General features: G+C 36.6%; 2 protein-coding genes and 2 long non-coding RNA genes across 5 annotated transcripts; 2 read left to right on the top strand and 2 right to left on the bottom strand.

Annotated features, from left to right (window-relative positions):
• Window positions 1-10976: 10976 nt before the first annotated feature.
• LOC150030298 (uncharacterized) lies at window positions 10977-16268 on the top strand. Of its 2 annotated transcripts, none has more exons than XR_016527100.1 (5): window positions 10977-11090; window positions 13786-14054; window positions 14120-14674; window positions 14809-15503; window positions 15585-16268. It is a non-coding gene; the product is annotated as an uncharacterized LOC150030298 (long non-coding RNA). The 2 variants fall into 2 exon arrangements; XR_016527099.1 differs by having other exon boundaries at window positions 15578-16268.
• A 6097-nt stretch (window positions 16269-22365) lies between these two features.
• On the bottom strand, window positions 22366-23252 carry LOC120082209 (uncharacterized). The gene is made up of 3 exons (XR_005483088.2): window positions 22825-23252; window positions 22652-22726; window positions 22366-22562 (listed from the first exon to the last, which is right to left on the bottom strand). It is a non-coding gene; the product is annotated as an uncharacterized LOC120082209 (long non-coding RNA).
• Window positions 23253-23639: 387 nt separating this feature from the next.
• On the top strand, window positions 23640-27050 carry LOC120082206 (uncharacterized). The gene is made up of 2 exons (XM_039037482.2): window positions 23640-25886; window positions 26837-27050. Exons 1-2 carry the CDS (start codon window positions 24148-24150, stop codon window positions 26841-26843), a joined length of 1746 nt encoding a protein of 581 aa, XP_038893410.1. The 5' UTR covers window positions 23640-24147; the 3' UTR covers window positions 26844-27050.
• A 1230-nt stretch (window positions 27051-28280) lies between these two features.
• On the bottom strand, window positions 28281-46175 carry LOC120081415 (ubiquitin-like-specific protease 1D). The gene is made up of 14 exons (XM_039036257.2): window positions 45639-46175; window positions 37513-37564; window positions 36372-36436; window positions 35968-36230; window positions 33153-33201; window positions 32836-32906; window positions 32703-32735; window positions 32477-32572; window positions 31376-31478; window positions 30869-30966; window positions 29832-29954; window positions 29570-29684; window positions 29050-29157; window positions 28281-28969 (listed from the first exon to the last, which is right to left on the bottom strand). Exons 1-14 carry the CDS (start codon window positions 45957-45959, stop codon window positions 28820-28822), a joined length of 1647 nt encoding a protein of 548 aa, XP_038892185.1. The 5' UTR covers window positions 45960-46175; the 3' UTR covers window positions 28281-28819.
• Between the last annotated feature and the right edge of the window lie 6052 nt (window positions 46176-52227).

The following is a 52227-nucleotide window of genomic DNA, read 5'->3' as shown; positions in this document are numbered from 1 at the left end:
TTAAACCAAACGACTCTAATAGTTGTATTCGATATAAATTTGAATTTTACATCTAATGGAAACCCTAAATTTTCAATTTTATCTTTAATATATTAGACATAGGATTTTTTCTTAGAAAAAAATAAAAAAGTTTAAGAATCAATTTATAAATTTAAAAGTTCTTAAATCAAATAGACACAAAATCTCAAATTTTAGGGACTAAAAATTTGTAATATAACATTTTTCTCCCTAAAACATGTTTTTGTTTTAATAAAATCAACTTTTCTACTATTTGAAATACAGAAACGATTATTTTAATAAGATTGATACGTGATAATCTACCAACATAATCTAAATATCTTTCTTTTCTATTTTTCTCTATGTTTTTGCCAACAAGAGCATAGTTCAACTGGCATAATGTTCATGCTATCAACCTTGTGATTTGAGGTTCGATTCCCCCATCATAGGATGTCTTTAGAATACAATTTTTAGAGTTTAATATTTAAAAAATAAGTCATTTTGGAAAAAATTTGAGTGTTTGACAACCATTCAAAATAATTTTTCAAAATGAGTTTTTTGAAAAATGGTTATTTATATATTGTTTAAATATTACTTTCTATTTATATAGTTTAAAATATTATTTTCATGAATGTAGTTCAAAGTTTGTTCTATTTATTATTTATAATTTCAAATATTCAATTTTAATCCCTGTACTTTCAATATATCTTAAATATAGTCGATTAAAGTTATATTTTATCAAAATTGGTTAAATAATAATAATAATTTTGTTGAAATACCAGTTTAGTCACCATAAGAGTTGTTCAATAGTATTATGCTTTTAAATCTCCCATTTTAGTCCTTATATTTTCAATAAATCTTAATTTTAATCCATCAAAGTCGTTTTTATCAAAGTTGATTAAATAATAATAATAATAATTCGGTCAAAATACTATTTTGGTCATCGTACTTTGAGAGTTCAATTTTTGTCTACATACTTCTAAGTTTCTAATTTTAATCTTAGTATTTTCAATAAATCTTAAATTATCCTTACTGTTAATTTTTTGTTCACTTTTTTTTCAAAAAAAAAAAATTAGGGAGAATATCAATTTATGCCCCTAAACCTTAGACTTATAATTGTATCAATTTAAGTAATAAATTTTTATGAGTGTATCAATTTACACCCTCCCATTACATTTCATTTAGCAAAATCTCGTGCGAAACTTATAATTGTATCAATTAAACCCACAGACTTGTATAAATGAATCAATTTAGACTCTTAGTTAAAATTTTCTGTGAGAATTGTTCATGCATTTACTCATCCATTTTTGTAAAACCAACAATTGAAGAAGTCTACACATATTTGAGAACTAATGCATAAAATATTTTCAAAGGTAATCGTAATGGAGAGTTTAAAATAATTGATTTATGAAAATTAATGAGTTTGTTTGACTCAAATTATTAGTTTCAAACGATATTGATTGTACAAAATTTGGAGGAAGGTATAAATTCTTACGCTTACGAAAATTTAAGGTTTTAATTTCGATATAATTATTAGTTTAGGGTTTCATTTGATACAACCCCTAAAGTTTATAGGTATAAATTTATATTTACCCAGTTATTTATATCTATGAGCAATTTTTTTGTTTCTTTCTTTCGTTTTTTTTAAAGAAATACCCCATATTATTAAAGCCTCAAAAGTCAAGAAAAAAATTAAACTCCTTCGAAGCTATACGAAGGAACAACAAAAGGAATCACCAAAACTATGCACCAATGAGGCAATCTCTTCAATCCAACAACGAATTTCATTCTCAACATCCTTCTTTCTTAATATTAGATTTATTGCTTGGAGGCAATTGGATTCCACCATCAGATGATGACAAGCTAAAACCAACGCCAACAAAAGGCCCTCTTTAATCGCCAAAACTTCAGCGAAGAGGGTCGGACAATCAATTTGCAATTGAACAGTAGAGATTTAAACTTCAGATCCAAACTCATTTCGAATTGAAATACTATGCTAGTTAAAGAAGGGGAGGAGCTGATGGCCAAATACTTAATTTAACGCAAGTGCACTTATCAAGTTATAGTATAGTAAAACGATCAAGAGATCAAGTATCATTCTTTGGAGATTAAATGTCCTAATTATGCATAGCTATTCCGGAATTATTTTGATTTTATCTAAGATTTGGACTTATAATGATTTTATTTTTAATTTTGAAACTAAACAAAAACATAGTAAAGAAACTTTTTGAAAATCAAGAGACAAAAGTATTCCAGAGTATTAATTTCCTTAATTACTTCATTAAGTCATGTAAAGGTTCTTATGGATTATTAATGTTAATGATTTGTTTTAGTTTAAAAACTATTTTTTGGATTATTACTTTTCAATAACAATCTCGTCTCATGCAAACATAATTGATTACTAATCCCTTGAAGTCAATTAATAAGCATGACATTAGGAATAATCATTGTCAACTTTCATTAACAACCTAACTATTTTGATGATAATTTGATAACGTTCCAATATTAGAGATTCAATTAAACATGCAACATATCCAATTGAACATTTAATTTAACATGCATTGAGGATAAATCTATCACACCCCTTCCTAGAAACCCTTGTATCCTAGGAGTAGATTAAGATAGTTGATGTCAACCCTCTTATGACACCAACTGCCCATCCTTTTCCCTCTATCTGGTCAACAGAAACTTCAGCACCTGATAAGCGATTACAACATTTATTTCCTCAAAAGCATACTAATCAAAACAAATTTAATAGATGCCAAGCTCATAAGTGTAAATAGTAACATGTTCTACTACAGACTATGTTCCTATCTCAAAACTAGACTAGGTCCCTATATGTATATGAATGACTATTATTAACTAGACAACTTAGCAACCTAAGTTAGCTTCACTTCAATCCTTAAATACTAAGTGGCAGACTAGCAGAACAATTATCTTCTAGGATGTTGACCATTACCTGGAACAAAGTAACATTGGAAAGAGTAAGCTATGCAAAGTAACATTGGAAAGAGTAAGCTATGCACTCAGTGAGTGACTACTTAAAACATACTATTGAGTATTAGTAAATCATCAGGTTTTAAAACAATTATACTTATATATATGAAAACATGTAAAATATTCAAACCTTGGGACTCAAACATCAATATTTCATTGGAAATCCTCTTTAATAAACCTTAGTTGAGAGAGAACCCTTTTGCTTAATCCCTCAATGTCAATCCTTAGTTGATGTAGATTAATCTTGATACATTCAGCATCAATAGTATAGTACCTATATGCACGTGGTAATATCTTGAACATCGTCATACCTTAGGTATCAGGGAACCCAGATACCTTCAGTATTGGGTTTCCTCATGGTAACATCATCACACTTTTTTTTTGTAAAAGAAACTCAGCCTTTAAAACATTAAGCATTCCAGTAAAACAAGTCTCAAATGTATTCATCATGAAAGACTATCATAAGTTAAGGAATGCTAGTTAATGCATGCTTCATAAATTTCAATGTTCAAGAAAGGTTTGAATTATGCGTCCACTCATTGACCATCATACTAGGACATGCATTGAAGTAGTGTTTAAGAAAAATCATCGCAAGTCTAAAAGCTCATGCATGGTACATCGTTGGGAAAACATCTTGAAAACTAGCTCAATAGTAAATCATGCGTTGAAAATACATAAAAGAAAACATTCATAAACTTTGTCACTCACTAGCTTAGGCTACTTCCTCAAAGGATGATAGGTTTCTCCTATTTGCGTTTGCCTTATAACAACAGTAAATAACATTGGTTAAACTACTAGCTCCCTTGAGCTTGACTTACATTCTTGAGTTTAACATCACCCTTAGACAACCTTCATCACTTTTATCACATACAATACTTCATCGTATCACTTACTTCATTGCATAGCATACTTCATTGCAACATGAAATTAGACAACTTACCTTGCGCGAAACTCGTAAATGGCAATGCGCTCATAATGCTCGCTTAGGCTCTAGGACATGCCCATGGTGCTTATGCATTAAGCGCTTGCTAACGCTCTCCTTAATGCGTTCGACCGTTGTCTTCCTTCCTTCACAACCTTGCGCTCATCTTACGTGCACGTACCACAGCCCGCACTCGCACTTAATTGCATACAACCTCACTCATCAGCTGCGTGCTTAACCCTCAGATGCAGCTGTCTGCTTGTTCAAACATTAAATTTCTAGATTCAACTTCTAGCCTTAATAACTTAAATTTCAAACATTATTTCATAGAATTTCCCTCCAAAAACTTGCCCATAAACAACTTAACTTCCTTACCTTAAAATTTGAGCCCCTAATTCCTTCTATCAAGCTCAAACTTTACCAATCTTCTTCACCTACCCGAGAAATCTGAAAGCTTGGAACACTTAGGAAAATCTTCAAGCTTCAACTCGAACTCTTGAGAAAATCCTCCTAGCAACCCCAACTCATCTTCAGCACTAATCTCACCTCAAATTGGCAGTAACTTTTCTCCTTTAGAACTAATGAAAATGCCAAACTAACCTTCTCCTACATGACTTCCCTTTTATACTAAGGCAAGCATGGGCAGATGGCTTAATATGGTGACAACTAAGCCACTAAGCATACTTAAGGCATCTAAACACGACACATGGTCCATCAAAATCGATAATTAAGTTAAACTCTTCCATCTCACCCCAACGCATAGGTTGAAATACCATCGCATAGGCTGGTACTCATCTTATAGGCCTCTATTTCGGCCAACGCATCTTCAACCCTTGTCTTCTATCCTCACGGTTTAAACTCTTGCGTTAGCACTTATCGCATACCAACATCTCTCAAAGCTCTAATCTTTAAGCTTCAACTCAAATTCTTGAGAAATTCCTCTTAGCAGCCCCTACTCGTCTTCAGCACTAATCTCACCTCAGATTGGCAGTAACTTTCCTCTCTTAGCACGAATGAAAATGCCAAACTAACCTTCTTCTACTTGACTTCCCTTTTATACTAAGGTAAGCATAGGCAGATGGCTTAATACAGTGACAACTAAGACACTAAGCATACTTAAGCATCTAAACACGACACTTGGCCCATTAAGCTTAGTAATTAAGCTAAACTCTTCCATCTCACCCCAATGCATAGGTTGAAATACCATCACATAGGCTGGTTCTCATCACATAGATCCCTCTTTCGGCCAACGCGTCTTCAACCTTTGTCTCCTATCATCACGGCTTAAACCCTTACGTTGACACTCGTCACTTACCAATGTCCCTCAAAGCCTCTACGACACTCTTCAATGCCCCTCAAAGCCAACACATATCTTGCGCCTTGCAACCCACCTAGCCCTTGCCTCGGCGTCTCTCTTGCGTTTTCTTAGAAAAGTTTGATTGCACGCATCCTACATGCCTTAGCCTTCACTAAGTTGTTCATGGCCCTTAAGGCAAGATTCACACTTAGCCATTTTCCCTTTTGTAACCTTGGATGCATAGCATAGCAAGACCAACTTCACACTCTATACTTTCTTCCTATACTTAGAATAATTTCCTTTGAACTTCTAAGTCCCATTTTACAAACAACATACATACATACAATAGAATTAACCATACATCAACACAAACTTAAACATACTTACATAGTAAAATAGGGTCTAGGGTTTACACAATCAATATATTAAGCACAATAATATTGGAAAATATTCAATAACATAACATCCGTAGAAAATAATATGTATTAACTTAAATCCATAAATAAGTTCTTCAACACCCTAGAACTATAATATTTAGCCACTCATCGATGCTATAAAGATATTCTCATACATTGCAACAACCATGAAAAAATTAAAGAAAATAAGGAGAAGAGGAAAAACTACTCTCAAAACAATCTTTGCTGTTGAATTTTGTCAATCTCGCCTTTATGCGCACCTCAGGATCTCAGATGACATCTAAGCAAACCTCCCAATTTTTTCCTCTATTGTTAGGCTGAAACACTCTTTAAGGCTTTGAAATTTTGTGGTCTAATATCTTCATTCGGTAGCCAAAAACCCTAGAACATTTATAGAAGAAATTTTTCAAAACAGAATTTTTTCCCCTAAAATATCAATGATGTCGCAATGCTTGGTACTCTATCGCTACGCTGCGACGATGAGGCCCTTCTTCGTGCAACATGTCTATTATGTGAATGTCATCGTGGAGCACCATGATGCTTCCTTGTTTTTAGCTCCTTGATGTTTTTCCTCCTCTTTTCTTCCCTTCCTTTTGATGTTTGGTTCAGTTTTACTTCTTTGGGCATATATAGATCATTTTTAGCTCATTTTGACTTTGACTCTTGATCTTGAACACAACCCCTAGAAATCACTAACAAACAATATCATATTTAATAAAATCGTATAAAAATTATTCTAAATCCAGAGCAAATATGCACAATTCAGGTGTGTTTCAGGAAATCCAAGAAGCATCAGTATTTAATTTTAAAAACCTTGATGGAAGGGGCAATCAATTTTTTAGCTCTAAACGATTGACAACACTCTTCCCAGCTACCTTAGAAGGGGAACTATTAGAAATGCACCCATTTCATCATATTAAGAATGTATCCAGCTACAATGAATAGTATGAGGAACAATCTCCTTCCCCTTATTGCAATTATTTTGATCATTCCACAATGCCCAACAAGTAATTACAATTATCTTCAATTTCCTCATATCACAAGATTAATCTAGAGCAATCCACTTATCAATAAATTAAAGCCCCATAAAAATTCTCCATAAGTAGATTATTATCCAGGACTAACGGCCAAATTAATTTTTCTCTTTTATAGGAGAAAAGAACATGATCTACGTTCTCAGTAGCCAACCTACAAACAGAACATGAAGGAAAAACTTCAATTCCATTCTTCAATAGGGTGAGATTTGTAGGAATATTGTTTTTCAGGGCCCCCCAAATAAAATGTTTGATATTTGAGAGGATATTTAAGCTCCAAACTCTTCTTCAGATCTTCTCTATTGGGTTAGCACTCGATGAATTGGAGCACAACCTTGATCATTAGTGTTTGGATTGGTGTCCTAATTCTCCCTGAGTCTCATTGTTTTGTAAAGATGCACATTGTTCAATGAATAAAATAAGTGTTATTTAATTCTGGCATTTACTCATATCCAATAAACAAAGCTCCTTGGTTATCTTATGTGAACTTAATCATGTATATGTGATATACAAGTAGATCATGTCTTAAGTGATAACCTAAATCGGTCTGTAGTATAAAGATTAAGGTGGGATACCTGATCCTAGTGACACTACGGATACGACCCGCTTTGTAGAGGTTTGCAAGTGTTGTAAACTACTACAGATGGTAGATCCTGACCATTCACGTGGAGACATGAAGCGGGGATGTCCTATACAAAGAGTTTGTATAAGACCTGGACCACGAGATAACTAGACTCTGTATATAACACCGTTGATACTAGAGACTTGCATCTCAACTAAACGATCATAGGTGACACGACCTCAATCCTGAGTGTTTTGGGAACTTCTGCCTTTGAGGCAGGTCAGATTAGTATGGGCGAGAGTGGCCAGATTGCCAATTCAACATGCCTACCTTTTTGGGGACTTATCTGATCTAGGAGCTGGGAACTCAATCCACAATATGGAATTCACTCCTTTCCCAAAGTAGGGATAAGTAAAGAGAATGTTCCCTTAAGAACTGATTTTGGGGCTTGAACATAGTGGCCACAGCTTCTCTTTGGAAGAGAAGACTCGGTCATAGTAGGACTATGATTTATGTTCATTAGAGGGATCAATGGTACTTAAGGAGACAGATGTAACTACAGGGGCATAATGGTTATTAGCCCAACTGTACTTACAAACGATCTGTGAAGGGTTGTCGTACTGCTAATTGGTTAAAATGGACACATAATATATCTGTAGTGAGAAGAGTTCAGCTGTTGGTCTTTAGTGGAGTGCCTGACAGTTAACAGACGGTGGATCCCATGACTAAAGAGTTTAGTCAGTTATTCACGTACCGTTGGAGCTTCGGATCTACAGGTCCATGAGATCTCCTTGGTAGCTTGGATTCTGTTGAAGATCAGTTCTTGGTGTTGATTTGAAATATTCAAATTGACAAGATGTATTTTGATTATATATGATATAATCGGTATGATGTATAAGATATATCTAGTGGAGGATTGATGTAAATGAGATTTACATTAAGTACCATGGAATAGAAAAAGAACTATGGTTTATATGTTTCATGAGATGAAACTATAGGTTATAAATATAGTATGATAAGTTGGTTATCATTTATATTTATAATAATATTAATTATTGGATAATTAATACTTTTTCTTTAATATAACCAAAATAGTGGGTGGTTATTAGATCATGGTAACCGTGAGTTTAAAAGGAAAGTGGTTTCCTATTTTGAAAAAAGAAGTTTTACAAAAGTTTGAAAAGAATTTTGAGTTTTCTTTCGGCGTATAGAAACTCACGGTGGTCGTCAAGTAAATACAGATTTACTAAACAATGGTTGGGCGAGCTAAACGATCGTGCAGGTGCGAGCTAAACGATCGTATAGTGTTTACTAAATGATTGCATAGCTTTGCTAGACGATCACTGGCCCAAGGTAAACGATCGTGTAGAGTCTGTAGACGACAGACCGAGCTAAACGATAGAGCTAGAAGATCGCATAGCTTTTGCTAAACGATCGCATAGTTTTATCTAAACGATTGGGCATTGACCTATATGATAGGTCTCAGCCATCTCCCACTTGCCCAGTCGTGTACGCGATCGTTCTTTCCTCTATTCATCTGCCTCATACAAAGTCCGAACAGAGCCCACCCTCTGGATTCTCACACCGAGAATACCAAAGTCGCCTTGTTGGTGGTGTTAGACTCAACTCAACATCATTGAGGTTTTCCAGAGGCCGTTCGTGTCGATGAGGACGAGCGTAGTGTTCGTTCGTGTTGCGGAGGAGATTGTGATCGAGGATATCTTTGAGGATGAGTGCGAAGTGTTCGTGCTGTGTTCGTGTGGTGTTGCGATCGTGTATCGGAGCGTGGCAACGCTTCTGCCTACATGCGTAAAGTTTTACTCTCTGTTCCTTTGTATTTTACATGCTGTATTTTCTATATGACTCGCATAACCGTTTGTGTTGAAGTCGACTGTAAATGTTTTGTTGATTCATGATTGTAATTTGGAATTGTCTTGTTCCGCTACTCATAGGGTTGATACCTTAAATCTCGTAAGGTTCTATAGTTTGTAATTGTATTGTACAAATATTTTATTTATGTAATAAAATATATGATGTTTTATTTCAAAATTAGTTTCATTAACCAAAAACCAATAAACTAAAATCCAAAGTTATTTTGTAGCTTAAACATGTATGTAGAGACATATGGGTGAATCATGTTTAAGTGATAACCTAAATGGTCTATAGTAGATGGATAAGGTTGGATACCTTATCCTGGTGACGCTACGAGCATGACCTGCTTTATAGATGTTACAATTGTTGTATAGTGCTACAAATGATTTGATCCTGATCATTCATGTATAGACATGTGAGTGGGGATATTCTATACAAAGAAATTTGTATAAAACCATACCACGAAATGTTTAGTCTCATTATATAACGTCGTTCATAATAGAGACTTACATTTCACCAGGATGACCATAGGTAACTTGACCTGAATCTTGAGTGAGTTGTGAACTCCTGCCTATGAATGCGGTCCTTTGATTTATATGGGTGAGAATGGTCAAATCGCTGACCTGAAAAGGGCCATTTAAAACCGAAGAACCAAAAGAGATGCTGGTATAATATGGGGTCTCCCCCTCCAGCAGAATCAGAAAAGGTTGTATTGGAACTCGAATCTTTCCCCAAGGGGAAGAATATGGGCTTGTTGAAGCTATGAAGTATCTTAGTTGATCCTAATCCTATGTGACTATGTCAAAGAAAGATGAAGAGGCAAGGAAGAAGCTATGAAAGAAGCCTACCATTCTAGGAATTCGTCTGATTGGGGAGCTGGGAACACAGCTACACAAGAAGTAATTCACTCATTCCCCAATGTTAGGCAAGTAGATAAATTGCTCCCTTAAAGAATGATTTCAGGGCTTGAACAATGTGGCACCACACCCTCTCCTGGCCCGAGAGGCATTTGGTCATAGTTAGATTATAATTTATTATTCATTAGAGGGATTAGTGGTACTTAAGGAGTTAGATATAACTATAGGGGCAAAATGGTAAGTTCGGTCTAGTTGTACTTGCGAGCAATTTGTGAAGGGTCGTTGTACTGTTGATTGATTATATCCAATGGACATAGAAATATATCTGTAGTGCGAAGAGTGCAACTGTCAGTCTTTAGTGTTGTGTCTGACAGTTAAATGGATGGTGAATAATTAATTAAAGAGTTTAATTAATTATTCACATATCATTGGAGCTTCAAGCTACAGGTCTATGAAGTCCCCTCGGTAGCTCAACGGGATTTAATGAGAATCATTTTTTGGATTAATTTGAATTGTTCAAACAAGTTGAAGGAATTAATTATATATGATATAATTACTATAATGTATTGGAGACATTATAATATTAATGAGAGGAAATAAATGTTTGAATATGATTCAAATATTAATTATATGAATTGGACTCATATGGTTAAATTTAATATAAATGTGATTTACATTAAAAAAAACCATTTGTGAGAGAAATGAAACTATAGGTTATATTGTATATGATACAATATTAAAACTATAGGTTATATTTGATATAACATATAGTTTAATATATATTATATGATAAGGTAGTTATCATATGAATATATGTCAAAATAACTATTAAATTAATTTATTTATTTTATTAAATTAATTTATTTTTTTTAAAAATTCTTTTTTGAGAGGGAGTTGTAATTCTCTCTCCCCTCTTTTCTCTCCACATCATGTAAGTGAGGAATCAGTTTTTGGCTTTTTCTTCTTGCATAAAACCAAAAAGAAAAATACAGAGAATACCGTCATGAAATCTCTATCCCTCTCATAAATCCAAAATAGCCAGAACCCCACACCCTCCTGAACTCTCACCCAGAGAATACCGTTGTGGTGGTGTTCTTCAGATCGAGGGATTCATTTGAAGATTGGTTTCTTCAAAGGTAAGGGATCAAACCCTATTTTAATTATCTTTTAATTGTTTTGTGCATGCTATAATTTTCTGGGATGAATGCATATTTTTGTTTATGTCTTCTGTAAAATTATATTATGTGAAATTTTAAGAATTGGGACAATCCATCTCTTCCGCTCAAAGACCCTTAATTGGATCCTTCAGGATTTTCCAGAGAGAAGAAGTATTTTGTCCATATTAGCATCCAAGATACAACAATTATCAAAATACAAACTCTTTAACACTCTGGCCACCAAAGAACCAAGACAATAGAGTAATCTCCAAACTTGTTTTGCCACAAAATTCGGATTAAATCTCATAAAATCTTTAAAATTTAGACCCCCATTGCTTTAGGAAGGGAAAGATTAGCTCATTTCACCCGATGGATTTTTCTTTTTTCAAGTTTTCAAACCCTACCAAAATCTAAAAAAGTTTCTGGTAATTACCTCACAAAGCTGTTTAGGGAGTTTGAAAATATGCATCCCATAGGTTGGGATAGCTTGACCAAAACTCTTGATTAGTACCTCTTTGCTTCCAGTTGAGAATAACGCTCTTTTCCATCCTTAGAGGGCCTTCCATATTCTTTCCACAATGAATCTAATAAAGGGATTGAATACCACAGCGGAAGCAGTTTATCGCTTTTGTTTTTTAGTTTAGAAGATGAAATAACACATAATTAAAAATAACATACAGAACATGTTGTATAAAACTATAGTATAAGCATAAATTTAAGTAGAGTTATCTTTGAAGACTATCTTCAAATCTTCTCCTGATGAATTGATCCTATTGCAAAATCTTCTTCCACGCAGTGACGCCTCCGAAAGATCTTCCTGCTATATCTCTGGCAAGGAACCTCAATTGTGCGAGTGCTATTGAAAGGGAGATAAAGAGAGCATTGAGGGAATTTTCCAGAGAACGCTTCTCTGAATTATTCTTGAGAGGAAAAGCAAATAAGTGAATTTTTTCCTGTGAGTGTGAAAAAAACTAACTTCCTGCAAATGCAAGAGGAATAGTTTTGACATGAGAGGGAGGTGTAACTCCCTCTCCACCAGTCGTCACTTCTTTTTATTCATGGGAGTGGTTATTACTAAATTAGATTAAATAATAAACAATTAAATATATAATATTTAATTAAATATTTGATTCATATTCAAATGTACATTTCTCTCGTAACCTATAGTTTTAATATGAACCTCATTCATATTAACTTTTAACCTATAGTTTTAATATAAATCATATTTATATTAATTTTATATTTCAATCTCATTCAAATACATTCATTCTCCCAAAATATATAGTTTTAATTGTAAATTATATTTATAGTGAGCTATATATTATAATGTATTGATATATATTATACTTTATAATAATTATGTCATATACAATTAATATATATTTCCTTAAGCTAATTTGAAAATTTCAAATTATTCTTTCAAACTATGGTTCTTGTTAACATGTTGTGAGCTAGCAGGGAATCTAATTGACCTACAGATTATAAGTTTCAATGATCTAAGATTAATTAATTAAACTCTTTAATTAAATTAATCAATATTCATTAACCATGGGACTAAAACGCATTCCAAAAGTTTGTTCTTTATCGATTGAGAAGGGGGGTCCGACTTGGGATCACTTAGGATTTTCCACAGAGGTTGAAAAACTGTCGTTCAAAGTGATTTTCAAAGCCTAAGCAAAGAATTGAGTGAAGTTGGATCAAGAAGGAGAGGTTGATGCTTTTACAACAACAAATTGACCAACAACTAATTCCTTCCTCTTTACTTTCTTTGTTTTATTCTCTGTTCAACATGTTTAAGGTTTATATTCTGAACATGAGTGGTTAAGCTATTTCGTTGTTCTAGGATTAGATCGATTTTTAAATTATTTATGGATGATTCTTAGTTATTTCGATTAATAAATTGCATTGACATTTATGTTTGCGCTTAACCAATTGAATGCTTGATCACCATTGATTGATTTAGGGTTTATTAATTTTCTTGGGAAAGAGATTTTTAGATCAAATCTAGCATGATAAACGGACTTTTGAATATGCATGAGAATGATGGAAGATGTTAGAGATCAATAATGAAGAGATGTAATGCTAGTTTTTCAATTGTGTGGAAATAAAATTGACTTTTAGACATAAGAAATGATGGAGCTTGGAAGAGAAAACTCGGATTATTGATCTTATAAGCCTAAATTAATGCATTGGTTTAATTGAAAGAAAATATTTAGATTCCATAACAATGTTGAATGAGATTAAATAGCCTAGGACATCTTAGCCAAGTAATTCCCTAGTTAAACCTTTATTTGTTTTTTTTTTTTTTTTAATTTTATGTTTTCAACCCTATCTCATTTTGGTTCCCTAAATAAAGTAAAAAATATTGCCTGGTAGCTAGTTAATTTAAATATCTAATTCCCTGGGGATGATACCTAGTTCATTGGATTTTATTACTTCGACGCGCACACTTGCATGTGTCAAGTTTTTGGTGTCGTTTTTGGGGAGTTAGTCTTATTTTATTTGACTAATATTAAGGCGATAAGATTGATTTTAATTTAGGATGTATTTTATTTTTATTTTTATTTTTTTATTGCTAATTTTTCTTTTTCTTTTTTTTTTTTTTTTATTTTTTTTTTATTTTTATAGTGCATGCAACATAATCGTCGGTTTGAACTTTTTCTTGTTGATCCAGAGATAGAACGAACTTTCAAACGAAACTTAAGGAGAAATTTAAGACCCGTGTTTGATTCCATGGTTGTGCAACCGGTACCCAGAACGATTCAAGACTACTTTCAACCAGTTGTTTCTGCAATCTAGCTTGGGAGTAAACATGCACCTCTTGATGTCAATAATTTTAAGTTGAAGCCAGGACTTATTCAGATGCGAGATTGTGCACTCCGAGGGACTCCATTTGAGGACCCCCATAGGCATATACGCTTCTTTTTGAAGATTTGCAACACGGTAAAAATAAATGGGGTTACTCCTAATGTTATTTACTTGCATTTATTTTTCGTTTTCTTTTGCAGGATAAGGTCAAGGACTGGCTTGAATCTCTTACGTCGAAAAACATCACCACTTGGGATGAATTGGCGCAAGCTTTTCTTAACAAATTCTTTTCACCATCAAAGACGAGCAGATTAAGGAGGGAAATTGGAACATTCAAATAGAGAGAGGATGAGCAGTTGTTTGAGTTATGGAGCGTTATAAAGAGTTATTGTGAAAGTGTCCCCAGCATGGATATCCTAACTAGCTTCAAATCCAGTGTTTTAAAATGGATTGTCTAGTATAACAAAATCCATCTTACATGCTGCAGCAAATGGATCCATTTTTGCTAAGACTACTGAAGCTGTTCAATCACTGTTGGAGGATATGGTCACAACTAGTTATAATTGGCCATCTGAGCATGATTCTATTAAAGTGGCTGGATTAAATGAGTTTGATAAGGTAACTATACTAAGGGCTCAAATGACTACGTTGACTAACACTTTAAATAAACTTGTTGTTTCAGGTAACCAACGATTGATTGCATCGATAGTGGCAGCCAGTGCATACCTAATGATGGATACTCTTACGTGCAATAGGTGAATTATATGCACCGTATCAAGGGCAACAAGAACATCAAGCTCAACATTCCCAAAAAATTTTCACTCATTATAACCCAAGTTTGCGTTGTCATGAAAATTTTTCTTATGCTAACGTAGGGAATATTTTGCAGGTTCCTCTAGGATTTGGCCAACATGGTGAAGGAAAGCCTAATATAGAGGATATGTTGGGTGAATTTATTAAGGAGTCGAGGAACATAATGATTAAGCTAGAAAGCACAACAAATCGTCATGGGAAGGCTATCCAGTACATTAAGACTCAAATTGGGCAGATGGCCACAACTCTTAATGTTATGTAGAAAGGGGAGTCATCTGGCAACTTCAAAGGTAAGCAACAGGACTAGTGCAAGATGGTGACTCTTCGGAGTGGCAAGTCTTTGGTGAACCCAATTATTGAAGATGAGATTGAGAAAATTGATGTCGAGAAAGAGATAGCTAAAAAAGAGAAAGAAGAAGAAAAGTTTGAGGAGAAAGAGAAGGATGTATCCACAATGACTAGTTCAGGGAAGTATTATGATCGTACCCTTGTTATTCATTCTAATATTCCTTACCCTCAAAGATTAAAAAAGAAAAACTTGGAAACTGAATTTTCAAAATTTTTAGAAATTTTTAAGAAATTGCACATCAATATTCCTTTTACTGAGACTCTTGAACAAATGGCTAACTATGTTAAATTTATGAAGGGTGTGCTATCAAGAAGAAGAAGTTCGAGAAGTACGAAACTTTGAGCCTGACAGAGGAGTGCAGTACAATATTGCAAAAGAAACTACCCAAAAACTTCAAAATTTGGGGATTTTTACTATTCCTGGTAAAATTGGTAGTTTAGAGATTAAACGTGCATTATGTGCTTTTGGTGCTTCAATTAAACTCATGCCTTTGTAGTGTACAGGACACTTGGTCTTGGAGAGGTGCAGCCGATCACTATATCACTACAGTTGGCTGACCGATCCCTGGTGTTGTGGAGGACGTGTTGGTCAAGGTTGAAAAGTTCATTTTTCCTGTAGACTTCGTGGTGCTCGATATGGAGGAGGATGCCGAAATACCAATCATCTTGGGGAGACCATTCCTAGCTATGGCTAGAGCCCATATTGACGTGTAGGACAAAAAGTTGACCTTGAAGGTTAACAATGAGAAGGTATCATTCAATATTTACAGGTCCCTAAAACCCCATGACGAGGTAAGTTAGTGTTTTAGGGTAGAAAATATTGAAGATCATGATGCACATAATATTATTTATATCTCTCCTGATTCTCCTTGGAAAGCTTCTTTTAATAATTCTGTTCATAAGAAAATTAAGCTGTGAAAACTAATTTTATATATGTTAAAAATAGTCATGAGGATGTTTTGTTGAAAAATAAACATGATGGGATTACTGGTAATTTAAATACTGTTAATTATTTGTGTGAGTGCCAGTGTGGGTAGAATTTTTTGTTTCCAGATGGTTCAATGCATGGAGTAGTGAAACACCTTGAGATCCTGCTTAATTAGTGAGCTTCGTCTAGCTAATAGACAAATTAGTGCTTCTTGGGAGGCAACTCAAGCTTTTTAATTGTTTTTTTATTTATTAGGTAGATAGACACTATGCCAAGTCCTTTCTTTTGTGTCTCGAGTGTTTCAATTTGTACGTGATCCCTTTTTACACAGAATTCTTGTTTGCATGCCTGGTATGCATGGTCCACCACATTTTCCAGGCGAGTACCGTTCACTCCTTCTGTACTTTAGTTCTTTTATTTTGCATTCTAAGTTTGGGGTGGGGAAAGTCTTGCGTTCTTCTGTGTCTTTATGTGGTTTAATCCTGCTATGCACGCTAATTTGAAATATATGAATCATGCATGTTAATGAAGTTAAGAGGTTGAGTAGTTGGAATTTGAGTAATTTTTTTTTATTTAGTATAAATATGATTTTATGCGCTTTTAGTGTGAGAAATTTTATAAGTATGTTGATAACTATGATTGCTTGTGAGTTATTTTAAATTGCATGTTAGATGATTTGCTTTAGAAAAAGGGTAGCATAGTCTTGCCTTAAGCTATATTTAAGTCCCTCTTTGATTCTGTGCATATTTGAGCATGTAGCCATGTTTGTTTAAATTTCTAATGGTGAAGCTACTATGTTGCATAAGCACACAACCCAAACCCTTCTTAGAAGCATCACTGTAGATCACGAAATTCTCGGAGCCATCTGGTATCGTGAGAACCGGTACTGAAACTAACCTCTGCTTGAGGTCCTAAAAATTGTCCTCACAAGCTTTGCTCCAAACGAACGAAGTTCCTTTCTTGGTTAGCTGAGTCAACGGTGCAGGCATGCTAGAGAAATTCTCTACAAACCTACGATAGTACCCAGCCAACCCCAGGAAATTGCGCACCTCGCTGACTATTGTAGGGCGGGGCTAATTTGTAACAACCTCAATCTTAGCTGGATCACTGAAACCCCGTCCTTCGACACCACGTGCCCAAGAAAGGACACCTTTTGTAGCCAGAACTCGCACTTAGAAAACTTTGCATACAGTTTGTTTTCCCTCAGCATTCTTAGGACTTTCCAAAGATGTTCCTCGTGTTTCGTCTCTGTCTTGGAATAAACCAAGATGTCATCAATGAAAACAATACCAATGTGTCCAGGAAATCCGTGAACACCCTGTTCATCAAATCCATGAATATCGTTGGAGCATTGGTCAGACCAAAGGACATTACAATGAACTTGTAATGTTCGTATCTGGATCGGAACGTAGTCTCTGGGATATCACTGTCCCTTATCCTCAGTTGGTAGTAACCTGACCGTAGGTCAATCTTGGAAAATACAGTAGCTCCCTATAGCTGGTCAAACAGGTCATTGATCCTAGGAAGCAGGTACTTGTTCTTAATGGTCACCTTATTCAACTCCCTGTAGTTTATGCATAAGCGTAATGATCCATCCTTTTTCTTTACAAATAACACTAGTGCACCCCACGGAGAAACACTAGGTTGTATGAACCCTTTATCAAGTAGTTCAACTGGACCTTTAGTTATTTCAATTCGATCAGAGCCATTATGTACGGAGCTTTGGATATGCGAATAGTGTCTGGCTTCAACTCGATCACAAAATCAATCTCCCTTGGTGGAAGTAACCCTAGAAGTTCTTCTGGAAATACATCGGGATAATCTCTCACAACTGGTTCAGAGGTTAGAGCAATCTCGGTTTCTCTAGTGTCAACTACGCTAGCCAAGATGCCCCAGACACCTTGGTTAGTCAACCTCTTAGCCTTTACAGCTGAAATCATATTGGGCAAAACTACCGTCCTGCCCCCCTTCAACTTAAAACGGGCTTCCTTATGCTAGCATGATTGGCAACCAACCAATCCATGCCCAGAATCACATCAAAGTCACGCATGTCTAACACTATTAAAGTCACATCAAGGGTGCAGTTCGCTATTTCTAACTGACACGCTTTTATCTTTTCACATGCTAACATAATTTCTCCTGACGGTGTAGATACTGATAAAACATAACCCAAGGGTTCTAAAACTAGCATAGCATGCTTTACAAACAACGATGAAATGAAAGAGTGAGACAAGCCAAAGTCAAATAATGCCAAGGCATAATGCCCTAAGATTGGGAGCGTACCTATCAATACTATTCCCAAATGCTCAGCTTCTCGACGATTGGTGGCATAGACCCGACCCTGCTGCTGCTGTTGACTTGAGCTACCCTTATGCGAACTTAGGGGCTGAACCCCTACACTTGCGAAACTACTACTAGGGCATTGGTCCGCCGTATGTCTTGCCTGCTTACATCTGAAGCAAGTCCCCATGCCAATCAGACAGTATCCCCAATGACGCTTTCCACATGACTTGTACACTGATCTTTCCCTCAAAACTTCTCCTAAAGCAGTAGTTGCCATTGGGTGTGCCCTAGCGACCTGTCTGTACTTTGAACCTTCTGCGGAGTTCCCGGAGCATTCTGCTCAGCTTTCCTCTTCTTTCCTGGGGCAGGTTCCTCCGTCAAGGACTTCAGGAACTCTATCCCTGAAGGACAACCCATACATGCTGTCGCTTGGAGTACTGCGGCATAGGTTGGGAGACTTCAAAGCTTGCACAATACCTTACACCCCGTCTGAAGTCCTTGCACAAATCCTTCAGCCCTTTTTGCTTCAGTAGACACCAAATTAGGGGCAAAGCAAGATAGCCTGTGAAAATCCTCCCTCATACTTCTCTACTATCATGGTCCCCTACTTCAGATTCATAAACTTTGCCTGCTTGTTGTACCTCATGTGAACAGAGAAGTACTTCTCATAAAACCGCTCCTTGAACTGGTCCCACGTGTCTTCTATCATTCTTTCAGTTGAGCGCCACCAGTGCTTGGCATTATTGATGAGAACAAAGGCGGCATACTGCAACTTCTGCTCCTCTAAACACCTCATGTACTAAAAAATCCCCTCCACAGTGGACAACCACAACTCTGCGTTCGTGGGGTCTTTCAGGGACCCGTAAAACGTTAGGGGATTATACTTCTTGAAGTCCCGTAGATATCCGACCTCCAAGTAAAGGCTTTCCACCGTCCGATTTGGGGCCCTATCTTAGTTCTAAACTTGTGGTAACGGGACCGACGAGGATGACACTTATTGCGACTGTGCATGCTGAGCTATCTGCTTGGCCATAATATCCCTTAGTTGCCCTACTATGGCCTGTGTGATGACATTCCCAATAGTTGCAGCCATGGCCATATACTTTACTGGAATTTCTGAGGATGACGGTCCTGGCGAGGGCACAAGCGAAGTTCGAGACCTGCTTCTTAGTCTAACCCTTTGCCAGGTTGACTCAGAAAGGTCATGAGGTGGTGAGTCCCACATTTCTTGGCTCTGCACCTCAGAGTCTTGTACGTCAGGGTCCTACTCCCCAACTACCTTCTTACCTCGACGGACCCTTCCTCTAGTTCGTGGTACCATACCTGATAACTATTGGGTTTTATGTCCTAAAACTCGTGGTTTGTAAACAATATAACTTATTCTGAAAATTCAATAAGTTATTATTGAATATATTGTTTTTTTAGAAATCCAATAAACTAAAGTCCCTTTGACTATTACATGAGTACTTGAACTTTATGTGGAGACATACAAGTGGATCAGGTTCGAGTAAATAGTCAAAATGATATGTAGTATATGAATAAGGTTGGGTGCCTTATTCTGGTAACACTATTGGATGCGGCCTACTCTGTAGTTGTTACAAAGAGTTGTAAAGTGCTACAAACAAAGTGATCCTAATTCGTTCATGTTGAGACATGAGAAGTGGAGATGTCCTGTGTAAATAAGTTTTGTGCAAGATCGGACCACGAAATCAGTCACTCTTACTTTATAACGCTGTTTACTGTTTAAGACTGACTATTTCAAAGAGATGACCTAGGTAACTTGACCTTAATCCTAAGCTAACTATAAACTCCTGTTTGTTCGGGATTATCCTTTGATCTGCAAACGGTTAGAGTAGACCAACTGTCTCTGCTCAATAAGCTTCCTCTTTTGGGGATAAGACCGGATGAATAGCTGGGGACATAGGGTGCAAGACGTAATTCACTCCTACCCGATTAGGGTTAGTAGAGAGGTTTTTCCCTTCAAGTGCTAATTCTAGGTCTTGAACAAGAGGCCTCACCCTCTCATTGGCCCGAGAGGAATTCGATTTGTTGATTGGATCACAAATCAATTGTTTATTAGGGGATCATTGGGACTTAAGGAACAAGAGGTAATTTCGGGGGTAAAATAGAGATTCAACCCAGCTGTTATTACGAATAACCTGTGAAGGGTTAACATATTAATCATGGTTATATCGAGTGGGTATAATATATCTATAGTGAGGGGAGTTCAGTTATGGGTTTTAGTGGGATCACCCATTAGTTAACGAATGGGGGTTAGTTCGGTCTAATGAGTTTAGCCGATTAAGCTTGGATCGTTGGAGCCCATGATCTATAGGTCCACGAGGTTCTTCTACTAGTTCGTAAATGGATTAGCTCTATAATAGCGTGATAAGTTAATTTGAAGTGTTCAAAATAGAATTAAATGAAATTGGAGAAATATGATTTAAATATGATTTAAATATTTGAAGATGGAATTGTGTAAAAATTAATTTAATATTTGATATTAAATTAACTAGAATTATTATAATTATTATAATTATTTATTAATTTTATTAAGAAAATTAATTTAAATTAATTTTGTAAAATTAATAATGTTTTCAATTTTATTAAATAAATTGATTTATGAAATCAATATTGATAAATTGAAAAAGAAAGGAAAAACACAAAATGGAAAATAAGTATTTTCCATTGTCTTCATCAAGTAACTCACTAACAACCCATTCTTCAAGCTTCGTTAACTCCAAGCATGAGCTACATCTGATGCAGCAAATCTTTTTGCATGAATGTCTGCAATATATTAAAGAGACTGTAGTGATTTTGAGGCGTTGCAACCGATAGAATTTTTCTGAAACATTCGTAAGAAGAAGGGTGTTCTTCACATTAGATTGCTGTTGTGAGCTTGTCTCTGAATTTCCTTAATTCAGGCTTATTTTGAGTCTCACTACTCAATCTAGAGCACCAAGAGGATAGTAGGGAAGACCTTGGGGTGGTCAACAAGATTAAGAGGAGATTTGCAGTTGGTTTCAAGCTTTAAGATAGTTCTACAAAGGTATGTCATGAAACCCATTTATTTTCGTTGAAGCATGCTTTCATTTCTACCAAAAATAATGAATTAGAGTGCTTATGGATCTTTGTCACTTCTGCTACATGATGATATGTTCCAACAATAACCACACGTAACGCTTTAATAAACACTAGCGGGGAAATCCATCAAACGACTGCACAACAGGTAAGATTTCATATATAATTCCCTAAAGAACTTTAAACGACATACCTGGCGATGATGAGAGATCCATTGTGGCCGTAAGGAACAATTTGGACTCACGATGATACCAACTGTAACGACCATAATTTCTAATATATTTCCAGGACGATACTCTATAAGTTATTAGAATTAAATGAAATTGGCAATACATTTTTTCGAACGAAATTTAGGTAAAATAGATAAAGGAAAAAAAAAAAGAATGAATAAATAGGGTTATTATGTTAAATAAAACTCACGGAATATAGAAGAGAGCCTCAAAAAGAAAAAAAATCGAGAATTTACAAAACAAAACGATTCATTGTTCGGGGTACCCCTGACCTAACTTAAAAATAAATAGCATTTAAATAAATCAATAAATGAATTTATGGAGAAACTATAAGTTTTTAAAACGCCTAACTTTTAGATCAGACTCTAGCAAAGTGAAACCTAAGAGCGGAAACAAGGACTCGTTCAAATGGCCAGGTCACAGATCTCTCTTATCATGCGCCGGTCTATCTCTATCTTTACCTAAAAAACATGAGAGGAAAAAAAAAAGGTGGGTATATAGGTATACTCAGTAAGCAACCCACTATTGGGCCCACTAAGTGATCTGTTAGCCTTCCCATCGGGACACAAGTGCACAATGGCATCGTAAGCGTAGGCATAGGCATAAGCATAAGCGACGAACCCGAAGGCATGCTTTCATAAGTAGTGACCTCGATGGGTACTATCATAGACATGCGATGTGCTTAGCCCAATGGAAACGTTAACAGTCACTGCAATCTCATACAGACATAAACATTCATCCAACGTCATAAATCATGCTAAGATGACATAATCGTTCACCATTCATTCATCCATAAACAAACATATCAAAATATTATATTCCAATTAGAACCAATGGTACACATGCTTAGGTTCGAGGGCGAACCGTTAGTAAATCGCTTACCTTGGGTTTAGGCCCACGCAAAAGAAAACGAATACCTGAAACTCCCTCCTAAATTAGCAAAGGCTTGAGTCAAAGCCCCTAACACCAACCACAAACATTTAGTTCAATTTGTGGGGCGAATCCCCAAAATCTAAACAAATTAATTCAGCAGTCCTCACACAACTTACCCCAAAACTTGCCAAAAAGAACCAATGAAGACTTTGGTGGCTGCTACAACGCCATAGAACCTGCACCTCAGTCTCCTAATTCAAAGTTGGACCAATCGAGCCAAAATTTCACTAAATAGCCAAGACCTTTCAAGAAACTTCAAAAAAACTGACCAAAACGATCAAGTTCTTACCCCACAGTGCGCGAACAGAGGCCATACGAGTAGGCTCGACACTGTTTGGACAACCACTGCCGCAGATGTCAACAGCCCTGACGACGATTGTAGAACGTAGCTGCAGATGACGTGGCTCGCGTCTTACGGCGACAGCGAACGCGACTGAGGTCGACGGAGACAGTCACGGCACATGCCTGGGGCGGCGATGGCAAGTGCGACAGAGAATGACAGTTGGCAGCACGACTCGAACGGCGATGCCTCTTGGTGCACAGTCGACGACGACTACAGCTAGGCGGCGGGCTCATCGCGCGGCTAGAAGAAGAAGACCGGCTGGGAGAAGAAGACTTGGAGAGAGAGGCGTGCGGCTAGGAGAAGAAGAAGAAGAAGATTTTCCCTTTTCTATTTTTTTCTTTACTACACACATCCCGAGGTCCCCTTTTTAAAATAACCAAACCCTTAACCCTAATTCCTCTTAAAAAAGGTAAAACAAAACAAAAAAAAAAAAAAAATAAATAAATAAATAAATATAACAACCCCACAAATTATTTAGTTGCCTAAACTTTGGCCTTATTAAAGAAACGAATAATTTCATGAATTAATTTAAATTTACCTAAATTTCGAGACGTTACAAAATCTACTATAAAATTCATGATATTTGGTATAATTTAAACTTGTTTTGTCACTCCAAAAATTATTTAGTAAATAAGTCATTTATATTAAACTCTTGGAAATTCTAAACCAACAAATTTAAAATTTTCGAGAGGATAATTAAGTTGAAAACAAATTTTTTTAATTATAAAATGAAAACAAAAATTATATAGAGAGATATCGTTATATTAGAAAAAGGATATACCATAATCTTTTTAATACTTAGATCCAAGGTGAAAAACACCCTTTCGGTGGAGGAGAGATTTTATTTTCTGCGATTAGTCTTCAAAATCCCCTCCGTTTTTTAAATTTGATTTACTATTAAATTGAAATTTCGCATATTGTTGGATTAATATCGATTCGATTTGATCTCATCTTACAACACTAAAACCCTAGCATGAGGTAATTGAATTTCTTCTACTGGATTCCTCGTCTCTTCTTCTGATTCATCTTTTCATTCATCGATTTGTCGGTTAAGGTTCAACCTTCGAATCTCTTTCTTAGCTACAGAAGAGAGGGAAAGAAGAAGGCTTGCTTTGGTTGGGAAGAAATTTGTGGAACTGAATTAGGGTTTAAAGAATTAGTATTACTCTACATTTTTGTTGATTCGGTCAGCTGTGGAAGGGGAAGTCAATTCAGCTTCGAATCGTTCAGAGTATAAATCAGGGTTATCGCTGTTCTCGAGGCATTGTTATGGATCTTCTCCAGTCATACACAGATCAAAACGACGATGACGGAAGCCCTAAACAGCTTACATCTTCACCAGAAGCCTCTCCGCCTCGGCTTCTCCCCTCCAAAACCTCGGCGCCTAAGGTCGATGATACAATGTTAGCCCTCACGGTGGCCAACGCCAACCAGACCCTTTCGAAGCCGATAGACCCAACTCAACATCTCGTTGCCTTCAACCCCACTTACGACCAACTCTGGGCGCCCATTTACGGCCCATCTCATCCCTATGCCAAGGATGGCATTGCACAAGGCATGCGAAACCACAAGCTAGGTTTCGTGGAGGATGCGTCCATTGAACCATTTGTCTTCGATGAGCAGTACAACACTTTCCATAAATATGGATACGCTGCTGACCCATCAGCTTCTGCTGGGAACAATTACATTGGGGATATGGAGGCTTTGCAGAAGAATGATGCCATATCCGTGTATAACATTCCACAGCACGAGCAAAAGAAGCGGAAGATTGAGAAAAAGAAAGAAATGAATGAGAATGAAGATGTAGAAGAGGACTTGAACACGGCTGAAGTTGATAATCCAGCCACTGATGTGTGGTTGATGAAGAATAGGAAGAGTCCATGGTCTGGAAAGAAGGAAGGTCTTCAAACTGAGCTAACTGAGGAGCAAAAGAAATATGCAGAAGAGTATGCAAAGAAGAAAGGTGAAGAGAAAGGTGGTGAGAAGGGAGAAGTTACAGCGGATAAGAGTACTTTTCATGGTAAAGAGGAGAGGGATTACCAGGGTAGATCTTGGATTGCACCCCCGAAAGATGCAAAGGCTACAAATGATCATTGTTATATACCAAAAAGATTGGTGCATACATGGAGCGGGCACACAAAGGGTGTATCTGCTATTAGGTTCTTCCCTAAACATGGCCATTTGATTCTTTCTGCTGGTATGGATACCAAGGTTAAGATATGGGATGTGTTCAATTCTGGTAAATGTATGAGAACCTACATGGGTCACTCTCAGGCAGTTCGGGACATTTCATTTTGTAATGATGGATCTAAGTTTTTGACTGCTGGATATGATAAAAAGATTAAGTATTGGGATACAGAAACAGGGCAAGTGATATCAACCTTCTCCACCGGGAAAATTCCTTATGTAGTTAAGCTTAATCCTGACGATGATAAGCAGAATATCTTGCTGGCAGGGATGAGTGATAAGAAGATCGTTCAGTGGGATATGAACACAGGACAGATTACACAAGAGTATGATCAACATTTAGGAGCAGTGAATACCATTACATTTGTAGACAATAATAGGAGGTTTGTTACATCAAGTGATGACAAGTCTCTCCGTGTTTGGGAATTTGGAATTCCTGTTGTTATTAAATATATTAGTGAGCCTCACATGCATTCCATGCCCTCCATTTCTGTACATCCCAATACTAATTGGCTCGCAGCACAGAGTTTAGACAATCAGATTCTTATTTATAGCACTAGGGAGAGATTTCAGCTAAACAAGAAAAAGAGGTTTGCTGGGCACATTGTGGCAGGATACGCTTGTCAGGTTAACTTCTCTCCAGATGGGCGTTTTGTTATGTCTGGTGATGGTGAGGGTAAGTGCTGGTTTTGGGACTGGAAAACCTGCAAGGTATTCAGAACTCTCAAGTGTCACGAAGGTGTATGCATTGGGTGTGAGTGGCATCCATTGGAACAAAGTAAAGTAGCAACGTGCGGCTGGGATGGGCTGATAAAGTATTGGTAAGTAAATCCCTTTAACTTGGTGTGATACTTTTGGATATTTTGTTATGAACTTTTAATAGGCCATGCCAATTCATATTTCTTTTACCCTTCAGCATGATATATTTCTTTTAAAGATAGTTCTGCAGTGAAGGAAAAATACTGGGTTTGTGCTGATCTGTGGTGTTCTTTGTGACTCTTTGTATTGTTATCTTTCGATTGACTTCTTGACTTATTAATATCTGAATGAAACTTTGGTTACCCTCATGCATGTTACATTTTTGTGACACCAAAACGACTGGCTTAAAGATTTCAGGTCATTTTCTGTTCACCTTTGGCTGTCATAGGGACTAAATATGAATTCAACTTTGGAAGGTGCTGACAGAATGCGTTTTTCCTGTTAGTGAATCCATTGTCCATAATCATTGTTGATGATCTCATATTGTGGCGAGTACCTTCATGTCTTTTTGGAATTGCAAAGGCAGGAACCTAATGATGTTTCTGCCTTTGTGATATTGACCAGATCTCAGATATAAAGACCTTATGGTTTTGCCAAAATCCTTTAGTTAGTCATTAGCCTATTGCCTTTCTTTCCAACACCTCCCTTCCCTTTTGATTCCTTTGTACTAAAATTTGTTCTATTATTTCACATTTGTTAATCTGTGTGGTCGAAGGTCAGTGGATTCATTCTGGTTGGTTTTCTTAATCAATTTAAATAGCCATGGTCATTACTATATATAATCTATTTGTAATGTATCAGCCTGTGTGCACTAGTTGTCATGCGATTTCGGTTCTCGTTGTTATGTTGGTGATGAACAATGCATCTTTACTATTTGATTGATTCGTGATTTGATGATTCGGGTAGAAGAACATCATCTTTTGGGGATGTGAATAGTTGTGGAATGATCTTTTTTCTGCTCATGCCATTTTAAAAACGGTAGGAGATTAATATCTATACTTGTGGAATGCAGGGACTAGATTTGAGGCTGAGATCATCTGTGGAAGCCATGTTTGACCTCAACTTTGTGGACAAGGAGAATTCTGGGTGAAAATCTGCCCTTAGAAAAAGAATGTATCTTAACTTGAATTTTGTGTTAGATCACCTTAGAAGTTATCCCAATGTCATTGTACTGTTAGTTTCATACATTTTTGTATACTTAATTAATACAAAATTACTTTGTTCAACTTTATGGTGTAGTTCATTTTACCTTACCTGTTTTCGTTTAGAAATGGAAATTGAATAATTCGCTTGTAACATTGTACTCACAAAAAAGGTCATTAAATTTAAGATTTGATTTGATTGGGCACCTGGGATTAAATATTTTTCTAGAATATTGTTAAGAACTATAGATATACAAAAAAGGTCATTAAATTTAAGATTTGATTAGATTGGGCACCTGGGATTAAATATTTTGCTAGAATATTGTTAAGAACTATAGATTTGAGGTTTGATTTTGTATGGAAACACTATTAACGTTTAGAGGAATAAACGAATTAATACCAATGAATTTCAAGCCATTGGTATGATGAATTGATTTTAAATAATCAATGTAATTTAATGCAATGATTAACTGTTAACTGTAATTATTATAAATCGAATACTTGTACTGAGTTAACTCATTAACTTTTAAGATTAATAATTAATAACAAATTTAGCTTAATAATTGATTAAATAATACTTAATATACTTTTATCCTAATTTTGCTATAATTAATTTGAATGTTGGTCACGTTTTACAAGTATAATGAATCAATAGTAATATAAAAAGCATGATCCAATTAATTGTTATTTAGTGTTTACCAATATTTTGTAATCTTAATGAAAGTTTGGCTCCACAACAAAAATTGTAATTCAATTGAGAAAGGATGATCAATCTAATTATCATTGATAATTACATTTACAAGTGCATACTAATATAGATCGATAAATTCTGACTAAATAATCTAGATGAATATATCATAAAATATTTAAAGAGATTATCTTAAACAGAAATCTCACAGATTTAAAAGATATATAAAGAAACAGTTCAAGGTATATGAAATGTCAAGAAGGTAGGCTGTCCTTCCCAAATATACAAACCCTACCTCAAACAAAGGAATAAAGAGACATTACCTAACCCATTCCACCCCCAAAACTTATGTAATCTGTAATCACATAACGCTGCAACCCATCTGTCTGAAGCCTACTGGTACAATCAGAAGCTGTCATTTTCTTCTAAGACCACAAAGTTGGCAGTACGAGGGTGCTCGAAAAATAATCAGATGCCATTAATAGGTGAAACACAAACAAAGGAGAACGAGATGGGAAAAGTATAATTCAAAATATGTTTGAGAGTGATATTGAAATAGTTAAAATCATTCCAAAATACAGTTTCATATGAAAATTGTGACTAGAAGTACAAAACCAAATGCCACATTGACTTTAAATGATTAAAGTATATTTAAGAGTGATTTTAAACCAACCAAAAAGTTGGATGAGATAGATAGTGTATGGATATTTAACCAACATCATTTTTTAATCAATAAAAACGTTCGATTGGCATCATGCAAGGAGGCTAGGAGCAGTAACTCACAATACAAACACAACTATCCTATGGACAGATTCACACCACGTCGACTTGCTATTGCTACGAGTCAAAAGCCTAAACCTTGGGTTTGTTCCCCATGTACTTAGAAAACAAGCCAAGTGATAAGCTATATCTAGCTCGTCTAATTTGATTTCTTAGTGTTGTGATGTGACCCTAACCCACCATGTAATTTCAACTTATTGCAGACACTTTTGTGGCTTTACATTTCTGAATTTGTTGAAAAAAAAATCATACCTAAAATCGGTTGGTTGCTAGGATGAGAACAGTGAGATTGCTTTAACTTCACTAGCCAAGCACGATAGAAGATAGCACAGCCCGCCCAATCCCAAGTGAACTATTACTTGAACCAAACAAAAGACCTGCCAATTCATTGTTTTGGAGCCTGATCTGAGGGAGAGCTCTCCACAGGTTCTGATAGACATCGTCTTTTCACATCTTGGAACTCTACTTTGAGCAAACATCTTATCCTCGTCCTCAAGCTGGAAGCCTCTTGGGGTTTGAACCACCGCTTGCCAAACTGAGAACTCACGAGCAAAACTCCACATCAAGCTTGGAATATGGTTAATATTAAAAAAATCAATTCATAATCATGAATACCATATCCAAGTCCTTCCTTTTTAGCCTATCAGGAGCCTCTTCGATGAAGCGTTCTATGAAGTATAGAACAAAGAGACCACAGTCATAGTCGTTCTTTTGTTGTGGAACCTGGTGATAGGCATTCATTAAATGAAAAGGCAAAATCTCAAATACACAATACAAAAAATATTTAAAATTATTGAGTTTACGAAGAAAAGATGAAGAGCTATTGATTTTAACATCTGGTAGAGTTTCTTACACTTCAAATTATTTTGTGCTGTAAATGACTTGCTAATCCATTGCTCAATAAAACAATTTTTTTAACGAGAAACAAACTTTTTAATTGATGTATGAAAAGGTGTTCGACAAAATATTTGCCTACTTAATGGGCCCAATACTATTTTCTGTTAATTCTCCTTCAATTTCTGGTTCCCATTGGCATATGCGATACACGTAGAAATTGATAAATCTGAAAAATTACTACCATCTACAGGTTTACAAAATACACAGAAAATATAACTGATAAGAGTAAGGAGACTACCTCGATTATTTTCTCTTCAATTCTTCGAGAGATATTTTTCCATATTCTATGCGGCATTGGGAGATCTGAATCAGCAACTTCTCGATCCAAGTAGCACCATTCCTCTTTTATAAAACTACAGAACAATTTATGAAATTAGATCTTAATTGTTTTCTGAAGAACGTCTCAACAACAGAAGTTCCATAAAACAAAATATAGTGGAATAAATTTCACCGACATAGTTGAAGGAGTTTTGATTATTGTCATAAAGGGACTGACATACCTCTTAATGTTATCAAAAATTGATCTGCTAGAGTGTAGTCTCAATGAATCCAAATGAAGTATAATGGGTCCCGATTCATCTTCTTTCTGTGGAAAACATATAATCACCAAACTCCAGTGGAGACTGAACACATTAGAAACCAAAAGATAGAATAAAAAATCTGGGTAGTAAATGATTTTTTTAGAAGAAAAGAAAACACGTACTAGAACAACACAAAATGCATAGAAGATTTAAGGTCTATTTGGTAGGTAATTTGAAAATAGAATTTTGAAAACAAGGGATTCATTGAAAACAAAGTTGTATTCATGTTTTCAAAAATTAGATTAAAATGTTTTTGATAGCAGATTAAAATGTTTTAAAAAATGGGTTTGGTGGCAGATTCAAAAATTAGATTTTAGTTTAAACATTTGTTTAAAATGTTTTTGATAATATAAACTATAAAACTAGTTGTAGTTGTCCACTAAATATTAGGTTAAATATGAAATATTAATTATTAATTTATGAGCATGTTTTATGTTGAAAAATTTAGTAGAATTATTATTTTGTGATATCCTATAATTTATATTGCATTCTACAATAAATATTTTAATTTAAGAAAAAGTTATTGAGTTTACAATATGAAATACTATACTTGTTAATATCTATATCGTTTTTAATATAATTCTGCATTTTGAAAATCTGAATACACCGAAAACATAAAAATGCTATTTTCAGAATTTGCTCTATTTGAATAACAGAACCTGAAAACAGTTTTTAAAATATAATCCAAATCGTCTACCAAAGACTATAAATCTAAAAACATAAAACAGAATCCAAATTACCTACCAAACGCCTTAAAATCCTAGATAATCAAGGCATCTGGATTTAAAATTTTCCCTTTGACCATGGGCCAGCCAATCGTGGACAGTAAAAGGAGCAATTGAAAATCTATAGACAATGTAAGAGCTACAGGAAATAAATAGCACAATCAATTATCAATATGATGATATTCTAAGAATAACGTGCAAACTATAAAAGGGTTGACTATAGGAACTTACTCCTCATGGATTGGAATCAGTACATATGCTTTCTGAAATATATTAACGCCTTTCCACCACCTTCTGAACTTGACAAAAAAATTATCCCTGTCCTTTCCCTTAACATGTCAAAATATGTAAAGTCAAAACATAACTTGCAGGAGGAAGTACTTTAACACAGCAAAACAATACGAAGTATATCAAACTATAGAAATGCACAAATGGAAATGCATGTTGAAAGAAACAATAACTTCTTTGTTGACGCATGGGATGAGGATACTTCTGAACTTGGATTGTGCCAAAAATCAAGGTTAAGCTAGTTGCTAGACTATCGTGGCTCTAATACCATCTTATGATATTCAGACGAAGGAAAGAGAGAGTGATCAATAAACTTTTAAATTGTTATTGATGATCAGGACGGACAGTGGTATATATAGCCAACCATGAATAGAAAAATATACATAACAGCTGAATAGCAACTTAATAGAAGCATTGAAACACCCTAAAAAACAGTGTATAGTCAGTCACCTTGTTTGACACAGCCTCCTTTAGCTTTTCATAAAAATAGGTATTGAAAAAGTGATAATTGCATGTCACCTTATTTGTTGAAAATGCTCGCTGTTGTAAATATCTGCATAAGAAGAAAAGTTGCACATGGAACACAAAAATGCATAAATAAAACAAGCAAATAAAATTTTCATCAAGATTTAAAAAGTAACAAACGGTCAACTTTCCACAGCAGTAATAATAATAATAATTATTATTATTATTATAAACCCTCCTAGCTACAATCAGCCATGAAACTACAAAATAAGACTCTTTGGTCTTTACGTGATAAAAGCATAAAGTATATCCCCTTCAACACTTAAACAATATAAACTTAGAGAAAAGCATCCAAATATATTTAATCTCGTTGATTGAATAATTGAATAGAACAACTTGATCATTCTTATATGAGCATAATTATTAGAACTCAAGGACACGGTTGTACAACCTATAGAATAGATCCTGTTCAAGTAAGATCGTTATATGAGCATAATCAACTAATCATACAGCTAAGTGCTAAGTGAAACATAGATCTTCCTTGCCGCCTCCACGATCCACTGTATATAAAACATCACAGTCCTATCAATAGACCTTTGAGATGAGTGAGGAAACAGGATAAGAAGTTTCTAGGCCTTTGCGCTAAACTAAACTAAACTGAAAATTGCATCAAGATCATTTGCCATCCCAGCAAAAAGATTTAACTCATCTGGATTCCTCTGAAAAGTTTTTCTTTTCTTTTCAAATTACCGGTGACAGCATTATATACTGAAAAGGTGCATCCCATACTAAAAATTCAAAATAAAACAAGAAAATTGAGAACGAGAATTAGAAAGGGAAGTTAAGTCATGCCTTGAGAGAAGGGGGACAAGCCCTTCTAAACATAGAAAAAAGTTTAAGTTCCAGTAAAAACAACAAAAACATTTTTAGGAAGAACAGGAAACTACCCAATGATTTTTGGTGATAACAATGTATCATGCCATATCAAAAGTTCATAGAGGACAAGAAAACATTTTGGAGTACAATGAGTCACACATCAAGTACATCTGATCTATTTACTTTCACAAGTCCAAATGGCCTACTAACCGAATATAAAAGTTCATGATCGTTGATGTCAAATAACCCTCTGGATCAAGACACTTAATGTCCTCAAAACAAATTTCAACGGATTCTGGATCATCCCTGTCAACAGTTATTAGAATATGTAATTAATAAAAATTCAAAATAAACAAAAAGCTAAGTTACTTTCATAGAAGCACAGATTCAAAGAGAAGATACTTGAGCATTCATAATATGGAAAAGCGATATATACCTCGATGGGTAGTAGATCTTAGCCTCTTTCATGCTGAAAAGTTCCACAAAACGTAAATCAAAGCTTGAATTCAAAAGTTGTCCAAGTGAATATGATTGTCAATGGACCCAAGAAATAAGCACATCAAATTTACCATTTATCATCATGCTCGGGTATTTCCATTGCCAAAGCTTCCTCCTCGTCAACGACTACAATGGTCTGCCCCTGTTAGATAAACAAAGTATCATAAAAAACAGAATATACATAACTATCCCACATAAGGGCAGCATGAACGCCACAAAACAAATGCTGCCACAAAAGAGAGATAAAAGTACCCACTAAGCTCTATACCACACTATTGTGTGAGATGGTAAGATTAATATAACAAAGGGGCATTACATCTTGCCTTATGTATCAAAGCCACAAGGATGAAAAACAGAAACCCAACAAAGGGTAACATTCAAAACATACCTTTTGAGGCATCGGAGTATCTGACTGCTGAACCTCAGAAGCGTCCTTCCTGCAGAGAAGAGACCAAAATAATGTAAGCACGTGAACTGTGGAAGGGCTAATGCAATCTGAAAAATTAACTGAGAATTTATACAAGGTTATTCAATTATTTACGTCAACTTTGATCAGTCATTTTTAAGAACGACAGTTAGATGAGCTAACATTTTATACCTTTTTAGCTCAACTGGATACTTAATTTTATTCATTTTCTATTTTGGCCCAGATCAAAATGTTGTGCCTCAGCTCAATGCTGTAAAGGTTGTTCGGTTGGAAATTTGGTTATAGAGAAGAAGATCAGGGTGTGAAAAGCCTAAATAATGAGATTTTTTTTTTTTTTTAATATAGGAAACAACATTCATGATATGAAATATAAAAAATAGAACGAAAATCTCATTCAATGGGCTTCTCCAGTCGGAAGTAAGAGAACAAGAGCTATAGTTACTATTTTCTTTCTTTCTTTTCTAAAGAAAACAAAACTTTTCATTGAAAAACGAAAATATAGTTAAGCTATGGCTAAAGGGGAGAATTGTTTTTCCACCAAGAAATGGCTAAAAAAGATAAGAGATCAGGAGGGCTTATGTTGTTTTCTCCTTGTCCTTTAAATTCTGTCATTTCTCTCTTTCTATAGGCACCAGATGAAGGCACAACAGAAATGTAGCCGTCGGATCTACTTGGCCATTTTGGACGAATGCTCCATCAGAATCATAACCAACCATGATAAAACATCATCGGGAGAACTACTGACCATCCAAAAGCTGAGAAAAGATAACTCCACAGTTTGCTTGTATAAGAGCAAGAGGAAAAAAAATATAAACTCGAGTTTCATTGTGTGATTGCACACATGGCACCAACTAGAAGAAATGGTTAGCCATGAGCATCTTCACTGAACGCGGTCTGAGGTGTTGAGGCACGTGTGACTAAGCTTCCACATCCACAAATCAGAACCGGTAGAGGACCGGAGGGAACTTAATGACGGGATTTGTTTACAGTAGTATCATAGCCCTTGGAGTTTTTGCTCGAAAGATTTGGTAGCTGCTCCATTCCTTCTGTTACTTCCAATGGAGAGTCTTTCTGTGACTCCGAGATAGGAGACTTTCATCTCAGATTATATCGTTTATTTTATCAATGAAATACTATTTCTTTAAGAAGATAGTAACAATAATAGAAAGAGGCCATGAGAGATTCCTAAAACTAAAACATACATCCAATACATGAGAGCATAACATGTATCCCAAACATACGCAGGAAACAAGAGATGGAATCATGAAGAGATGTCTAAAATGCTGTATGTGTATATGAGGGATGGAGGCATTGTTGCAAGATAAAAGGACCATGTGTCAAGAAACACAAGTAACTGCCTCTGATTTGATCTAGCTATTAGATCAAAAATATTATCCCCAATTCCTAGCATGGAACAGCTAACCAATACACAACATGCATCCAATGGAATAAAGTCTTAAAATCACGTAAAGAACAAAGAGGGAGAAAGAGATAAAAGGCTTTCAAGCATGCAAATGAGCATAGCTTGTGATATAATCCACATAATATCAATCATCAAAGATTGGCCTCGTGATCATTAAAGAATAAAGACCACATAAACAATCAGAATGATAATGTTCATGCCATGGTGGTCACTTAGGATTAAATAATCTACAAATTTCCTTGGCAACCATAGTAGGTTCAACTCAAGTAATTGTCTCAATAATAGTCGTGGCATAAACTAGCTTGGAGGCACATGGATATGAAAGAAAAATGCACATACTGTCATATAGATACTAGCAATCACTCTAAAAACTCTTCTTTTTGTGTGAATTTCCTAAACCATTTATAGAATAGAATGTCATTACTTTAATCAAAAGAGCCTACCCCAACCCCACAGAAAAGGCAAAGAGGGCTGATCCATTGCTTGGGCGATAGCTACCACCATTCTGAAGGAAGATTCTAACGAAATGCTCCATGTTATTTTATAGTTTTAGTTATTATTCTTTAACACTCTCTTCGATTCTTTAGTGAAATTTCTTTCCAAGATTTTTTTTTTCTTGAATAAGGGACAAATTTCATAAATTTCATTGATGTATGAAATTTACACAAAAGGCAATAAGTTAATGATAAGTGAGTTAAGATTTCTCCAATCGGCCAAAAGAGAGGGAAAAAAATGAGAGCTAAAGAAAGATGTACACTTGCACCAAGTCATAGCAAGAAAGATAACATGGTCAAAAAATCTATCAAAAGTGCTATCACAATTTATTTCCAGGATTTGAACAACTTTACATCGCTACACTCTTATATTAGTGGATAGACATTAAGAAGTGTTGAGACGTGAGACTTGAGAGTAATATTTATTTGCTTATTTGAATACTTGCTTAAGTTTTGTTAATTAACTTATATAATTTTTTAAAATTTCAATGTTTTTTAATTATTATTTTTTTGCAAATATCCATTAATCTTCCTATGTTCAAGACATGAATATTCATCAATATTGACATTTAAGTCCTTGATTCAAGTTAATTGCATACTAGAGATAATAAACATTTAAGTTAATATATATGCAAGGATAAAGTTCTGAAACAAACAAAGAATGTAACAAATCTGCACGTCCAACCATCTCTAGTGCATAGTAAATTCTTGTATTGCATAACCTTGTATAGTTTATGTGGAAAGAAATGAAAAAAACTGCCTTCTCAAGACAGCTTCCTGTATCAACATCACAACTGCATTGAGATAATGGTGGGAAAAACTTAAAAACTAGTCAAATGGGGGTTCAAGCAGAACTTACTTCCCAAAACAGTCGGACTGTCGTTCACTGACACGAAAATCAAAATGATCGGGACTTTTACTATTTTGAGCGGCAACTGAAGAAACTCTTTTTTGTACATCAGTAGAAAGATTGTTAACACGTTTGAATGGCTGCTTTCTGGATGATGTTTGGCCCTTCTGTTTTACTTTTGGTGATAACCTACCATTAGATCTTTGTCTTCGATTATCACAGCGTCCCAAAATCGATAGCTCTTGACCAAAGGCATTATTATTGCATTCTGTCTGCTCGGATAATTTAAAATACATACAGGAATTACATTGAGGACTGAAGTAAATAAAAAAGTTACAGTTATGGATATTTGTTTTTATATAGAGGACTGGAATAAATAGAAAATTTGCAGAAATTAATAGGGAGCATAGTACTTTTTCTTCCAACTTCTGGTAAAAAGAAGAAGTGAATGGGGACAATGAAGCAGTCCTTTCCCTAGCTGCATAAGACGTACATACAAAACGATGTAACCATTGGGCCTGATTAATTGACAAATTTTGAGTTATGGAACAATTTCTTGGTAGTTGATCATATAACCAAACTGTATGTAAGAAAGCACAGTGATGATTCAAAAATTAGAAAAGTTGAGAAACTCTCTTACACTTCTCGTCAATAAGATCAAAGATCAGAATTTAATATTTATGCTCGCACCTTACCTCCAACAGTAATTTGATGGTGTCAAATTTACCTCCACAGTTAATTTATCTGCTATAATTAAAATATAAAAAAGGCACTAAAACTACAAATCTTCAAGAAAATAAAGCAGAAAAGTATGTCCGATACAGGTAGGGAAAAAATCTAAATTGGACTCCTTGTCAACTTCCGCTATCTAGTCAAGATATGATTTTAAAGATCTGAGTTTATGTCCAACACAATCTAGTATCTTTCTTTTCATTGACTGCGAGTACATACTGTTCTTCAAAGATACCCTAATTGTCCATGAAGAAAATAGTTCACTTCAACCTAAAGGATTTGTACATTTCTTCTTATTAGTCACCCTAACTTATTCTGTTCTCACTAAGAGCAGAGAAAGTTTGAGCTTTTCTACTTATACGTATAGCGCCAGAGTGAGTGATTGCATATCAACTAAAGGCTGGCAAAAGATGACTTTCTACATACATATAGTCAGTCAGTTTGGCTTGGCTCCTTTTGTTGGGCCATCTTTTATGTGCCGTTTTATATACTAATGGGTAGGCAATTGATGATGGTGAAAAGAACATAAATAGTTTTTTTCCTTCCTACTTTTTTCTCTGAAGAAAAAGGGCTTGAACATCTTTTGGCAGACAAATGTGCTTGATTTCATACTGGAGAAAAAAAAATTATATAGAGCATTACATGAACAAAAACATTCTAGATCACAATTCAAGCATTCAACCACTCCAGATCCATCAATTTTTCCATTTCATCAATGTGAGGCGATACCATTCAATATATAATTTGGGGTTTTAAGGTCAGTATGAGAGTGCAATAAGAATAAATCAAAAGGAGATTTTAGTGCCAGATTCAGAACCATACCAGCTATACTTGAGGTAGTTGGCTGTGAGAGATTTTCACATCCAGTAGCTTCCTGAAAAATAAGAAAAGCAGGAGAAACTTAAATTAGGACCGATTCAGGGTAGTAAAACCTCATATGAAGTTATACGCTCCTCGATATTTCTCACCAACATCAAGATAAATTTGCTTCAACAAAAGTTGACTTGCAATAGCAGGTTCTAATACTAGTGCATAAAGGCTGACTACATGATTATTAATCAACTTCAGGCAAATGCTAGCCACCTTTTCTCCCTAGCAGAGATTCCAGAGATGAGGTAAATATAAATGGCTAAGTGGTTAAGGCATTATATATTCCTTTCAAAAAAATCGTACATTCAAATATTCACATTCGAATTGGTATTTGTCTTTAATATTGTACAAGGATTCTAAGAGATAGGTAATCAAGGTTTTCAAATGAGCTTTTGGCCTTATAAATTATTTCTATTAGTCTATCATGGTGGGATAAACTTTCCATGTGAGGATTGTTTTAAGAGGAGAGAGGCACGTCTTACACCAAGCAACTTTAGCTAACACCCACTTACTACGTCTTCAAGGGGATAGCCGTTCTATGATTGAGGGAATCCTGATGAACTCTTCTTTTTAGGATAGGGGAGAGTATTGTAGCAAGCCTATCGTTTGGCTATCTTGTGGGAGCGTGGCTCGAGAGGAATTGCAAGGTATTTAGAGGGGTGGTGAGATCTTTAGAGGAGATGTGGGAAGTGAGATTTAATACGTCTTTATGGGTGTCTGTAAGTTGAACTTTTTGTAATTACTAGTATTTTATTATTATTTTGGACTGGAGCTCTTTCATGTAGTTGAGGATTCATTTTGTGGGCTTTTGTCTTTGTATGTGCTTGTATGTTGTTTTATTTATTTTTTTTTTTTATAAGAGACAAATTTCATTGATGTATGAAATTACAAAAGAGGGGAAAAGAAACCCCACAACCAAAGATGTTACAAAAGACATCTCCAATTGGTCAAAAGAAAATCAAAACTATAGCAATTGAAATGTTTAGTTAATTTACACCAAGAGATAGCAATGCTAATGTAAGAACCCTTCAAACCTGCAAAAGAAACTTCTACCACAGCCACAAATTTCCCAAGAACAGAGTCTCAATCTGATAATTTTATCTATATACCTCTTAAAGGAAAAGAGGTTACAGACAAGATGAAAATTATCAAGGCAGAAAATCGACAAAACAACTCCAGCATACCAGAGGGCTGGATCCTCCCTTAGCAATTCTTGCTCAACAATTCCGAGATACCCCTCCCTTCCCCCACAACGCTCCTTTTAAAACCGTTATCCCCACCCCAATTGGTCCCCACATCTAACCAACTCTCTAACAAAATTCTCATTAATCCCCCATTTCTTCTATAATTACCTTCTTACCGCTTCGTTTGTATGTATTTATAATCGGTGGTCTTACAGCTAATCACATGATCAAAAAAGATGTCGAAATGTTGAGCTTTGTTGTTGAAGAGGTGGTTGTTCCATTCAAACCAAACCGACCAAAGGAATGCTCTAACAATATGTTTCCATAGGAGACCTTTTCTACCCTAGAAAGAATGATCATCAAGAACAAGGGGGAGGAATTGGTTGATTTCCGAGGGAAAGACCACATACCAGTTAAAAGCAAGAAGAATGTGGTTCTGGCGGAAAGGCCACATACCAGTTAAAAGCAAGAAGAATGTGGTTCTGGCCCTTGAAAAAGCACAGAACATGAATAAATAACTTTGAGATTCAATGTCCCTTTTGCAAAGAGTGCACCAGTTGGCAGACATCGCTAGAGAGGGGTTGCGGCATTGAGGCTTGTCGTGTGTGAGGACTACCCTGTGTGAAAGCTCCCAAAGAAAGAATTTAATCTTTTTGGGATAATGGCCAGACCAAATACCATTGATAGAGCCCGTAGAAGATAACCCATTGCTTACATACCTAGAATCAATCCAAGACTTTGTAGAAAAGATCCCAGATGGTTCCAGCTTCCATAACCATTTGTCTTCTGATTGGAAGGGCTGATAGGTGGTGAGTGTTTGAGAGAGTGTTGCCCATTCCTCAGTTTCCAAATCATTTAGATGTCTCCAAAGATGGAGATTCCACCCTACCATTCGTCCTATTCCAGAAATCAATGACCATAGCTTCCTTTGCAAGAGACAGAGCATAAAGGTTGGGGAAAGATGTATGCAACGGAGTATTGTTTACCCAAGCGTCGTACCAGAAAGACATAGAAGTCCCGCTGCCTAAGCAACATGAGAGGTTGGAAATAGGACAAAGCTTTCCAAGGACCTTTGGTAGTGGACATAGATCTATCTATTACCAACTTTGTTATCGCACAAGGATGTTCCAAATTTTGCCATGATCACTCTCTGCCATAAAGCAAATCTTTCCATCCTAAAGTGCCAAATCCATTTTGCAAGGAGACCCTCGTTTCTCAACTTGATATTGGTGATCCCCAAACCAACGGTAGATTGTGGGGCGGTAACTTTATCCCAACAAACAAGATGTAAGTTAGAGCCATCTTCCTTCCCTTCGAGATCTTTTCAATAATATTGGCCACTTTATGAGGGAGATTGAAAAGGGAAAGATAATAGGTAGGAAGGTTGCTTAATGAGGCTTGAATAAGAGTTAACCTCCCCCTTTAATATGTATGATGAAGACTACGCCTTAATTCTTCGCTCAATTTTCTCAATTACCGAGGCCCAAAAAGTGAGAGTTCTAGGTTTGCCATGTAGGGGAAGCCCGAGGTAGGTGTTAGGCCATAATCCAACCTTGCAACTAATAATCCCGCAATGTCCTGAAGCTGTGTGGGAGTAAGATTTATGCCAAGAATTTCAGATTTTTGGTGATTGATGGAAAGACCGGAACAGGACGACCATTCAGCTTGAGTTAGCAAACGACTAAGGGTATCGACAATGATATTAAAGAGGAAAAGAGAGCGGATCCCCTTGCCTAATACCCCTAGAAGCATGGATTTTTTCTCTAGGACGACCATTGATAATGATGGAGTAATTTCGGAAGAGATACAACCCAAAATCCATTTTCTCCAAAGGCAGCCGAAACCTCTAGCAAAGAAGGGTGTCAATGAAGTCTCAATCGACCGTATCAAAAGCCTTTTCAATATCCAGTTTAATCACAATGCCCTTCTTCCCCTTTCTAGTCCATTCATCAATAAGCTCATGAGCAATAAGCAAGGCATCCAAGATTTAATGCCCCTCAACAAAGGCCAACTGGTATTCAGATATAAGGGTAGGGAGAACCTTCTTCAATCTATCAGAGAAGACTCTAGCCAAAACCTTATAAATACCAGTAGTCAGATTAATAGGTCTAAAATCACCAACTCTTTTTGTATCAGCACACTTGGGGATGAAGCAAATATAAGTCTCAGTGAGATTGGCGTTGACAATATCTTTCTTAAAAAAATCCTAAAACACCCTCAATACGTCGAGCCTAAGGATGTGCCCAAATTTTTTTTATAGAATTCAGCAGTATATCCGTCAGGGCCTGGGAACTTATTTGTACCAAGAGCACAAACAACCCCTCATATTTCTTGTTCATTAAAAGGAGCTTCTAACTATGATGATTGTTGCATAGTTAGAGACGGCCAGTTAAGTGTAGGTAATATAGTGAGGTTGTTCTTTCTCGGAAAACAATCTAGAGAAGAAGCCCAGAAATTCCTCAACAATATCGGGTTCAACAAGAAGGTTCACACCATTTGTGGAGATAATTTCGAGAATGGTGTTTTGCCTTCTCTTTGTAGCCACAACACGATGGAAGAAACGAGTGACTAGATCACCTTCGTTAAGCCAAATGGTTTTGCGCTTCTGCCTCCAAAGAGCTTCCTCCTTGGCCACCACCGAGAGGAGTTGTGCTTTAAGGAAACTTTTTTGCACTCTATGGATGGGGAGACAATAAATTGATTCCTCAATGCTATCTAGTAATGTGATTTCCGCTATAAACTAGTTCTTTTGCGTGTGAACACATCCAAAAGTATCTTTGTTCCACACTCTGAGGATTTCTTTAAGACCCTTCAACTTGACAATGAGGCCATGTCCTGATCATCCAAGAAAGGTGTGTTCTTCCACCAATATTCAACAAGGCCACAAAAGTCTTTGTGCAAAAGGCACATGTTTTCAAAACGAAAAAGGGGTGGGACCCCATTTGTCTACACCAATGGATAGCAAGATAGGGTAGTGGTCGGATGTGGGTCTCTCCAATCTCCTAAATGTAGTGTAGGCAAATTTCTTATGGATGCTTTCAGTTATCAAAAAGCAATCAATGAGAGTGAAGATCGGGTAATGCCTATGTCCAGACCAAGTGTAAGAACCATTTTGAAGAGGGATGTCTAGGAGATCGGACCCGTCAATAAATGAATTAAAAGTTTTCATACTAACTATTTGGGGCTTGACATTCGATTTTTCATAGGACCATCTGGACACAATGAAATCATCTCACAAAATCCAATTTTGTGTGCAAAGGCCTTGTAGGTCGTAAAGCTCCTACCAAAAGAGAGGTCTATCTTTAGCCCGAGGACTGTATATACCAGAAAGCCAAAAGAGAAAGTTGTCAGCCAGGGAAAATTGTAAGGTAAGTGAGAAAAGTCCTTTAAATACCTCCCCAGAAGTGATGGATGTGTCGTTCCACATGAAGATGATACCACCAGAGGTTCCCGAACCTCTAACACAGACCAGTTGATATGCCTAGAGCTTCAACGAGACTTAATGATAAAAAAATCCACATCTTCGAGCTTTGTTTCCTAAAGGATAACCATTGTAGGATTATGTTTTAAAATGAGATTTTCCACAACTGCTCGCTTCTCCCAAGCCTTGATGCCTTGGACGTTCCAGGACAGAATAATCATGTAGAAGAGGTCGACCCACCAAGAAAAGCCTTTGAGCAGTCCTCGTCATAATTAATAGAAGTATAAACCCTCTTTAGTTCATTAATGCCCCTGGTTTGTTTCTGGGATCATTTGACCTTCTTTGAGGTTGATGGAATAGCTGTAATACACAGATTATGTTCCAGAAACCAAGGAACCACGATCCGAAGGTGAGATACTGGATCAGAAGAGCTTGAAACGGGTTCACCCTTCGGTTCAAGGTCGCTCTCGGCCAATAGAGAAGCGCCAATCATAGTGTTTTGTAAGGAAAAATTGGGGGAGGAGAGGTGGGATGTGTAAAAGGTGAGGGAGGAGCGGTGGAGAGCGAAAGAGGACTGTAGTCTACGTCATCATGGTTGGAGAAGTTTGGGCAGAATGCCGAAGAGGTGAATTTTGTGCCAGGTATGAGGTAAGATTTTTTGTTTTGAATAGTGATGGAAAGTTTGTGAGGGGAATTATAAAGGTCAGTTGGAAGAGGCAGGGAAAGAGGTATGGTGGTGTTCGAGACCGACGGGTGTGGAGACGAAGAATGGGTCGATTCAATACTGGCGAAAGGGCTTGGGTGGGCCGAGTCGGATAAAGGTTCAGTTCCAATAGCTAAAGATGGGTCAATGGGCTTATCGGGACAAAGGTTGGGCCGGGGTGTAGTGGTTTTTTGTAGAGATATGGGGGGAGGAGCAAGAGGAGGTTGGGTTGGGGTGAAGTGGGCTTTTGTTGAGAAATAGTGGGAGGGGCAAGGGGAAGAACTTCCGTTGAGACAAAAGGTCGGGAGATGGGCTTTTTAGAATAGATAAATGGGTCGTTGGGTTTGAGGGGGAGAAGGTCTGGTAGGTAGAGGCTTAGGATTGGGAGGTGGGATAGATAGGGTAGGTGAGGGGTCAGAGAATGGTACCTGTGGAGCATCAAGGGCTGACTCAGGGTACAGTCCGAGGAGACCCTTCTGCAAATCAATCGACACCTTGGGCTATGCGTCATCCGAAAGAAGGCAATGGTCCGGTGGTTGGGTACCATGGATTCCGGCAACGAAACCCAAAAACTGGTTGTTGTTAAAAAAAAAGGCTGATTTGCACCACTATCAGAGATGCAGATGGAGAGGGGATCCCAACTACGGCCAAAATGAATCATGTGGAGTTTTGTTTAACTCTAATCGTAGCCTTTAAGAGATTCAGATGAGATAACGACTTCCTTACAACTTCGACAAAACCACCGCAAGCGTCCTCGATAGACTTGAAGGTAAGGTCGTCCCAACGATCTAAAGGGCGGTTTTTGATTATCCAGCCACCATAGCAGGGAACGACTGGACTCGCTTTGGCAACGTTATTACTCCATGGGGTGAACTTTGGAGAGAACGGACCAACCTTATACCAATCTTTTATCAACCCGAGGATTATTTTGGCTTGCTCTTCATCCTCGCATCTAAAAAGAGCCCGATCAGCTTCTATTGGGTTGATGGCACAACGGTCACAGACGTGTACTTGGAGGGCCCTCATAATATTGTACCAGTCGTCGTGGATACCCCATCTCTTAACAGTGACGAATGTGCTAAAGTGAATAGTGGCATGTGCAAACTCCGTGGTTTGTTTGTCTGTAAGCGTTGTCCCCTTGTGGTGTGTTAATGGAGCTTTTGCCTTTAAAGCCTCTTTAAAGGATGGGAGAATAGTTTCCTTAATGTTTTATGTTGGTGCATTTAAGGTGGGTTGTGGGTCACATTTCTGTTATCTGTGAAGGAGTGAATCAATGTATAAAAGGCTATCCATCCCTTTCTTCCTTCACCAAGAGGAACAAGTATCTTGTTTAGGCCTCCATTGTTATCGAACTTGGCAACTTCAGCCAAAATACCTCTTCTATTGGTCGATTTTTCAACCCAAATAGTTTGATCATCAAAACGAAACTCCTTAAAGAATTTCTGGTTTAGTGGGGCATTCAACAAATAGGAGAAGGTCTTAGTGATCCACGTGAGTGTCTGCCATTGTAGCACGTTGTTCCCCCAAAGTACATTGGACTTCAATCATCCTCTTCCTAACTTCTATCAACGGCAAGCGTTGTTCCAAATTTAGGTGCATTCTTAGAAAAAAAATCTACCTCCACATGTCATGACCTGCATACAAAAGAACGTTTTCTGGTCTTGAACGTCTTTCTCGAGCTATAAATCTCCATTCTTGACAAATTCCTATTTCTATCTCCACTATTCATGACCCATATACAAAAGAATATTTTCTGGTCTTGAACATCTTTCTTGAGCTATAAATCTTCGTTCTTGGCAAATCCATGGCAAGTTCATGAAATCACCTTTCTATTCGTGAAAATAGGGTACTCTAAAAGGTACCCCTATGTAAATAAGTGTGCATTGTTGAGTAAAGAGCACAACTTGCAAAGTTCTCTCTTGTGATATATGTCAACAATTTCAGTTTTCCATCAACAACAACCAACCTTGGCCCAAGCAATTGCTTTGATACGAAATTGGGGTAGCCTACGAGACTAAATATAATTCCCTCCAAGAAGTCTATCAAAAAAAATTTATTGTCAATCAAAATTATGAATACAAGAGGGCAATTCTCTGTTTATAGAGATTTGAAAAATAAACTGAAGTATTAAAAATTAAAAAATGTTAAAAGGATACTAAAGGAAATTGAGCCAGATTTAACCTAGACTAACAAGGTAACTCCTTACATTGTTACAAAGGGAAAATGTTTAGACGATGATCTTTCTAACCTTTCCACCTCAACATTCTCAAACTTCTCGAGCTAGCTGGGAGAGGCAAGAAAGCGATCTAACGCATTAAAATGTCCTCATAATTCCAGTGAGATTTTGGAAGCAATCAAATATGTGCCTCCTCCAACTGGAGAGTTTTCTTAACTAGTCTGTAGGTAGGAGGGTTTCCCTCCTTTAGTTATACCGTTTGATCATAATAATGAAAAGTCGTCGCAAGATAGCCCTTTTTGTTACGAACGACTGAGGAACTGACCAGTCACAAAAACAAACATAGATTCCAAAAGGGGGAGTTTAACTGATATGAAACAGCGAAGTGTGTTCCATGAAAATCTTGATGATCGAACGCGATTTATTAAGGGAGGGGGGGAAACCTGAGGTAAAGTACATAATCAGCATTAGAGCGTAGGCCGGAACATACGAAACAAAATTTTCCCAAATGATACAGAAAACAGCAAAATCTAATACAACCAATTGCCCATTTTTCAGTTTTCACAAGAAATCAAAATTAAAGGAGGAAATAACCTTTTCAATTCGACGGAGCTTTCTGGATTCCCTCTCTTCCTCTGCCAGCAATAGATTGCAATGATACTTGTCCCCCTTGTCTGGCAATCTGGAAGCGGAAGTCTCGTAGAATTGCTTCATTCGGCGAATCCTATCTTCCAGCTCGCCATCGCTAAGCTTTTGGAGTTCTTCCTTTAGCAAATGCTGCCGATCCGAGTCCATATCAAGGTGTTTCGCGGTCGTAATGACTAAATCAGGTGTAGGTTCCTCGTTTTTAGACCAAACTGTGTTCCAGTCAATCTTCAGAGGTCTCTTCGTCGTTTTCTCTTGCTCCATCACCATATGTATGCATCTGGTGCAACAGAAACTTCAGCTATTGTTTCGTAATCTCTTTTCTCTCAGTCTCGGTTTACCCTCTCTGTTCTTGACAACACACCTTTGACACAAGTCGCAGACTGCAAAAGAGAACTTTTGCATTTTTTTTTTGGAAGTCTTTCCTTCTAATTTCCTAGTTTTTTTTTTTTTTTTTTTTTTTCCGGATGGCCTCATTTGAGATGCCCATGTAAAAAATGGTAGGTAGACAATGTAAATGACATTATACCTACGTCATTTGATTTTACCGATTCGCCCCTGAGATGCACACTTTGCATCTGTCAATACGAATTTACTCGGTCTTCGATCGCTCGTCACATATTCCTCGATGCACAGTCACCCGATACTCAGCTTCATGGTCACTCGATACGGCTGCAATCGACACGTGTATACTCGATCATATCCACATCATACTCAATGCTCGATTATCTTGAATTCATAACTCGTTTGAAGGTCATTCGATCATACCACCTTATGTTCAATTCCAAATGAAAGATTTGGGAGATGCTCAATACGTTATTGGGATCCAAATTTTTCGAAATTGCAAGAACAAAACCCTAGCCCCATTTCAAGCATTTTATATTGACAAGATGTTGTTAAGATATAATATGCAAAATTCCAAAAAGAATATGTTACCTTTTAGACATGGAATTCATTTGTCAAATGAACAGTATCCTAAGATGCCTCAAGCAATTGAGGAAATGAAAAGAATTTTATATGCATCAGCAGTTGGGAGTCTAATGTATGTAAGTACACGACCTGATACATGCTTTGCAGTTGGCATCATCAATAGGTTCCAATGCAACCTTGGACACAGTCATTTGACTGCTGTCAAGAACATCCTCAAGTATCTCCTGAGAATGAGGGACTATATGCTCATGTATGAGCCTAAGGACATGTTGATTTTGATTTTCATACTAATGTAGATTATAATAAATCTACTTCAGGATCAGTTCACTTTTAATGGATGAGCTATAGTGTGGAGAAGCATCAGACAGAGTTGTATATCTGACTCTACAATGGAAGCAGAATATGTAGTTACATGCAAAGTAGCTAAAGAAACAGTGTGACTGTGCAAGTTCTTGTCAGATTTGGAAGTAGTTCCAAATATGCATCTGCCCATTACCCTGTATTGCGACAACAGGGGTGCAGTTACCAATTCCAAGGAATCAAGAAGTCGTAAATATGGAAAACACATCGAAAGAAAGTACCATCTCATCAGGGAGATAGTACACCGAGAAGACGTGATAGTCACGAAGATAGCCTCAAAAGATGACCTTATTGATCCATTTACGAATGCTCTCTCGGCTAAAGTGTTCGAGGGCCACCTAGTCGGACTAGAACTGCGAGCATCATTATCTAGGGAAAGTGGGAGAATGTCAAGGGTATATGGATGCCCTAGTCATATAATACCAGGAAAGCTACTGAATTGTTGATGATTCTCTTGTAAACACAAGGCACATCAACATTTTGATCAAAGCCATAAGATTTGATCGCAGTATTAAACCTTATATTCCAAGATCGAGAAGTTTGCTTCAGTTCATAAATGAACCGATTAAGCCTGCGAACCTTTTGTTCTTAACCTTGGGTTATGAATCCCTCGGGTTGCTCCATATAAATGGTATCCTCAAGATTGTCATTCATAAAAGAAATCTCAAACTCATAATATGAAGCAATGGACAGGAGGATAGAATAGACTTAAGCATGGCAACAGGTGAGAAAGTCTCCTCATAGTCGACTCCCTCAACTTGGGTATAACTCTTTGCCACTAGTCTAGCCTTAAAAATTTACACCTTCCCATCAGCACTCCGTTTTCTCTTGTATGTCCATTTGCAAAATATAGGTTTAACCCCATCAGGTAGATCTACAATATCCCAAACTTAATTGAAATCCATCAACTCCATTTCGATATCCATAGCTTTGATACAATCATCTTTGTCAACATCCTCCATTGCCTTTTTGTAAGACAATGGGTCCTCAACATATTCATCAACTACCATGGCTAGGATTTATGTTAAACCTATGTAACGGTCAGATGGGTTCGCAACCTTCCCACTGCGTCGAGGTTCCCTCAACACTTGAGGTAGATTTGACCTATTAGATGATCCAACTTCAACAACTCTTGTTGAGGTGTTGGGTTCTTCAACAACTTTTGTTGAAGGTTCAGTAGATTTATTGGAAAGTTCATTCAACACAATCTTACTATGGGGCTTGTGCTCCCTTGTGTGGTATTCTTCTAGAAAAGTATCGTTTGTCAATACAAACACTTTATTTTCTTTAGGGTGGAAGAAGTAACCACCTCTTGTTCCTTTGGGATAGCCTACAAATAGACATAATTTTGAACGTGGTTCCAATTTCTTAGGATTAGCCTCGAGCACGTGTGCTGGGCAACCCCAAATTCTGAAATGGCGTAAACTAGCTTTACGACCATTCCATAATTCCAAAGGTGTTCTAGCAACACTCTTGGATAGAACGTAGTTCCGGATGTACGCTGCAGTCTCTACTGCATAACCCCAAAACGAGTCAGGTAAGGAAGTGTAACTCATCATTGATCGAACCATGTTCAATATGGTTTGATTTCTTCTTTCTGATACACCATTCTACTGAGGTGTACCAGGTGCTTAGAGTTGGGATACTATTCCATGTTCTATCAAATAGTTCTGGAATTTTAAATCCATGAACTCTCCACCTCGATTGGATCGAAATGTTTTAATGTTTTGTTTAATGCATTTTCAACTTCAGCCTTGAATTCTTTGAACTTTTCAAAAGATTCAGACTTATTTTGCATTAAATAAATATACCCATATCTTGAATAATCATCAGTAAAGGTGATGAAATATTCAAAACCTCCCTTGCTTTGACATTCATCGGACCATAAAGGTCTGAATTGTTGGGGTTGATGCCCTAAAGTCTCGTGTCCTGTAGTTTGTAAACAGTTTGTACGAACACTTGTGTTGTATAATGTAATGCAATGAAATTAAGATATACTATGATTGATGTTCTATGCTCGAAATGATGTGATACTACCACTAGATATGCGTTAATGATGGGTGTTCACGTAGTATGCCATGCATTGTCACAAGTTTCCTTACGTTAGAACCAAGTGTAATTCCATCGCAAGTTTCTCGGTGTGATCCGAGGTCGAACACGGGGACTAGTTTAGGTTATTGTGGTATGTTCATGATATATGCGACCAGGTTTTTCAATCTTTAAAAATGTGTTTGTACAGGTATATAAATTGCGATAAAATAAAGTAAAGTGGTAAAGATGCGATAATAAAATGAAATACAATAAACCTAAGCTAGATGATACAAGATACAAGCTTCATGTACAAGATGTTGGGGTCAAGGCTGGCTGTGAAAGTTGTGCAAAGACGTGGAATGCGGCGCCAAGTCTTATGAACAGAATAGAAAGAGAAAGACAAATAATATAAACAACGCAAGTTCTCAATTGCATTGAAGCTACAAATGTTGTTCCACTCTTCTCTTGGCGTACACCTTTCAGTGATCGGCCACGCTCCCACATGTCTGTGGTGAAACAGAGACTAACGTAATGAACGCAAGGTTGCTTCCATGTCTAGAAGTACTACTCGCTTTAGTTAACGCATTCTTCTGACCTTCTCTCGATAGATCAGAATGGCATCTTCACTTCTGCTCTCACAGGTGAAGATGCCGTCTAGCATGCCTTAGCTAAACGCATTTTATATCTTTAACACATATTAAGTACTTAGTTAATTCATATTACCTATAGGGAATTAAGAAGACATCATGAAGAAAGTGATTGATGGGTGAACGAAAATAGACAGAAAATGGTAAATGAAAGCTATCGAAACATTTAATACGTCTATTAAGCGTTTGATACATGGTGTGTGAATGAAAAGATAAAGGAAACATGAAATACAACGATGAAAGAGATAGAACAGATACAAACAAGTGCTAATGTCTTGGCACTGATTCGATGGAGATCTGCTTGCCGGATAGGATGGATTTGATGGTAGGAAGAGCTTCCCTCTCAGGCTTGCTCCACCGGTAGCAGGGATCTTTGCACAGAGCTTTCAATCGGGTGTTTGGCAGGTTAGATATGAGATTCACCTCTCGGCCCTTATCTCGTATTCTTCCGGATTTCTTCACTCAAGCACTCAGCTCAGCCTTTTCTCTCAACAGTTTTGCAGCATTTACCCCGTATCCCGTAGCATACTTTTTCTCTGAAATCAATGGGTATTTATAGGTGCAGGTCTTTGACTCCGGCCTTGTGGTCCCCACTTGATTGTCATGGTAATTCCGAAGATGGAGGGATATTATTCCTTCTGTTATGCAATCAGACCGTCAATTCTGCACAACCGTTAGTTGTACACGTGTCTCAATCCTTCCGCTTTTGCGTTGCTTAGCTGCATCTTTCGATCATGGATTCACATGCGGTGTTGTTTTTATTACCGCATGCGGTTGAAACACAGCTCTGGATCGACTATCGCATTGCACCGTCATTGCAGTAATCGTCTCTTCATTGTTGATTGATGGGCGCAATGTGACAGAGATGCGTTGATCAGTTTCTCGTGAGCCTTGAGCGTAAGCGGTGACTTGGTCTCCTGCAAAACAGAATAAAATCCGGCTTGTCTTCCATCTTTATGGTGTTAGTGGGTGTAATTGCAAACATTTATAATTATTGTAATACTAGGCTAATTTTCATACAATCGGCGCATATTTACTAACTTTTGGCCGCAATATCTAGATAAGGTGGCATAAATAACTTGTATTTCTACAAGTTATCACACCCCCAAATTTAGATATATGCTTGTCCTCAAGCATATCTTCTACTAAGGCAATCATGCTCAATTCCTATCCTCTATTTTTGCGACGATTGGTTGCTCCGAATGTTACACTTAGGCACATTACTTGACATCGCAATTTCTTTCTATCCTTGCTAATTCTTAGCAAGCCCTACTTTATTCTTCTATATGACAAAATTCTGCTCAAAGATGCTTTTCTAGTTTTCAAAATAGAATGTTTATCTCTTCTTTGTCAAAACAACTTGATGTGTCTATATGCGGTGAGCAAAACTTTGCGTCATTTATTCACTTAGAGACTGTTGATCATGGTTACACTTTCGTTTTGGCTTGTCCCCACGGGTGTCATGCGGACATCCAACTACGGTTGTGTGCCAATTTCAATTTTTAACTCATGATAATCAGAGGAGTTGTCTCTTGCATTCTTTTATTTTTGTTTTTGTTTCTTTTTTTGTTTCTTTTTTTCATACTACGTTGTTCTTGGAAACCCACATTCATTTTGGGTTACTCCTACGGATGTCATACGAACATCCAACTACAAGCAGACTCCTTTCACAATTAAACTCTTATTAGGTTGGGACAGTTTTGAGGTTTTCCCTTGGACTGACATTGGAGTTTTGCATAAATATATATATATATATATATATATATATATATATATATGAAATGAAAATGGACACATTTTCTTAACTATAGCATAATCTTGATCTCATTTGCTCAGACCTTCCCCACCCCCAAATTTAAAGATGAGCAAAGTCCTCATTGCGTTGTTTGGAGAGACTAGATAAATACTTAGAAGAAAATTTCAAAAAGAAGGTGTGAGCAGAACTTTATAAGATAATAGGTAAAGTACTGCTAAACTATGAATTAACTAAGTGTTGTCATAATTTATTAAGTATGGGAAATGTTTCTAAGTATAAACATGTAATACATCATAGTAACGCAATGAAGATCATAAAAATAAAAGATTTAGAATGTCACAAAAATTGACAAAAGTAAATAAAGAAAGAGACACAGGCAAAAAGTGGAGTGAATATATACTCTGATTGTATTGACTATTAACAAGGTATACAAATGAACGCATTACAACATTTTCTACTGTCTGTACAAGAGTCAAAGAATTTGATTACTTTACAAATTTGATTCAGAAGGATGCATGATTCAAAATTCACCCATACTTCTAATAAACACAGATACATTTTTGCCGAGGACGGGCAACACACATATATCCCCGCAACACACCCCTTAACCAACGCATTTTTGGAGGATACCCCAACATAGTGCATTTGGCTAAGGACGAGCAAAAGACATATGCGAGCACAACATACCCCTCAACTCAATGCATTTGGGCGTACTGGATGTACAGTGTCGCTTACTTATTACACCCACCCTCTCATAGTTTACTTTCCTGTCCTCTTAATTCATCAAAAACATCAGTCGAAAAGACCTTGCGAT

The sequence above is a fragment of the Benincasa hispida genome, unplaced genomic scaffold, assembly GCF_027475165.1.
Source record: "Benincasa hispida cultivar pf3 unplaced genomic scaffold, pf3_genome.v1.1 HicScf330, whole genome shotgun sequence".
In the NCBI taxonomy this organism is placed as follows: domain Eukaryota; kingdom Viridiplantae; phylum Streptophyta; class Magnoliopsida; order Cucurbitales; family Cucurbitaceae; genus Benincasa; species Benincasa hispida.
Note: the sequence above shows the minus strand (reverse complement) of the source record. Positions and strands in the feature narration are given on the sequence as shown.

Excerpts from the sequence above, each read along its gene's own strand:
- LOC120082206 (XM_039037482.2), top strand. The coding sequence starts at position 24,148 with ATGGATCTTCTCCAGTCATACACAGATCAAAACGACGATGACGGAAGC.
- LOC120081415 (XM_039036257.2), bottom strand. The coding sequence starts at position 45,959 with ATGGTGATGGAGCAAGAGAAAACGACGAAGAGACCTCTGAAGATTGAC. Across the intron at positions 36,231-36,371 it reads ACCAGAAGTTGGAAGAAAAA|ACAGAATGCAATAATAATGC; the intron begins GTACTATGCTCC and ends TTATCCGAGCAG. Across the intron at positions 33,202-35,967 it reads CAGTCCGACTGTTTTGGGAA|GAAGGACGCTTCTGAGGTTC; the intron begins GTAAGTTCTGCT and ends TCTTCTCTGCAG.